At 40.6% G+C, this 59,002-nt stretch overlaps 1 protein-coding gene across 1 annotated transcript; it reads left to right on the top strand.

Moving 5' to 3' along the window:
• The first annotated feature begins 16,118 nt into the window (after window positions 1–16,118).
• On the top strand, window positions 16,119–32,098 carry GATM (glycine amidinotransferase). Its single transcript, XM_019968904.2, has 9 exons — window positions 16,119–16,279; window positions 17,697–17,915; window positions 23,451–23,646; window positions 24,894–25,084; window positions 26,192–26,329; window positions 26,468–26,632; window positions 27,841–27,904; window positions 28,357–28,473; window positions 31,053–32,098. Exons 1-9 carry the CDS (start codon window positions 16,211–16,213, stop codon window positions 31,163–31,165), a joined length of 1,272 nt encoding a protein of 423 aa, XP_019824463.1. The 5' UTR covers window positions 16,119–16,210; the 3' UTR covers window positions 31,166–32,098.
• Window positions 32,099–59,002: the final 26,904 nt, after the last annotated feature.

The raw sequence follows: 59,002 nt of genomic DNA on the forward strand, positions 1-59,002 counted from the left end.
AAAATGATTGTCCAAGGAGGCCTTACAAATAGTTGAGGAAAGAAGAGAAGTAAAAAGGAAAGATATACGCATTTGAATACAGAGTTCCAAAGAATATCAAGGAGAGATAAGAAAGCCTTCCTCAGTGATCAGTGCAAAGAAATAGAGGAAAATAATAGAATGGGAAAGACTGGAGATCTCTTCAAGAAAATTAGAGATACCAAGGGAACATTTCATGCAAAGATGGGCACAATAAAGGACAGAAATTGTATGGACCTAACAGAAGATATTAAGAAGAGGTGGCAAGAATACACAGAAGAGCTATACAAAAAAGATCTTCATGACCCAGAAAACCACGATGGTGTGATCACTCATCTAGAGCCAGATATCCTGGAATGTGACGTCAAGTGGGCCTTAGGAAGAATCACTACAAACAAAGCTAGTGGAGGCAATGGAATTCCAGTTGAGCTACTTCAAATCCTAATAGATGATTGCGAAAGTGCTACACTCAATACGCCAGCAAATTTGGAAAACTCAGCAGTGGCCACAGGATTGGAAAAGGTCAGTTTTCATTCCAATCCTAAAGAAAAGCAATGCCAAAGAATGTTCAAACTACCGCACAATTGCAATCATCTCACACGCTAGCAAAGTAATGCTCAAAATTCTCCAAGCCAGGCTTCAATAGTATGTGAACTGTGAACTTCCAGATGTTCAAGCTGGATTTAGAAATGGCAGAGGAACCAGAGATCAAATTGCCAACATGCGTTGGCTCATTGAAAAAGCAAAAGAATTCCAGATAAACATCCACTTCTGCTTCATTGACTACGCCAAAGCCTTTGACTGTGTGGATCACAACAAACTGTGAAAAATTCTTCAAGAGATAGAAATACCAGACCACCTTACCTGCCTCCTGAGAAATCTGTATGCAGGTCAGGAAGCAACAGTTAGAACTGGACATGGAACAACAGACTGGTTCCAAATAGGGAAAGGAGTACATCAAGGCTATATAAGGTCACCCTGCTTATTAAACTTCTATGCAGAGTATATCATGTGAAATGCTGGGCTGGAACCAAGATTTCTGGGAGAAATATCAATATCCCCAGATATGCAGATGACACCACCCTTATGGCAGAAAGTGAGGAGGAACTAAAGAGCCTCTTGATGAAAGTGAAAGAGGAGAGTGAAAAAATTGGCTTAAAACTCAACATTCAGAAAACTAAAATCAAGGGGTCTAGTTCCATCACTTCATGGCAAATAGATGGGGAAACAATGGAAATAGTGAGAGACTTTATTTTCTTGGGCTCCAAAATCACTGCAGATGGTGACTGCAGCCATGAAATTAAAAGATGCTTGCTCCTTGGAATAAAAGCTATGACCAACCTAGACAGCATATTAAAAAGCAGAGACATTACTTCGCCAACAAAGGTCTGTCTAGTCAAAGCTATGGTTTTTCCAATAGTCATGTATGGATGTGAGTTGGACTATAAAGAAAGCTGAGCACTGAAGAATTGATGCTTTTGAAATGTGGTGTTGGAGAAGACTCTTGAGAGTCCCTTAGACTGCAAGGAGATCCAACCAGTCCATCCAAAAGGAAATCAGTCCTGAATACTTATTGGAAGGACTAATGTTGAAGCTGAAACTCCAGTACTCTGGCCATCTGATGCTAAGAACTGACTCATTTGAAAAGATCCTGATGCTGGGAAAGATTGAAGGCGGGAGGAGAAGGGGACGACAGAGGATGAGATGGTGGGATGGCATCACCGACTCGATGGACATGAGTTTTGAGTAAGCTCCAGGAGTTGGTGATGGACAGGGAAGCCTGGCATGCTGCAGTCCATGGGTTCGCAATGAGTCAGAGATGACTGAGTGACTGATCTGCACTGAACTGAAACTTTCAATAGTGGCTGTATGTTTTGTTTAAATTATTTATTTATTTAAGGCTGCATTCAGCTTTGTTGGTACATTTGGGGTTTCTCTTGTTGGAACAAGTAGGGCTACTTTCTAGTTGCAGTGCAAGGGTTTCTCATTGTGGTTGCTTCTCTTATTGTGGAGCACGGGCTCTAGGGCTTCAGTAGTTGTGACACATGGGTTTAGTTGCCCCATGTCATGTGGAATCTTCCCTGAACAGGGATCAACCTGTGTCCCCTTCACTGGCAGGTGGATTCTTAACCAAGGGACCACCAGGAAAGCCCGTGGCTGTATGTTTTATCCTAGGATGAAATTGATTTGTTCTAAATCCTAAATTTATTCATTCATTTAAGAAATGTTCATTAAAATTTTTATTTATTCACTTAGAAGCTCAATGCTTAATGCATTTTTATTTCTTTAACTATTCTCCAGTTGTTATTCACGCAATTCATTTCTTATTTCTTAGCATTTTTAAAGACTTAGGCCTGAGATGAAAATAGGGAGTCAGATTTAAGAAGAGGGTTGAAAAAGTACTCGGAGAGGAATTTAGGCTGAATGAATGAGCTGATGGAGAGGGCCCAGTGAAAGCTTCCCTCCCACCACTGAGGCATCCCAGGGTATTTTATGCAAACCCAGGAATTATTCATAGGCAAAGAAATCTTTGTGGCATGGTATTATGTAAGATAATGGTGGTGATTCAGTAACTTCTCCACCATTTCTGGAATTGACCAAATGCCTTCCTCATTCTTGGGTTCTGATAATACACGGCCTACCCCTGGCCAACACCTGCAGAGCTAGTGGCTGTTGGGTTAGGAAAGGGAAGGGCCAACTTATGGGGAAATGTGAGGCACAGCTCTTTCAGCAGGGTGAATGGAGCCATTTTGCCTGCATGCTCAATCACTCAGTCATGTCCTCGCTTTCCAACCCCATGGATGAAGCCTGCCAGGCTCCTCTGTCTGTAGGATTTTTCAGGCAAGAATACTGAAATGGGTTGCCATTTCCTACTCCAGGGGATCTTCCCAACCAAAGGATCAAACCTGTGTCTTCTGCAACTCATGCTTTGGCAGGCAGTTTCTTTACCATAGTGCTACCTGGGTAGCCCAGAGCCATTTTAGCCCCAGCTAAAAGTCTTAAGGTTTGCCTCAAGTAGGGATGAATATGTAGTCTATTTTCAGAACCATCCCCATGGGATGAACCCTTCTGGTGCATCTATCCCCTTTCCGGTGTTCTCTTCTTTGACTACAGTGCAGGAGCAACAGATATGCCTACTCTAAAATGCCTTCTCTTGCCGCTGGAACATTCTCAGTAAAGCGTCTAAGCCATGCCTGAGCTTGGTGAGAGTGCTCATACTGTGTTCTTGTTTTTCTCTGTCTTCAGGATTCAGCTGTAGGTGATGTGTAGAAGCTCAGTTTGTCAAAGACTCTATTACACAAATGTCTTTGGTAGTTCAAATGATAAAAAATCTGCCTGCAATGCAGGAGACACAGGTTAGATCCCTGGGTCAAGAAGATCCCCTGGAGGAGGGTGTGGCAACCCACTCCAGTATTCTTGCCTGGAGAACTGCATGGACAGAGGAGCCTGGCGGGCTACAGTCCATGGGGTCACAAAGAGTCGGAGAGGACTGAGCAACTAACACTTAACTGCCACACAATCTTTCTAGATAGAGTGTTACCCTAAGAAGGACAATTATCTGATAAATAACTCCCAGATGAAACACTCGGAGATATCCTGAAAGATAAATAGAAGCATGTGACATCATAGAAGCTTACAGATTTAATACTGAAAGTAGCTGGAGTTCATATATACCTTGTGTTGCAATAGATATTTCCCTGAGAATCTGGAGAAAATCAAGAATTATAGAAGGTAAGAGCACAGGCTTTGAAGTCTGTGTCTGGGTTTGAACTTGGCTCTCAGTTTCTTGGCAGCTGTTTGACTCTGGGCAATTTATTTAATCTAAAGGCTTGATTTCTTCATCTACATGAGATATGAGATTATTTTAAGAATACCTCCTCATAGATGAGTGAATGAGATAACATATATGAAGCTCTTATCTGGCACATATAAGCACTCAGTAAATAGTAACTGTTATTAAGTAGAGTGGAAGTGATTTTAAAATTAATTTGGTCAACATATATTAATTGAGCACTCTCAGAGGCAGGGCCTTATACTTTATCTCTCACATGAACTGGGTTTTTTGATATGGGGTCATTTATATTAAAATGATAACTTTACGTTTTTCAAAACAGTAGATTTGTTACTGCTACTGCTACTGCTAAGTCACTTCAGTCGTGTCCAACTCTGTGTGACCCCATAGACGGCAGTCCACCAGGCTCCCCCGTCCCTGGGATTCTCCAGGCAAGAACACTGGAGTGGTTTGCCATTTCCTTCTCCAATGCATGAAAGTGAAAAGTGAAAGTAAAGTCGCTCAGTCTTGTCCGACCCTCAGTGACCCCATGGATTGCGGCCTACTAGGCTCCTCCATCCATGGGATTTTCCAGGCAGGTCCAGATTTGTTACATTATCCACTAACTCTTAAGCAAGTCTCAAAGGCTCCTCCAAAAAAATAGAAAAACTGTGAGCCCATTGTTTAATTCTTTAAGCGAACAGTATTTACTACTTATTTATCTACTCTAAAGAGAAATTTCCACATGGAAGCAACCTAACTGTCCATCAACAGAGGAATGGATAAAGAAGATGTGGTACATATAAATAATGGAATATTACTCAGCCAGAAAAAGGAATGAAATAATGCCATTTGCAGAGATGTGGATAGACCTACAGACTGTCATACAGAGTGAAGTAAGTCAGAAAGAGAAAAACCAACATCATATAGTATTGTTTATAAGTGAAATCTAGAAAAACAGTACAGATGAACTTATTTGCAAAGCAGAAACAGAGACACAGATGTAGAGAACAAACTTACGGACACCACTTGGGAAAGTGGTGGTTGGGTGAACTGAGAGATTGAGGTTGACATACACACACTACTATATATAAAACAGATAACTAATAAGAACCTAGTGTATACAGCACGGGGAACTCTACTCAATGCTTTGTGGTGATCTAAATGGGAAGGAAATCTAAAAAAGAGGGGATATATGTATAAAAACCATAGCCTTGACTAGACGGACCTCTTTGTTGGCAAAGTAATGTCTCTGCTTTTTAATATGCTGGTCTAGGTTGGTCATAACTTTCCTTCCAAGCAGTAAGAGTCTTTTAATTTCATGGCTGAAGTCACTATCCCCAGTGATTTTGGCGCCCCCAAAAATAAAGTCAGCCACGATTTCCACTGTTTTCCCATCTATTTGCCATGAAGTGATGGGACCGGATGCCATGATTTTAGTTTTCTGAATGTTGAGCTTTAAGCCAACTTTTCACTCTCCTCTTTCACCTTCATCAAGAAGCTCTTTAGTTCTTCTTCACTTTCTGCCATAAGGGTGGTATCATCTGCATATCTGAGGTTATTGATATTTCTCCCAGCAATCTTGATTCCAGCTTGTGCTTCATGCAGGCTATGGTTTTTCCACTGGTCATGTATGGATGTGAGAGTTGGTCTATAAAGAAAGCTGAGTGCTGAAGAATTGAGGCTTTTGAACTGTGGTGTTGGAGAAGACTCTTGAGAGTCCCTTGAACTGCAAGGAGATCCAACCAGTCCATCCTAAAGGAGATCAGTCCTGGGTGTTCATTGGAAGGACTGATGTTGAGGCTGAAACTCCAATACACTGGCTACTTAATGTGAAGAACTGACTCATTTAAAAAGACCCTGGTGCTGGGAAAGATTGAGGGCAGGTGGAGAAGGGGATGACAGAATTTGAGATGGTTGGATGGCATCAGTGACTCAATGGACATGAGTTTGGGTAGACTCCAGGAGCTGGTGATGGACAGGGAGGCCTGGAGTGCTGTAGTCCATGGGGTCACAAAGACATGGACACGACTGAGCAACTAAACTGAACTGAACTGATGTGTACATATAACTGATTTACTTTGCTATACATCAGAAACTAACACAACATTGTAAATCAACTATACTCCAATAAAAATGAAAAAAGGAGGAATTTCCTCTCAATCACTTAGTTTTGAGGTTAATTTTTGCTACTTTTTAAAGATAAAAGTGTGTTTTTAACCCCAGAGTCCTATGCCACATATTTAAAGATGTATTCCCTTTGTATTAATGTTTTTAAGCAACTATTAATTTGGCCTCACTTGAAAGAATGCTATTAGTTCCTGTAAAGAGGCATCAGTTCCTTTCTAAATAAAGGTATTTTAATTTTTATCTGTCCTAAGACTGAAGTAATCCAAAGAAGATGTACAAATGGCTAATACACACATAGAAAGATCATCAACATTATTAGCCATTGGGGTAACGTAAAATTAAAACCACAGTGAGATAACATGTCATACCTACTAGGATGGATATGACTAAAAAGTATGGATTTACAAGCGTTGATGAGGATGTGAAGAAACTGGAATCCTCATATGTTGCTGGTGTGCTGTGCTTAGTCTCTCAGTCATGTCTGGCTCTTTGTGACTCCATGGACTGTAGCCCACCAGGCTCCCCTATCCATGGGGATTCTCCAGGCAATAATACTGGAGTGAGTTGCCATGCCCTCCTCCAGGGGATATTCCCAACCCAGGGATGGAACCCAGGTCTACTGCATTGTAGGTAGATTCTTTACTCTCTGAGCCACCAGGGAAGCCCATACATTGCTCATGAGAATATAAAACTCATGCAGCCACTTTGGAAAACTGTTTCCCAGTTCCTCGGAGTGTTAAACGTGGAGTTAACATGATTCCACTCATAGATATACATCCAAAATCAATGAAAACATGCACTGACACAAAAACTTGTACATAAATGTTCGTAACAGCATTATTCATAAAAGCCAAAAATGAAAATAATATAAACGTCCATCAACTGATGAACAGGTAAGTAAAATGTGGTACATCAATGTATATAATGGAATATTCTTTGGCCTTAAAAAGGAATGAAATACTGATACATGCTACAATATGGATTAATCTTAAAAACACTATGCTACCCATGCACCTATGGGCATCTTATCTTTTACAAAGGAGGCAAGAATATACAATAAAGAAAAGACAGATTTTTCAGTAAGTGGTGCTGGGAAAAAATTGACAGCTATACGCAAAAGAATGAAACTAGAACACTTCCTAACATCATACCCAAAAATAAAACTCAGAATGGATTAAAGACAAATGTAAGGCCAGAAACTATAAAGCTTTTAGAGGAAAACATAGGCAGTACACTCTTTGACATAAATGACAGCAAGATCCTCTTTGATCCAACTCGTAGAGTAAAAATAAACAAAGGGGAACTAATTAAACTTAAAAGCTTTTGCACAGCAAAGGAAACAATAAACAAGATTAAAAGACAACCCTCAGAATGGGAGAAAATAATTGCAAAGGAAAGAACTGACAGAGGATTAATCTCCAAAGTTTATAAGCAGCTCATATAGCTCAATATCAGAAAAACAAACAACCCAGTCAAAAAGTGGGCAGAAGACCTAAAGAGACACCTCTCCAAAGAATATATTTGGATGTCTAATAAACACATGCAAAGATGCTTAACATTGCTCATTATTAGAGAAATGCAAATCAAAACTACAATGAGATATCACCTCACGTCAGTCAGCATGGCCATCATCAAAAAATTTACAAACAGTAAATGCTGGAGAAGATGTGGAGAAAAGGGAACCTTTGTGCACTGCTGGTGGGAATGCAAATTGATACAGCCACTATGGAGGACAGAATGGAGATTCCTTTGAAAACTAGGAATTAAACCACCATATGACCCAGCAACCCCATTACTTGGGCATATACCCTGAGACAATCATAATTAAAAAAGACAACATGTACCCTAATATTCATAGCAGCATTATTTATAATAACTAGGACATGGAAGCAACCTAAATGTCTATTGGGCTCCAATTAAAAAAATAAAGAAAAAACTGTTAATCAAAACAAGCCAGACACAGAAGACCACATATTGTATGGTTCCATTTATACAAAATGCCCAAAATAGATTAATGAATAGATAAAAAGTAGACTAGTGGTTGCCAGGGGCTGGGAGGAGGTAGAAGGGCAGTGTTTGCTAATGGGTACAGGATTTCTTTTGGGCATGATGAAAATGTACCGGAATTAGTGATGATAGGTGGACAACTCTGCATACACTAAAAACTGCTGACTGGTACTCTTTAATAGAGTTAACTTTATGCTTTGTGAATTATATCTCAATAAGGCTGCTATTTAAAAATAAAAGACTGGGCTGGAACAGATGTAGTTGTTTTTCTGTTAACAAAAATTGCCTGCCATATACTCATGTACCAAGACATTATTACATATTATCATTATGACCTCTGCCTTTTAGTTTAAGTTTACTTAGGACTTGAAAGAGGAGAATAGTGTTTTACTATTTTTAAATTCCAGAGGGTATCAAAAGACTGAAGTGAAAGAAACTAGAAGATTCCTTGAAGCAGGTTCTACATGTTTCTTCCTCAATTTTCTTAAAGCCAGGTCAGTCTGAATGCTGATTTAAGCTGAGATTATTTTAAATCCTGAAGAAAGCTGGGTTTAACTTAATTGGAGCTACTGTTTTGCACTTGTCATCTAATGAAACAATCCACCACATTGAGAAATGCTGGGCAGTATTGACCCATGCTGTTGACAACTAATAAACATCCTAAAAAGACCTGTAAGAGGACAGGAAAGAGGCTGCTTTCATAAAATTTTGCAACTCATTGGATATGGAGGCCTAGAGAATTTCAAGCTGAAATGACCAGACTATGAAGAAGTCATTGACAAGAGTTAGGAAGAAGGGCTGGGGTGCGTTCCACGGCAGACACACTGAGTGTGAGGTACTGACAAAATACTGTATATAAGCTTAGCAATTTTAGAGCCAGCAGGGAACATATTGATTATCTAGTGACCAGTTCCTTTATTTTCTTTTTTTTTTCTTTCAGTTCCTTTATTTTCAATGAGAAATCTCAGGCTGAGTGAGGAGGAGTGTCTTGCCCAAAGTATAACTGAAAATTGATATTAGAGCTCCTAGGCTAATATTCTGAGCTCCAAATATTCGAAAATGTAGATCAGACACCTCAGAGACAAAGTGGTGCTACATGGAAAGAACGACTTGAAATCATCTGAATAGTGGGGATAGCTGACGTTATGTGACAGGATTTCTAGAGACATAAAGGATGTGGAAATCAATGACCGCAAGACAATATCAAAGAGTGAGGTCCAGTTATTCAAGCCTGGGCTTCCAGAGCAGCACCTCCTTCCTCGAACAATCAATGAAGGGCCTACGTTTCATCAGGTAGTGTGCTTGGGATACCCAGGAGGCTCAGTGGTAAAGAATCCGCCTGCCAATGCAGGAGACGCAGGTTCAATCCCTGGGTCAGGAAATTCCCTGGAGAAGGAGATGACAACCCACTCCAGTACTGTTGCTTGGGAAATCCCATGGACAAAGCAGCCTGGTGGGCTACAGTCTACGGGGTCACAGAGAGTCAGACACAACTTAGCAACTAAACAACAACAAGTGCTTGGGATACAGTGGCAGATCAAACAGGCTCCCTGCCCTTCGGGAGCTAACAGCCCAACAGCCCAAACAGATGAGCCGGCAGTTCCAGTGCTGTGTGACAGACACTGTGAGGTCAGAGAACATGGTGTTGTCAGAGCAAGTCAGACCCACAGCACCTCAGATCCAGAAAATGAATTTCACCAGTTTACCCAGAATTAACTAGGCAAGCAGGCAGGCAGGCAGGAAACAGAGAACATTAAGAAGAACATACTTTGAGAGCAAGTACTGAGCTACACCTACCAAACTCACCAGAGTTTGAAGGATAAGCTGAAATAATGAGTTAATGCTTGATAATGAAGTTTTTATCTTTCCAGCCCTGTCTTTCACTTTGTCCTCATCTTGCAGGATAACCCCTTCCCCATGCCAAAGTTCCCAAGAATGAGAAGGTTACTTGGTAAACTCAAAGTCTGAAAGAAGTAAAATTTTTAAATTCCAGAGGTAAAATTTTTAAATTAAGATAAAATTCCATTTTATCTTAAATGATAAAAGAAATATTCTTAAAGAATAACTTCAAAACCCATGAAGTTATTCCTGTCTTCAGTGGATATCAACCTTTCCAGGGACCAGAATATTCTGACTCTATCCTCAGTTAGAGCTGGATGAATAGACTCTGACAGATTGTACACTCTGGCTTCCTTTGTAAAAAATTCCATTTTGACAATCATACCTCTATAAATGCAGCCCTAGCCCTTTAAATGAAGATCCCCTGGAGAAGGAAATGGCAACCCACTCCAGTATTCTTGCCTGGAGAATCCCATGAACAGAGGAGCCTGGTGGGCTACAGTCCACGGGTCGCAAAGAGTCGGACACGACTGAGCAACTTCACTTTCATATGTTCAAAATGTAGAAGTACAATAGGGTAGAGAGTGAAAAAATCTCCCTCTTGCCTTGTCCTCCAGTCACCAAGGCCCCTGCCCCAGGGTAAATTTATGTTATCCATGTCTTGTGTGCCCTTCCAGGGATATTTTATTAATTCAGTCCAAATGGGACTTCTTAAAAATTGCATCTTTCTTTAAATTACATTCCAGTCATGATAATATATTTTAGTCACCTGTTTGAAATTAAGTAATCTCACTTTTTTTCTGATCTAATTTGAGAGATATCCTGTCTCTTATAAACTAAAGATACAAATGTCTCAGCATGGGTAACTTCCACCGATCACCAACCTCACATGTGTGTGTGTGTGCGTGTGTGTGTTAGGGGTTCACAGAATATCTGTATCTCTAAGTTTTAGGAATACATTATGCTTGCTTCCTATGCATAGAATCTGATAGTGAAATAATGAATTCTTACAATAAGCTCTTGTGTTACTTATTTTCTTGACCCAATGACTATGCAAGCTTTTTAATTTAATCTCAGGACACATTTCAAAAACTCCTTACTTTGTTGGTTGGAACCAGGTAGAGGTGGGCATATCCCCAAAGCAACAGTAATGAGAGAGAAACTGAAAGAATCATTTGCCATACTTCTGATGTATTTTGTATTCTCTCCCCTCTTACCTGCCCCCACCCAGCCACATTACCATAAATTATGCCTTTAGATTAATTTACAGGAGTATATTACTATTAGACATGAATATGTATAACCATATTATGCATATTCATAATATTATTCTTATTCATAATTTAAAGAAAGATAAGAAACTTCCATAAGCCTCTTATCTTTCTCCATCAGAGGGCACACAGACTGAAAACCACATTCACAGAAAACTAACCAATCTGATCACATGGACCACAGCTTTGTCTAACTCAATGAAACAATGAGCCATGCCGTGTAGGGCCACCCAAGACGGAGGGGTCATAGTGCAGAGTTCTGACAAAATGTGGTCCACTGGAGAAGGGAATGGCAAATCACTTCAGTATTCTTGCCTTGAGAACCCCATGAACAATATGAAAAGACAAAAAGATAGGACACTGAAAGATGAACTCCCCCGATCAGTAGGTGCCCAATATGCTACTTGATATCAGTGGAGAAATAACTCCAGCAAGAATGACGACATGGAGCCAAAGCAAAACCAACAACTAGTTGTGGATGTTACTATTTCCAAATTCAGATTTAAATTGAAGTGGGGAAAACCACTAGACCATACTCTGGAAGTGAGAAATAGATTTAAGAGACAAGATCTGATAGACAGAGTGCCTGATGAACTATGGACAGACATTCGTGACATTGTACAGGAGACAGGGATTAAGATCATCCCCAGGAAAAAGAAATGCAAAAAAGCAAAATGGTTGTCTGAGGAGGTCTTAACAAATAGCTGTAAAAAGAAGAGAAGTGAAAAGCAAAGGCGAAAAGGAAAGATATATGCATTTGAATGCAGAGTTCCAAAGAATAGCAAGGAGAGATAAGAAAGCCTTCCTCAGCAATCAATGCAAAGAAATAGAGGAAAACAACAGAATAGGAAAGACTAGAGATCTCTTTAAGAAGGTTAGAGATACCAAGGGAATATTTCATGCAAAGATGGGCTCAATAAAGGACAGAAATGGTACGGATCTAACAGAAGCAGAAGATATTAAGAAGAGGTAGCAAGAATACACAAAAGAACTATACAAAAAATATCTTCATGACCCAGACAATCAAGATGATGTGATCACTCACCTAGAGCCCAACATCCTGGTATGTGAAGTGGGCCTTAGGGAGCATCACTAAAAACAAAGCCTGTGGAGGTGATGGAATTCCAGTTGAACTCTATTTCAAGTACTAAAAGATGATGCTGTGAAAGTGCTGCACTCAATATGCCAGCAAATTTGGAAAACTCAGCAGTGGCCACAGGACTGGAAAAGGTCAGTTTTCATTCCAATCCCAAAGAAAGGCAATGTTAAAGAATGCTCAAACTACCACACAACTGCACTCATTCTCACATGCTAGCAAAGTAATGCTCAAAATTCTTCAAGCGAGACTTCAATAGTACGTGAACCAAGAACTTCCAGATGTTCAAGCTGGATTTAGAAAAGGCAGAGGGACCAGAGATCAAATTGCTAACATCCGCTGGATCATCGAAAAAGCAAGAGAGTTTCAGAAAAACATCTATTTATGCTTTATTGACTATGCCAAAGCCTTTGACTGTGTGGATCACAATAAACTGTGGAAAATTCTTCAAGAGATGGGAATACCAGACCACCTGACCTGCCTCTTGAGAAATTTGTATGCAGGTCAGGAAGTAACAGTTAGAACTGGACATGGAACAACAGACTGGTTGCAAATAGGAAAAGGAGTACGTCAAGGCTGTGTATTGTCACCCTGCTTATTTAACTTATATGCAGAGTACATCATGAGAAATGCTGGGCTGGAAGAAGCACAAGCTGGAATCAAGATTGCCAGGAGAAATATCAATAACCTCCGATATCCACCCTTATGGCAGAAAGTGAAGAACTAAAGAGCCTCCTGATGAAAGTGAAAGTGGAGAGTGAAAAAGCTGGCTTAAAACTCAACATTCAGAAAAGTAAGATCATGGCATCTGGTCCCATCACTTCATGGCAAATACATGGGGAAACAGTGGGAACAGTGACAGACTTCATTTTGGGGGGCTCCAAAATCACTGCAGATGGTGATTGCAGCCATGAAATTAAAAGACGTTTGCTCCTTGGAAGACAAGTTATGACCAACCTAGACAGCATATTAAAAAGCAGAGACGTTACTTTGTCAACAAAGGTCCGTCTAGTCAAAGCTATGGTTTTTCCAGTAGTCACATATGGATGTGAGAGTTGGACTATAAAGAAAGCTGAATGCCAAAGAATTGATGCCTTTGAACTGTGGTGTTGGAGAAGACTCTTGATAGTCTCTTGGACTGTAAGGATATCCAACTAGTCTACCCTAAAGGAAATCATTCCTGAAAATTCATTGGAAGGACCGATGCTGAAACTGAAACTCCAATACTTTGGCCATCAGCTCTGATGAGAAGAACCGACTTATTTTTGAAAAGACCCTGATGCTGGGAAAGACTGAAGGTGGAAGGAGAAGGGGACGACAGAGGATGAGATTGTTATACGGCATCACCAACTCAATGGACATGAGTTTGAGTAAACTCTGGGAGTTGCTGATGAATAGGGAAGCCTGGCCTGCTTCAGTCCATGGGGTTGCAAAGAGTCGGACACTACTGAGCGACTGAACTGATGCATAACCGTTAGCTACGAGACCACCAAGATTCTTGACATGTACTGGTTCAGTTAAAAGTTATTCGTATCACATCAACCTATTACCAATGAGAGATAAAAAGGCATTTTCATTTCTATGGAAAAAGCAGCAACCAAAGACCAAGGCAATAGGTATTATACCACCATCAATACTGTGGAGAATTGGCTCAGTAGTACACAAACAAACCAGTTTGGAAGACTTGTGCTTCTAACTGATGAGGTCAATTTGAAAATTGCTACAGAAACTTTTTCAAAGCAAAATAATAATAATAAATTAATAAACAGGAAAGAAAGGGTGAGAAAGTGCTTTGTTTTTATAGCAGTACAACTAGTTTGGGGGACGCGATCCATACACCTTGTACAACTTTCTCTGGTTTCCAGGAGATAAGGGGATGTTCTATGACTATAATAAGAGGTTTTTTTTTTTAATGCAAATCTTAAAACACCCTGGCCTTATTATATCCAGACATTCTCAGTTCTTACCTCTACAAAATTAAAATGGTGTCTTTAATGAGGGACATGTGGATGTCCTCAGATCTCAGACAAAAATGGAACTGAGTAATGTCCCCAGCGGCTCAGATGGTAAAGAATCTGCCTGCAATGCAGGAGACCATCCTGGGTCAGGAAGATCCCACAGAGAAGGGCATGGCAACCCACTCCAGTATTATTGCCTGGAGAATTCCATGGACAGAGGAGCCTGACAGGCTACAGTCTATGGCGTTGCAAAAGAGTCAGACATGACTGAGCAACTCACACACATACACACAGTGTCACTATCACTTGTATAGACTTCCTGTCCCCTTACATCCCTTTGTTGAGGAGCAACAACACATCTCTGGCCACACTAAGTACACTGAGAGAATTAGACCTTAAACGTGGCAGCATTTGATCGTAGCGAGAAGGCATTTTGTAAACTTTGAGAAATGTTGAGATTTCCAAAACCCTTTACTAGAAAGGTGAAAGAATTTGATCCCAGGTCACAAAGCAAGTGAGTAGCAAACCTAAGACAGGAATCTAGGTTTACTGGCTCCTTTCACCCGATTCGGAGAAGGCAATGGCACCCCACTCCAGTACTCTTGCTTGGAAAACCCCATGGACGGAGGAGCCTGTTAGGCTGCAATCCATGGAGTCGCTAAGAGTCGGACACGACTGAGCGACTTCACTTTCACTTTTCACTTTCATGCATTGAAGGAAATGGCAGCCCATTCCAGTGTTCTTGCCTGGAGAATCCCAGGGACGGGAGAGCCTGGTGGGCTGCCGTCAATAGGGTCACACAGAGTTGGAAACGACTGAAGTGACTTAGCATTCACCCGATTATCACATTCCGAGGCCTCCTTAGTGTTAGAGTTGCTGAAATACTACCTCGCATTCATATAGCTCTTAGTGCTACATTAAATTCTATGTTACAGTCTCTCCTTTTGGCCCAGTTGTGTGCTGGAGACAATAAATGCAATTGTTCACCCCTTGAGGATAAGAAGATTGCAACTCAAGAAGACACAAAGTAGTCTATGACAGAGTCAAGACCAGAACCCAGTTTTCCCAACTCCCTCTCCCTGGCTGTTTCCACAATGCTATCCTGCTTGTCTTAGAGCCTTCTGTCAGTGAAGTGGAAAACAAGTGTGAGACACCAGAATTTAAAAGAGAGCTCATTAAAAAAAAAAAAAAAACAATTACATTATTTTGTAGGTACTGACATGAAATACTCAAATCTCTGTGTCTCTCCTGTCCTTCTAGCAATTTAAACGTTAAAGCGAGTTCTCCAGTTCTACACAAATCCACAGCAATTAAAACCTCGCGCTCTTAGGGTTGCTGCTTTCGTAACAAAGGTACCCTTATCAAATTGAAACAAAAATTTAAATACATAAAATCGAAGGGAAAAGGAAAAAACTCTGCGGTCCTCCCTTGTTTCTGGCCCACATTTATCTCTGTTCTCCTGAGTTTCACAAGCCAGGGGCACACGGCCAATGACTATTGGAAAGGCACGTATTCCGAAGAACACCCAACCGGCTAGTGGGTGGACAGCGCAGCACCCCAGGAGAAGATAACTGGAGTTCCAGACCTAGTCCCCTCTAATCTGCATCCCGGTGTTGTTGTAAGAAGCTCCCAAATCTTGAGGTGGTTTCGTTCACTGCAAAATGGGGGGACTTGGTCAGCCTGTGCACCGAGATGAACTTAAATTTGAGGCTGTACTCATTCTTTGCATATTTAAATCCATAAATGTGAATTTAAAATTATATATATATATATCATTACATAACCTCCTCAGAAGTAGCGTCTCCCTCTCCGTCGTTCGGGGGGCCCCGACAGGCCACTGCACAAGTCAGTGGGCGGATCAACAGGCTAACAAAAGGTCAGTTCGAAGGTCTCGCGGACTCGCCCCCGCGCCCCCGCGGTCCGCGCTGTTCCTAACTCTGGCGGCCCCGCCACCTGCTCCCGGCAGCCAATGGGGCGCACGGGGGGCGGCCGGGGCGGGGCGAGGCTACAAAAGGCCGTGCGCCAGGACACCCCGCCGCAGGCGCGCTCTCAGAAGGCTCAGGCGGAGGCAGCCGAGTTCCGGACACGGTCGGCGTGAGGACCAGGCGGGCGCGGGGCGATGCTGCGGGTGCGGTGTCTGCGCGGCGGGAGCCGCGGTGCCGAAGCGCTGCACTACATCGGGTCTCGGGTGCGTGCGCCGCCGCCTCGTCCGGCGGCCGCGTGCTCTCCCCCTCTCCTTCCCTCGATGTCCCCCGCCAGCTTTGCCCGACCGTGTCCTTTCTGGGTCCTCTCGGAAGCTCCGCTTCAAGAGCCTCCGCCGCCTGCCGGGAGCTCGGCGGTGTCCCTGGGGAAGGGGGCGTGCGTTGGGGCCACACCCGGTGGACACAGCTGCTGTCTGAGCAGGGGGCGCCGCCCTCCCCAACCGGATGGGGGTGGGGTGAAAAGCAACACCTCTGAGTGAAAGGGTGGGCTCGGGGGTGGGGGCGCCGGGGGTAGGCAGAGAGCTCGGCAGGGGTGCAGAGCGGACTGACGGGAGAAGGGGCGGAGTGGGGCTCGGGGACAGAGGGGGAGCGAGCAGGCCCGTTCCAAGTCCTGCGACGCGAGAGGAGTCGGAGCGAGTTCGATCTTCACCCAGATTTCTGGCTGGTCCTGCCTTCTGCTTACCTGATATGCAGGCACGCGCCTGCAGACCCTCCCTAGCTCCTGGGGCTGGAATAGTCGGGCTGTTTGGCTTCCCCCTGCAACTGGCTTCAGAACAGCTGTCACTCCCTCTTGTTTTGGTCTCCAACCTGGCTCCCCTTCTGTCTCCTTCCAAAGACTTTTAACAAAGATTTGGGAGCGGAGGGAGGGCGAGGTTTGTCCTGCGTATAAGGGACTCTCCCTCCTCTAGAATTTATAGGCTCTACATTTTCAAAAGGCTTTTCTGAAGTTCTTAGATTTCCTTTCCAGTCGTTTAAATTTGTACCTGGGTTAGTTAATCCTTATCTTGGCTAGGGTACTATGGACCATCTGCAAAATGCAGCCCGTGGCACTTGGTCACTCTCTCATAATTGCAGTGCCAAAGAATGTGAAGTGTATGTCAGTGAGGAGAAATTTATGGCTTGAAACTGATTATTCTAAAAGATAAAGTCCTTTACAAATGTTTCTATATTTTCATTTGAGGAGGTGGGGAAACTTTAATATTAGTAACCTTTGATCTGGAGGCTCCCTCCCCCAGCTGGACTTGGCAGGGAGGTTGCTTTCCGTGGCTTTCTGGGAAGAAGGGTGACCCATCACCCACAGAATAAGTGCTTAAAGCTTGATTGCAGAAAACTATTCTGAGATATAAATTAGGGTGTATGGTCTTTAGGGACAAAATATTCTGAGGAGTTTTAAAGAGTTATTCCAACTAAAAAAAAATAGGTTTAAAGGTACATGTATAAATAAACAAAGTACAATCTCCTGTAACCCCACTACCCACCAATAGGCTAACATCTCAGTTTACATTCTCTGCAAAGATTTTAAATGCCTGACTGTGTTAGCCTGGGTTTTCATCCCACTTCTGCTTCTCCCTCCCACAAGTACTGTACAGGACCACACAATAATCTCTTCTTTGTTCTTGGAAGCTTGGAAGAACTGTAACGGGATGGGTGCAGCGAACTTTCCAGAGCACCCAGGCAGCTACGGCTTCCTCCCGGAATTCCTGTGCAGCTGATGACAAGGCCACTGATCCTCTGCCCAAGGACTGCCCTGTCTCCTCTTTCAACGAATGGGACCCCTTAGAGGAAGTGATCGTGGGCAGAGCAGAAAATGCCTGTGTTCCACCGTTCACTGTGGAGGTGAAGGTAAAGCAAGGGTTTCCCATGTCTGTGTGGGTTCACTGTCTGCCGTCTGGCTTCTGCCCCCACTCCTCTGGAAATGCATTCTCTCTAGCTTACTCAGGACCACCCAAATCCAGTGACTGATGTTACCTTACTTGGCATCTCTGCAGTATTTGACATCATTTACTCCAGGGATTACTCCCTCCCTTCAGGTTCCGTGAGACCTTTTCTGAGGGTGGGGGAGTGGATATTAGTTTTTTCACTGTTTCTCACATCACTTTCTTTTACTGTCTATAATGTTGGGGTTGAACCGAATTTCACTTATAGCTGTTCTCACAGTTTGATTCCACACGTTCACTCTGGTCCAGATCTCTCTCCTAAATTCTGTCCATATAAACACGCTAAATTTCTTATTGGATGTTGCCACCAGACCTCAAATGTGGCATATGTGAGTTCAGCTACCAGCCACTCTGCGAAACTGGGGCCTTCTTCATTCCTTTCTTTCAGCTTTTAGCATTCCTATTTATTCAAGCTAAACATCAAAGAATCATCTTTTAGTTCTCCTTCAGTCACATCCTGCACATCCATTCTCCAAGATCTAACAAGTCTTTTGTCAAAATGAACCTTAGCTCCATCTCTCTGCTACTACCTTAGGTCAGGATCTCATCTGCTGCCTGAACTGTTGCACTTAACTCCTAACTGTATTGTGTGTGTGTTAGTCAATCAGTCGTGTCCAACTCTTTGTGACCCCATGGATTGTAGCCCACCAAGCTCCTTTGTCCATGTCATTTTCCAGCAAGGATACTGGGGTGGGTTGCCATTTCCTTCTCCAGGGAATCTTCCCAATCCAGGGACTGAACCCGGGTCTCCCACATTGCAGGCAGATTCTTTACCATCTGAGCCACCAGGGAAGTTAACTCCTAACTGGTCTCCCTTACTTGCTGTACTATCTAAACCACCTCCAGCTTCTGTCAGAGTGATTTTTTAAAACCAGAATTCAGTGTTGTTACTCATCTGCTTCTGTCAGTCCCCTATTTTAATAGCCAGCCTCTCGCCTCTTAGTAATTTCCCCCAGTTTTCAGCAGACTTGCTAAGATAACCATATAAACAACCAAACTAGACTATTCACTGTTCCCCAAACAAGCCTCAGGCCTTTGCTTCCACACAGAACTCTCCCACATACCTTCCTGCACTCCTTTTGTCTGCAGTTTAAACCTCCTCCTCTTCCTTCCTAGTTCCCATGGCACCTCCCACGAAGCCTTCCAAGATTTCCCTGGCAACAAGTAATATCTTCTCTTTTAAAAACTCATAGTGCTCTTTATTGGTAATATTTTTATGACCAGAGCCTCTGTGGGCTGGGGTTCTCGTTATATACGGCATAACAGTTCCATCCACGCTGCAGGCACGGTCTAGGCTTCCATTAAGAATAGGTTAGGAATATATCTTCGGTACACTTAAATTCCTCCTGAATGTTAACAGATTGTTTGTAAGGTGGGTTGAGGAATTAAACAGAAATCATCATCATCAGATATGTTGCCTATCTTGTATCAGGGCTTCAGAGTTACTAGAACAAAAAAACTTCCTTTCCATCTGGAGAGAGGATATTTATGATGTTTATGTTTAGCAACTGAAATTGTTACTCTGTATCTCATGGTAACTAACTGACAAGGCAGTTGAATTCAAGTGTCAGGAGAGGAAAGGGAAAAATGGTGACCAAGTGCTGGACAATTAGGAAGTCTTCCTAAAGGAAGAAAATAATTCTTGAGTTAGACCTTGAAGAGAAGGCTTCTGATTGTTCTGAAACTACCTTTGGTTCTGATATGTGAAATTTGATGAACAGATGAATTTATGTACCATCCACATGTTTTAAAAAGGGGCATGATCTTTTAAAAGTCTTTTCTTAGAAGGACTTCTCATCACCTAACCATTTTAATTGTGTTGGTCACGCAATTGTGTCCGACTCTTTGCGACCCCATGGACTGTAGCCCGCCAGGCTCCTCTGTCCATGGAATTCTCCAGGCAAGAATACTGAAGTGGACTGGATGAAATTAAATGTCAAATTCAGGTGTAGTTTATCCTTCTATTTGTCTTTAGAATGATTGACTTTTATATCATGTGATCTTATGGGATTGGACTTCTAAGACATTATTTTGAGTTCTTTGTTATTTGATTTATGACCTTATATTTTGGAATTTCATGGGCTTTTGGAAGGTGTGCTAGGCTAAAGTCAGGAGACCAGGACTGAATTAGTTATCTGATAAAAGCTTATTAGCTAATCTCAATGAATCAGCTGTTTGACCTTGTGATCTTGATTCCACAAATTTCTGGGCCTCACTAAAATGAAGATATTAAATGGTTTGCTATCCATCCAGTGAGATTAAATACGAAGGTAAAGGGTTAGATGTGAATTATTTTTAAAGGAAAAAACTACAGCTCATTATAGTTGTATGGATGCAGTTTGCCAAGTCCATTGAGGATGTAATAATTGTAAATAGTAGTAGCATTAGCAGTACTGATTTCATTCATTTCTCTGGTTATTTCTGCTTTATGCCACATATGAAACTAGGTATTGAGAGAGAAGAAATTAAATCTAAGACTAGAAGGCAACATCTTACCTTCTAGTTGGAGGAAAATGACAGCTATATAAAGCAGTTTGGGACCAGTAAAATATAAAATAATGTAGTAAACTATAGGTAGTTATAGCATAAGATATGCTGGAAGGTATAAGTGCTAGAGAAATGTTATGGGAATGAGGAACATAGTCATCAGGAAGCACAAGTTTTGAAAGCTGTATGGCTTTTTATTCTGCAAAACATAGTGAATACTTTCGATCAAATATGTGTTTTTTGCTTTTGCTTTTTTTTTAAATAATGCCCTTGATGAAAGGACTAAATTTTAAAAATATAAAGTCAATCAAGGTTAATGTCATGTAAGTTTGCAGCTGGATAAATAATAAGTTAATATTGAGATTTCCTAACCTTCCAAAGACAGTGTTTAAAATTTATTTGGCAAATACCTCTGAAGGATTTTAGGCTCTGAATGACTATCCAGTTTCTAGGAATACAGCCACATCTCTGCAACAGATTATTAAAAAATCACATGCTAAGCATTTATTATAGTGTTTTTTTTTAATCTTGCAGACACTTAGTAAATGATTGCTAACTCATTTATCAGGGTTCTAAAGGAAGTGTAAATAATTTCCAACTATCTCTTGGAAAATGTAGTCTGTCCTGATCATTTAGACTTTGTCCAACCTTTAGCCAGAGTTTGAGCTACACAAGAGAATTCACACTTGTTCAAATAACTTTTTTTCTCCCAGGAAAGTTTACTTTACTTTATCAAGCAAGCTCCACTCTGCACAAATAGTCACATGGGCTACTCTGGAATGTGTCCAGTGAGACAACACGGCCGCGCCTCTGCTGTTACCCAGTGTGAAACTTTCAAAGGCTTCTTGTCCCCTGGTGGACTGTAAGAGATGTGCCTGGCATGAGAAGGAGGAAGCAGTGAATGGATGAGTAGTACCAGGATGTGTCTGAGAGGAAAATAAAGAGCCATTATTATCCTTTCCTCTGCTTGCCACTGCAGGACTTCCTAGGAGTAGAAAACAGTAGAGTGCTCTTAATTTGTTTTTGTTTTTTTTTTTTAAAGAGTGGATTGATCTTAAAAAGTACTCACATTTTTAATTTTGATAACATTGTTTATGGGCCAGAATTTGAGCTTATTGTTTGCTCAAAATGAAAGCAACTAAGTGATCCTTTAGACAGGGCTTGACAAGCTTTTTCTGTACAGGGCTAGATAATTGTTTCAGGCTTTGTACACATAGGTCTCTGTCACATCACTCTCAACTCTGCCACGGTGGTGCAAACCCACCACAGACAATGTGGAAATGAATGTGTGTGTGTCTGTGCTCCATAAAACTTTATCGACAAAAAACAGGCAGCAGTCCGGGTTTGGCCCATGGACTTGAGTTTGCCAGCCCCTGTTTTTCAGCTTCACTGGCTTCTCCCTGTTTGCTGAAGACCTGTTTTTCAGATTTTTAGTCCATCTCCAGTAGGCTCAGCTCCAGCCTAATTGATGTGAACCTAGATGTTGAACTGACAAGAGGCAGGTCTGCTTCCGTATGTTTGATATTTATCAGGCTGAGATGAAAGTGGAAGTAGAGACATAAAATCTGGAAAAGATTTGGTCTTTGACATTAAAGAGCTAGACATCTAGACAGTCTTATCTCATTACCCAATTTCTCCTTCTTTATGGCACTTAACCACTGTCTGAAATTGTCTGATTGGTGATGGAAACCTTATAGGACATGATTAGGACTCATAGTTGTCTGGTTAATCAGTAATATAAAGAAACATTTTAAAAACACCAGCTTACATTTTTTTTTAAAACTTAAGACATACAAATGTACATTGATTTGCCAATCTTTTGATGAAGGTCCAAGGCTTTTTCTTAGCATTTGGATCTTCTGAGTGGAATTCTGCTTTTTCTGTCTTGATAAATTATATCCATATGTATCCCCTACATTCCCCAACATATTTCTTTAATTTGACTGAGAAGTTGGCACAGGCAAAACAATCTGAACACAAAAGCCTTCAGAGTTTTATACTTTTGAAAACCAACATTTTACAGTTGTTACCTACCCTAATTCAATAGTAATTTTTGGCAATTGATTGAGCATTTTTAAAACATTCAACTTTTTTCCATTCAGTTGTCTTTTAATATGCATATATAGCCCTTAGACACTTCCTAAATGTTAAGCTTTTTTTTTTTTTCAGCTACTTAAAAATTTGTGAATTTGCGTATAAGATCACTTCTTTTTATGGTGAAAGACCTGAAGCAATAGGAGAGCTTGGATGGATTGGGGAGAGAAGCACTGTGGTGGGGAGAGACATGTTGGCAGGGAAGGACAGGAAACACTAAAAGCAGACTTGTATCGCTGCACAGTTTTGCCAAGTAGTGATTCTGTTGAATGAGAAAATAATCACGAATGGATTTTTAAGAGAAAACAAAGCATATTTGAGAGCATGTCCCTAACCTTTAAGGGAGCAGTGTCCTATTTTTCTACAGTGTCCTATTTTTCTGAAGTGCTGTTTTTTAGACAAAATTCTGGGATGCATGGACAGCCCACGGTTTTATCTTCTATAAGTGTGCTTTTATTCTCTTTATCTCTTCTGTTTGTTCTCTTACTTGACTTCATTGCAACTGTCCATTGGGAGCACCGTGTCCTGTTTTGTTTATGTAGCACGTGAACACTGGCCCAGGAGCACTCCAAGCCCCTGTGAGGGCAGACATGCTGTGCGTGGTAAGGCATGAGATCTCAGGCAGAAGGAAGAAAAGCTCTCAAAACATCAAGAGAATTGAGAGATCTTCGTTCAAATATATTGATTATCTCCCCAGAGAGTCAGTCAAGTGTGCTTGTTTCTGGGGATGAACACTAGACCAGATGTAGTCTCAGTCTTAGTTCTTTTAAGTTATACAAATTACTGTTCACAACCTATGAACCTATTTTGAGTTGTGTTTTTTTCCTGTTAAGTTTCATTTACTTTCTTCTGGTTCTAGGCCAACACATATGACAAGCACTGGCCTTTTTACCAAAAGTATGGGGGCAGTTATTTTCCCAAAGATCATTTGCAAAAGGCTATTGCTGAAATTGAAGAAATGTGCAATATTTTAAAAATGGAAGGAGTGACAGTGAGGAGGCCTGACCCCATTGACTGGTCACTGAAGTATAAAACTCCTGATTTTGAGTCTACGGGTAAGTCATGTTGATTATTTAAACTGCTAATGTTTAAAGTTTTTCATTTTTCTCAACATGTAAGGGGAAAGCTCTGATTATTTCTCAGAGATTCCTTTGTTTTAATAATCTTTCGAAACTTTAAGGATTATTTAGGGACAGTTTAATTCTTTTTGGTAAGATTGAGATGTACACAATTTCAACTCCATTGTAAATCTAGAGTCTCCTTAAAAGAAGCAGAAGTTTTTTCTAAACCTCCTGAGCATTTCCTTTCATAAGAACAGTGGATTCCATTTTAATTTTCTTCAAGAACAGAAATTAAAAGGGGAACAGAACATGGTGGGAATACTTTCACTACAAATTAGTGGATCCCCACACACCTCTAGTTTACTGCTTACCACTGCATATACATCAGCAGCAGGAGACCAATCCTAGAAGTGCCTTGAATGCAAGAAAAAAATCGTGAGCAAAGAACATGAAAAACATGTGAATGAGTTTAAAATTAAAATGTAAAAATTTGTTTAAAGTGGGGGGGACAGAAACATTCCCATCTTATTTTTAACTGACATTCTTGCAAGATTGTTCTTGTCTGTAAGTTCAGTGTTCTAATTTATAGTTGTAAAAGTGATCCTTGGCCCAGTTTTCATCTTGTAGTACTGATATTCCCTGAAAAACACTGTTGCTGCTGCTACTGCTAAGTCGCTTCAGTCATGTCCGACTCTGTGCGACCCCATAGACAGCAGCCCACCAGGCTCCCCGGTCCCTGGGATTCTCCAGGCAAGAACACTGGAGTGGGTTGCCATTGCCTTCTCCAATGCATGAAAGTGAAGTCTTTTCAGTCGTGTCAGATTCTTAGCAACCTCGTGGACTGCAGCCTACCAGGTTCCTCTGTCCATGGGATTTTCCAGGCAAGAGTACTGGAGTGGGGTGCCATTGCCTTCTCCGAAAAACACTGTTAGGAGTTAACAAAAGGTGAAAACTGGTGGTTTGATATCTCTTCAAACAAGAGGTGCTTTTTTTTTCCCCTTTTTTTCTTCCTTTCTTCTTTTTTTGGCTTCATCATCCCCATACAGAATTCATATTAACATTATCTAGCATGTATCATTTAATATTTTTCATGTGCATGTAATTATATATATTATACACATATAAGTTTTCTGTAATTTTTATTTATTTATTTTTTACCAAAGAAAAGGATCATACTATATAGACTCTTGTCTTGGAAATCAGCATCACTGAGGTTGCTCTGGAATTTTCTGGCTTAACAGGTTTATATGGCGCGATGCCTCGAGACATCCTGATAGTTGTGGGAAATGAGATTATCGAGGCTCCCATGGCCTGGCGCGCTCGCTTCTTTGAGTACCGTGCATACAGAACAATTATCAAAGACTACTTCCGCCGTGGGGCCAAGTGGACAACGGCTCCTAAGCCCACAATGGCTGATGAGCTTTATGACCAAGTAAGTTCTCAATTGTAGGAAAGCTTATTAGTAACTTCTCTAAATAATCCACAGAGACTGAGAGATTCTCTGTTACCTTTTATTTATTATGTATTTCAGAAACTGAGATCACCTACTTTTCAATAAATGATTGTCTTATGATGAAAAGAAGAGTAAATGATATTGTTATCATAGCTAGCACTTACTGTTGTTAACCATGTGCCAGATCTTGAGCTCAGCACTTTACTTACCTCTTCAGTCCTGTTTATCTTTCACAACCCTATGAGGGAATATATTCATTCCATTACAGGGAAGAATACTTGCCTAAAGACACGTACCTATTCATTGGTGGAGACAGAAGAGTCACTAGGCTGAACTTCGTCCTCATCTAGAAAAAGAATTTGGTCTGTAGGCCATATTTACAGTAAAAGGAAGCATATATGTCCCTTATTAGATCACTTACTATTTGATCACTTACGCAAAGAACCAAAAAGTCAAAATTTCTTTAAACATTCTATGAGTTTAAAGACAGAAGTAAATGGGACTTGCCTGGTGGTCCAGTGGTTAAGACTCCATGCTTCCAATTCAGGGGGTGCAGTTTCATTCCCTAGTCAGAGAACTAAGATCCCACATGCTGCATGGAGTAGCCAAAAAAGTAAAAAAAAAAAAGTAAGTAATGAATGTGTTACCCAATATACACACCCAATCAGATTTAGTTGGGGATGCATGGCAATTCATTTTATGATAAGAGTTAGGCTCAGGGCCAAATTCCTTTTCTAAAAGAACAGAATGGTTTCATCCTGTTGATTTTCAATACTGTGGATAGCTTCATAAGTCAACTTATGGGTTATGGAATATTTTCATCTGTATTCCTCTGTATCACTTGCTTCCAAGTATTGAATATCAGAAACTTGTCTCGACTAGTTTTTAAATTTCTTTCTTGTTGGTTTTGTTTATTTTGGTTTGCTTAGCATAGGCCTACATCTTCCCAGGCATGTTTTAGTCTAGAACAGGGTAGTAATATTGGGGGAAATGGTGACATTGAACTAATTCCTTAATGATAAAGGCCCTATGAATCATTTCCTCATGAACCAATGCATTGTGTGTGTCCGTTCTTGTTCCAATTAGGATTACCCCATCCATTCTGTAGAAGACAGACACAAATTGGCTGCTCAGGGAAAGTTTGTGACAACTGAGTTTGAGCCATGCTTTGATGCTGCTGATTTCATTCGAGCTGGAAGAGATATCTTCGTACAAAGAAGCCAGGTTGACAAAGGCTGCCTTGGAAATTTCTCGCTTTACTATTATATTTTAAATTTCCAAATTAAAATATTTTCACCCTGTTTTTACTTATCTAAACACAGAACCAAGTTTTTACAGGCTTATGTCTCTCTCTATTTTCAGGTTACAAACTACATGGGCATTGAATGGATGCGTAAGCATCTGGCTCCAGACTACAGAGTGCACATTGTTTCCTTTAAAGACCCCAATCCAATGCACATTGATGCCACCTTCAATATCATTGGGCCTGGTCTTGTGCTTTCCAACCCTGACCGACCATGTCACCAGGTAGGGGAGTTCTTAGGACTCTGGAAAACGAATAGAGTCTGGCAACTGAAGGAATTGCCACTTTTATTTTAAGCACTTCCATGATTCCTAATGGTTCTAAATGACAGTCAGCAATGCTCAATAGTATTATGATCAAACACTGGATTGCTTATGTTACATTTACTACAGAATGTCCAACACAGAAATATACATTTGTAATTGTGATAATTAGACTTTAACTTTGGCTGCTTGCTGCTGTCAGAGCCTCAATTTTGGCATTTGTGTGTGTTTTATTGAACAGAGTAGTATTAACTCATAACTTGCAGGTGAGGTTCCTCAGCAGCTGAATTGCAAACAAGATGATCTCTGCATGTCTGGGGTCACACCACTGGGTAGTGGGTGTCTTCTTCCCTCTCCAGTGGGGACCCTTTCAGCCCCCCACCTCCACCCTGCAGGGAGAAATGGAGCCGCTGCTCCTGCAGCCTCCTACCTCTGCCCACTACCCTCTGCTTCCAGTTGGGCGGTGAGTGATTTTGTGCTATTTCTGGGTTGCAGTACACCATTGTGAAATTAACTATTTTACCATATCACTGTTCATTTCCATTCCATATGTTTAGACCCAATGACAACAATTACCTATTCATTTCATTTTATGTAAATTATATACAGTAAATATTTTAAGACATTATTTATTGACATACTAAGTGGGTACGTGATCCTAGGGATGGTTGGGTTGTAATAGGTCACTAAGAACAGTTGCGGTTCTTTGGGAGTATACTCCTAACATCTGTTTTTATACCATGAGCACAGATGCAAGGTGACAGACTGTGAAGTGGATGGACTCTGGGTTTGACATAGTCATATTCTGTGTTCTTATAAATAGGAAATATTTTCATTTTAATGAGAATTTCTCAAAGAAAGTGTCTTTGGTTTTTTCAAATCTCTGAAACCTGTGAAAAGCACAAGAATATTTTTTAAAGCTTTTAACTTTTCTCTTACTTTTTTAACTTTAATCTGGCAATCTGAGGATTTTGTGTACATTTTAACTAAGATTCAGAAAAAATCATCCAAGTGTTTTGAAATTTTAATTTTTTAATTTTGACATTTGAGAAGACAGAGTCTCAAAAAGAACTGTTAATCATAAGGACTACTGGAGGTCAAGAATAAGAATAGTATCTATTAAAGATTTAAATCTCTTTGGGTTTGGGGGGTTTTTTTTGGTCTTGCAGATTGATCTTTTCAAGAAAGCAGGATGGACCATAGTTACTCCTCCAACACCAATCATCCCAGATGGTATGTTTACTTTTGTGTACTCATAGCCTACAATGATTACTTCAGTGGCCAAGCATCTTCCACCTATAGACAGCAGCCCACATATTAGCAATTTAGAATGTTTTCCCAGTAAGGAATAAATTGGTGATTGGGGCTACAGGTACTAGAACAAAGCTAGACTTGTGTTCACAGCCTCTCCTTCCATAGAAAATGAAATTGAAAATACAGGAAAAATCAGTATAAAGCAACATCACAGAAAGCAAGAAACAACTTTTTAAAGACAACATTTGAAATTCAAATGTGTGTTGATTCTTAACTTTTACAGACAGCCTTAGAATTAAAATAAAACTTCACAGGGAAACTGAAATACTGGAAGAATTGAGCTGTCACTTGAATATTCTTCACTTTCGAACCTTCTTTGCTTTAACCAAGAATGGCAGCAGACATGATTTAACAGTTGTTGCTATTTTTAGATCACCCACTCTGGATGTCCTCCAAATGGCTTTCCATGAATGTCTTAATGCTAGATGAAAAGCGTGTTATGGTGGATGCCAACGAGGTCCCAATTCAGAAGATGTTTGAAAAGCTGGGTATGTACAATAAATGAAACACATTGCCATGTTTGAAAATATTAAATGATAAGAAGTGACATGATAGGTCTGATGTGTGATTTAGTTAATTAAATTTCTATTCTTTTTAGAAGTACCACGTTATTATTTCATAAATGGACAGTATATTTGTTTCCAACAGTCACAATCTCAAAAGGTTGGAAATGCATCCCGGGCTCCTTAGATACCCCTTGGCAATAATATATCAATCTTCTATGACTTATCTAACCTCCTAGTGCCCAAGGGTGGAGAATTACCCCTTTGCAGATGAGCACATAGATGGTTTGTCTCTTTCCCAAGTAAGAAATTGTTGGACTTTGCTGCTGGCTCAATGGTAAAGAATCCACCTGCCAGTGCAGGAGACATGGGTTCAATCCCTGATCCAGAAAGATCCCACTTGCCACGGAGCAACTAAGCCTGTGCAATACAACCACTGAGCCTTGCTCTAGAGCCCGGGAGCTGCAACTACCAAGGCCAGCACACTCTAGGGCCCATGCTCTGCAACAGGAGGAAACCCCCCAGTGAGCAGCCTGAGCATCACAACTAGAGAGTAACCCCCATTCACCATATCCACGGCAGGCAAAAAAATTATTTTAAAAAACAAATTGTCGGGATCCTTTAAAAGTAATTTAATTGTCATTACATATTTTAAAGGACATATAAGGATACAAATACAGAAGTAACTTAGATAAGCAATGTGAACAAACAAATGAAATAAAGAGTGTCAGTAAATCATTTCAGCTTTGAACTAAAAAAGCAGGACTAGTTATTACTTGGGTGGGCGTTTGGTTTTCCTGGTATTCAAAATTTAGACCAGTTATTCTATACTGAGAAAGTGTTGAAAGAATTTTCATATGGTTGTTATCAGGGTGCAGAAGTGTGTGTGTTTATCACTCTGTATCATTCTATTTGACATATTACATATTTAACATTAACACATATTTGTTAAATAAAGCCAGGCAGTACACTTGTTGAAATCAAGTCATGTTTTATGTGTTATATTTCAGGTATGCTACTCAGAAGAGATTGTTTGCCTCTTTGAAACATCTCTCTTTAAAGAAGTATCAGTCAAAAAGGATTAGCCTATTAGTTTTAGATTGAACCCAACCTAATTATTTCACCCCTAATGCTATGCCACTTTTCTCCTCTGGCTTTTAATTGCTTGGGTTACGTTTCCTTATCCATTAAGATTTTATAGTTTCGCAACTTAAAATATTATAAAGTACCAAATATTTGATTTATAACTTTAAAAAATTTTATTATTTGTTTGACATGCTGGGTCTTTGTTGCTACACAGGCTTTTTTCTAGTTGCAGTGAGCAGGGGCTGTTCTCCAGTTGCAGTGCGCTGGCTTCTCATTGTGGTGGCTTGTCGTTGCAGAGCACAGGCTGTAGGGCGCACGGGCTTCAGTAGTTGCGGCTCCTGGGCTCTAGAGCACCGGTTCAATAGTTGTGGCCCACAGGCTTAGTTGCTTCACGGCAAGTCGGATCTTCCCAGACCAGGGATCAAACCCATATCTCCTTCAGTGGCAGGCAGATTCATTACCACTGAGCCATCAGGGAAGCCATATAGTTTTATTTTTAATAAAATCTTTTTTAACATAGGGAACTTGTTAAAGCAAATTGAATTCTCTCCAATTTAGGCCTCATACGGCTAGCCATCTGACTGATAGGTATGTCTTTCTATCAGGAAACATATGCTTGTGGTTAAAAGCCCACTGCTTAACCCATGTCAAAACCCTATTTTTATTTTTCAAAGTCCTGCTCAGTCTAACTTTCTCAGAAAAGGCTTTCTGGATGACTCATGCTGCCTTTCTGACTATACCAATGGACCCTTTTTAGCAACTCTGTAGCTTAGCTTCCCTCTCAAAATAATGGGTTCCTGGAGAGAGAGGAGAATAGATTTTCTTTTTAAAATCCAGTTATGCCAAACACAAGAGATTCTTCCTAAATGCCATTGGTTGCTTGCACCATGTATATCATCACCATGTTAGTACAGATAGTGCCAGATTAAACTAATTGGCTGAAGCGCTTTGGCACCTGTATGGCCATACCACACAAATGAGCTCTGTTCCACTATTTCCTTGAGGTGGCCTGGTTGAGCTAATTGTGTCAGATAAATTCTGCTTATATGTGAGTAGGTAAAGTCAACTTTTGAAAGTGACTAAATTTTCCTTTTTTCTTAAATTGACATGGTAAAAATAGAAACAGTCTGACCCAGTAATTAAAGCATAATTCTAAAAGGACTTAACATTTTACTACTTGGATTGTTTTTGACCATTTGTCAGATATGTCTGCTTATGAAACCTGTTGACTTGTGAATAGTCAGTAGAACAAAATAGACTTCAGAGTCTCTGTTGACTTTCTGGTGAAGGTTTTATATTAGCAGTGGAATAGATTAGATGACATATAATTGGTGAAAATAAAAATCAAAGACTATCCTAGGTTGGGGTGGATTTAAGGGTTAGAACAGCAGGATTCCTATCCATTTTTAGGCTCACCTCTATCGGAGAATCTTCACACGAGTCCATCTAACCGTCCACGTCTCTCTCTTTCCATGCAGGTATCAGTACCATTAAGGTTAGCATTCGTAACGCCAATTCCCTGGGAGGAGGCTTCCACTGCTGGACCTGTGATGTCCGTCGCCGGGGCACCCTGCAGTCCTACTTTGACTGACCAGGCCTGCTGGGGCTTGGGGCTTTGCCTCAGATAAACCTAGGAAGTTTAGGGACAAGGTTCATTCTCCTGCTTTAAAAAGTGCATCAACTGTAGTGCTTTAAACAATCATATTTTTAACAGGGGTCTTAAGCCTGGGTTCTTTTTATTACTTTTCTCTGATATAAGGAAAATAATTTGTGTTAGGTCTTACTCTCTACTCCTAAATTTTTTACTGTTTGGCTTCAAGCATAAAAATTTGGTGAATGTCTACCAAAACAAAAATTAGTCATTTGAGTAACGTGGCCACTAATACATTTAACCGTCTACCTCCGTTTTTAATTTTCTTTTCCATAAGGCAGCTTGAAATGTTGGTCCTAATCTTCACTTTTGTTTTTCCTTTTTGCTAAACTTGTGAATGTATGACTTCTTTTTTCTAAATGAAAGACTCAGAATGTATACAGATCTTAAGTAGAACCAGATAATTGTCTCTTTTTCTAATAAGGAATTCTGTTCATTTTTAATTTTTCATTTTAAAAAATAACCTAGACTATGCAAACATTTAAGTGAATTTTCCATGAATATTTTTAATCTTCTCATCTCAACATTGGTGATATTTGCTACTAAAAACCTTTTCATACAACTTACCTCATTTCAAGTGATTTATTCTTATCTCTTTTTTTCTTCTCTGTTCAAAATTTTACAGAAATATTTAGTGCAATAGGATATAACGATAAGTTACAGTTCCTAAATTTTCATGTTCAGTATCTAATGGATACTTTGGTAATCTAAGATTTGTTTACAGATGTGCACATTATTTAAAGCACAGACTATAAAAGCATTAAAAAAAACAAAACTAATGGAGGTAAAACATATATGTCATGTGAAATAATTTTAATGTTGGATACTGTACATGTATTTTTATTCTAATAAACTTTTGTGTTACAGAATGGATTTTATCAGTCTAATTATTTTAAGCATAACTAAGTTATGGGAATTAGCTCTTGGAACAGAATTCTAATGCATTGGATTAATCAATACATTCATCCCCAGTAGATAAAAATTTAAACCTAACACTTGTATTTAGAAATGTTTAGCAGTCAGATTTCATTTATTGATTAATCCAATCATTCAACAATATCTGAATGTCTTCTGAATATAAGGGACTAGGCCCTGGAAGAGGATAAACTCTCCATTCTCAAGATGCTCAATATTTTGACCTATGAAAATTCTGTGGAGGTGGGGGCATGGGGAAGTATACTTTGAAAGCGCTTCCATCATGCCCTCGATTCCTGGTGTCTTTTTCCACACACCACAGAAATACCTGCCCATTCTACACTTGGACTGAATCCTGCTTTAGAAACCATACAATCTTATGGATTGGTGCACATTTAGGGTATGTAGTCCCAGGTGTAAATACTACTCAGCAATTCTATTAGACACCCCTCCACATTCTCCTCAGTGGCTATTACAAACTTTCACTTTACTCTCTTATCTGATCACATTGTTTCATCTTTCACAGAGGAAACAGAGGCCGTTGGCTTTTCTGCTGCAAGCCTCTATAGGTTTACCTGCGTTTGCATTCCCTGGTGAAATTCTTTTTTCTCCTTACCTGTACTAACTAAGCTTCTAAAGAGAAAAGTCGTGTCTTCCTCTCATCACTCAGCTTTACCTCTCAGCCCTCTACATAGAGACACTTCTCTCACTGCTGCAGAAAAAGAGGTGAACCTTCTGACCAGGTCTAATCCACACAACTGTCCTTAGATTAGAACCTTTCTGTCTTTTAGGAACTTGCTACATCAGTTATCATCATCTTATAACTCCAGGCTCTCTGCATGTGCTTGCGTGTGTGTGTTTTCTTGGCCAATAGTCATGTTCAAAATAATGTTCAAAACAAAAACTATTTCTCTGGCAACTATCAATGTTGTTTGGAGCTCAGCTTTCAGAAAGAATGATCTATTACTCTTTCCACTTTTTCACCTTTTATGTCCTCAATCTCTTGCTATCTGATTTCCACCTAATTACTTCAATGTACTTCTGAGAGCCCTGACCTCAGTGTCATTTCCAGGCAACACTATTCAGGCCTTACTGACCATTCCGTTCAGTGTCTCTCCTCTTCCAGGTTACCGAGACACCAATTTCTCCCATCTCTTCTTGTTGACATTTGAGCACCTCACTGGATTGTCTTCTTCCTCTGTTAAGGGTGGATGTTCACAGGGTCCTTGCCTGGGGCCTGTTCCTTTCTCCTGGGTCCTGCTAGGTTATCTCACCTGTGCACAGGCATTCCCCTCCATGTATCCATCAATAACTCCCAGGGTCTACAAGGGAGGGGAGATCCTAGGCCTGGACCTTCTAATCTAGGCCTGGTCCTGAGACCCAGGTACTGTTCCAATTGTCTGCAGACATTATCTGGAGGCGCAAAGGTATCACAGTCTCAACACAATATAACAACTGACTCAGTTGGCCAAGCCATCCTGGACTCTTCTCTTCCTCATCTCGTCTCTTCCAATGGCCTTTTGCATGGTTATTAAAGAAGACAATTATTTCAACAAAGATCAATGGAATGATTTAATAAAGTCAATTTAAAGTCCTTGAGCACTGCTTCTGCGTGTGCTCTCTTGCCGGAGTTGTGGAGGGGAACAGAAGCAGCCTGGTTTCCACCACACAGTTGCTCTCGGGCCTCTTTCCACCATCCACCACTCCCGCAACCCCGTGGCTTCTCTGGGCTCCATAGCAGGCAGCAGCCCCACAACGCGCTGCCGTAGATTCCTGGTTTTCAGATCATGTGTCGGCAACTGTGGGTTACCATTCTTCCTGGGGAACACCAAGCCTTGTGTGACTCACTGTCTCAGGGAAACAGCTAACTAAATTTAAATAAAAATACCTAATGTCGCTAGGGCAGGTCTAGTTCCTAGCAAAAAGCAAGGTATTCCTTTCAGGAATAGCCTTTTAAAAATAAAGTTCATGGATCTGACCACTATAGTGTGTTAACTGATAACTACATAGGTATGTATGCATGCTTAGTTGCGTCCAACTCTTTGTGACCCCGTGGCCTGTAGCCTGCCAGGCTCCTCTGTCCATGGAATTCTCCAGGCAAGAATACTGGAGTGGGTTGCCATGCCCTCCTCCAGAGGATCTTCCCAAACCTGGGATCGAACCCAAGTCTCCTACATGGTAGGCTGATTCTTTACTGCTGATCTGCTGGGGAAGTCCTCTGATGATATTGTTTTCTCAAAAATTGAGGATCAAGCTAAAGAGACCTTACTAAGGTCATAAAGGGCTTCCCCAGTGGCTCAGTGGTAAAGAATCCACCTGCCGTTCAAGAGCCACAGGAAGAAGACCCCCTGGAGGAGGGCATGGCAACCCACTCCAGTATTCCTGCCTGGAAAACCCCATGGACAGAGAAGCCTTGTGAACTACAGTCTGTGAGGTCACAAAAAGTTGGACATGACAGCAACTGAGCACGCATAATATCATCAATATAATGTATTAAAATATTGTTCAGTTGTATTAGATCAGGGGTCCACCTGACCAGACTATGGCAATACATGTGAGAGTTCAAGTATCCTTGAGGTGGTACAGTAAGTGCATATTATGGACAATAAAACATGAATGCAAGTTGTTGCCCCCCATGCCTGGCAACTGATAATGGGAACAACACATATTCTGTGGGATTCTGTGGTGAACTGACTCACATTGGTCTCTGCTTCCTGTACCATGCTGTCTGGATTAGCCATCACTCCTCCATCAGCTGTCCTGACTCCCCAAAAATTTAGGGCAGCTGTCATCCACTGTTCTCTCTTTTTCCCTTCTCTTAGTCCTTTTGGGTTTTTACCTTGTTATTACATTACTATCATTTTAGGGCAGTTTCAGGGGAAAGTAAAGATAAGTATTTGTTTAATCCACTTTAGTACCTAGTCATGTGCAGCCTTTAGACAGCTAATTCTAAATAGCATGATGAAGAAATTGAGGGAATTTCATCAAATCACACTATCTGGTTGCACACCAGGAATTAAAGTGGAAGTGAACCAGTCCTTGCACTGTCTACAGCTCAGCTTCAAATCATCTGAGTAGCCCAGAAAATCTCTAGCTTGGAATTGGGTTAAAGTGATTACTTGATTGCAGGCACTCCCAGGTACTTGGAAAAAAGCGATCAAAATTCTTCTTTGAGGCAACATAGTATTTATCTAGGCTTCAAATTGTTTCTAAAAATAAAATTTTATATACAAAATACCACATACAACCAAAGATAGACAGATGCATGACTAGACCCTGTCAGCAAAATATTCAACAGAAACATATCCACGGAGACTCCAGGTACCAGATTATCAAACAAGAGACGGTAAAGTATCCTGCCACTAGAAAGCTGCATACCCATTAGCAGTCATTCTCCATTTCTCTTCTAAGCCCTAGGCCACTACTAATACTAGATTAGTTTGTTTATTCTACCAATTTAATAAATGGAATCATACAAAATTTGGTCTTTTGTGATGGAATTCTTTCACTTAGCATTAGCAAAATGTTTTCAAGTTTCATCAACTTTGTGGCTCGTGTCAGCACTTCATTCTTCTTTATGGCTCAACAAAATTCTGTTAGGTGGTTATTTCCCATTTTATTGGTCCATTCATCAGTTGGTGAACATGTATGTTATTTCCACTTTGGGGAAATTATGAAAAATGCTGCTATGAACATTTGTGTACAAATCTTCCTGTGGACCCAGAGTGGAATTGCTGGGTCATATGGTAACTCCATGTATGACGTACAAGACACACACACACACAAATTACGTTAAAAAAAACTGGTAAGGATAAAAATAAACTCACCAAATAATACACCAAATATATACACCAAAATACACCAAATCAGTGTATGATTTGTATGATTCGTTTATATAAGGGTTGGTATCACTGTGTTACGGTTTTAAAAGAGTATGAAAAAGATCTAAAGGGAAAGTGGCTCCCACATGGAGACAGACTAAATTGATTAAGCACAGACTAGAAGGAAAGCTGAGAGAGTTACAAAATCAAAATTACTGAAGTTACGAAATCTTGACCAACTGGTAAACTTCCAATTTATTTAACAACTTCCAAAAAACCTCAATAGGAGTACAGTCTTGATTTTAAATAAGATAGTTTAGGAATCTAATAGAAAAGTAATGTAGGAAGCATGAACTCTGTTGGTTTTTTATCAAAAAATAGTGAACATATATGAATGTTAATATCAGTTATTGAGAACCTACCATAAGCTAGGCATCAGTCTGGGTACAGAATATACTTTATCTCATCTGACCTTTCTAATGAACTTTAAGATAGGTATTAGTTTCCTTATTAAAAAAGAAAGAGGAAATAAAGGTTAAGTGGTCATGTTCAAACCTCTCCTATTTTAACAACAATAACAGCAAAATTTTCTCTTAAATTACATCATTCCCCAGCTACCTCTAATTTCCTTGTCCTCTTTCAGAGGGAAATTTCATCAAAGGATTGCTTAAATTTTTCATAGTCACTTTCTTACTATCCACTTATATCTGAAGTTTGCCCCCACATTGTCAGAAACTGCTTTCTCTGGGTTCAACACAGAACTGAGAGTTCCAGTGCCATTTGCTAGGTTTTCTCTTAAAAAACTCTTCCCTTTGCTCATCCTCTAGAGCAGGATTCAGCAAATTATGGCATGCAGGCCAAATCTGGGCTGCCACCTGTTATTAACATCCTGGGAGCTAAAAATGGCTTTGACATTCTTCAGTAGTTGAAAATTATCCAAAGAAGAAGAATATTTCACAACATGTGAAGGACTGCATGAAATTATCACTTCAGTCTCCATGAATAACATGTTATGGAATCCAGACATGCATGTTCCCCTCTGCATTGTCTGTGGTTGCTCGTGTGCCCACAGTGGCAGAGTTGAGTAAGTTGGGACAGAGACTTTCCATGGCGCTATCATCACTGCTTCACACCGCCACTCAAGAGCTATGACTCACACTGACACAGTTAGAACTTGACAGTGTTTCAAGTGCCTTATGTATCACGCTATCTGTGACATTTTTTTTCTCACTACCAGTGCATACCCATCATGTCAAAAGAAGCAGAGTAGATTTCAAATGCCTCCAAGGCACAGTGGAATGTGCATTATTTTGATCAAATGAGATGGCAAAGCCTTGTGCTTATTATACAATGACATTATGGCTGTGCTGACATTACCAGTCTAAATATTAGTCACAATATTCCCAACACATCGGTGAGGAACAATCAGAAAAATTGGAAAATTTTAAAGGGAATATCTCATCACAGAAAAATTTCTTCACCAAAAAAAAAAAAGTGGAAAAAAGGCTGCAATGAAAGCAAGTTTCCTACTGGCTCATTTGTTAGCCAAGCAAGGAAAGCCACTTACTCCTGGCAAGTTCACTTTTGGTGCAAAACGTTGCTACAGGAGTTGAAGACATTGGGAGCAACATCAATAATCAATTAAACATAAAGGCAAACGATTTCGAGTGGTTTTCCTTGGCTCTTGATGGGTAGCCATACTGTTATGGCTACAGAGGTTACCGATACTGTTCAGTTGTTCTTTATTGGAGGGGTCAATACAGAGTTTTAAATGACTGAAGAATTGTATGACTATCCTGACTTGCCCTCGCATGAAGTGGCTCAATGATTTAGCAATGATAAAGTTTCTAACACAATTTTTTGAACTCAGATTGAGATGAAAATTTTTGTGAAAGAGAATTGCCCTCACTTACTATCATTGGCACCGAAGAATTGATGCTTTTGAACTGTGGTGTTGGAGAAAACTCTTGAGAGTCCCTTGGACTGCAAGGAGATGCAACCAGTCCATCCTAAAGGAGATCAGTCCTGGGTGTTCTTTGGAAGGACTGATGTTGAAGCTGAAACTCCAATACTTTGGCCACCTCACGTGAAGAGTTGATTCATTAGAAAAGACCCTAATGCTGGGAAGGATTGGGGGCAGGAGGAGAAGGGGATGACAGAAGATGAGATGGCTAGATGGCATCACCGACTCGATGGACATGGGTTTGGGTGGACTCTGGGAGTTGGTGATGTACAGGGAGGCCTGGTATGCTGTGATTCATGGGGTCACAAACAGTCGGACACTACTGAGCCACTGAACTGAACTATTATTGAATACAAAGTAGCTTTGGAAATGAGTTTTTGCTGCAGACTTGATTGTGTTTCTTAATAAAGTCAACCTAAAGTTACAAGGCAAAACAGTGCTAGGTGCAAAACTCATAGCATGGTAAAGTGGTTTTGATGATTACCAATTCTGTTTCAATCATAAGTCATATCAATTTGCTTTATAAACAGATAAATTTTCTGAGCTCAAATTACATTTCCAGCAGTTTTTCAAACCTAAAGGCAAGTACAAAGGAAAATTTCCGTATTTCAAATTCATCTAACTGTGTAATTTAGGACTTTCTACCTAATCTTCAATTGAAAGTGATTTATCTGCTACATAATGACTATATTATGAGAATACATCATGAGAAACACTGGGCTGGAAGAAGCACAAGCTGGAATCAAGATTGTCAGGAGAAATATCAATAACCTCAGATATGCAGACGACACCACCCTTATAGCAGAAAGTGAAGAGGAACTAAAAAGCCTCTTGATGAAAGTGAAAGTGGAGAGTGAAAAAGTTGGCTTAAAGCTCAACATTCAGAAAACGAAGATCATGGCATCTCGTCCCATCTCTTCATGGCAAATAGATGGGGAAACAGTGGAAACAGTGTCAGACTTTGTTTTTCTGGGCTCCAAAATCACTGCAGATGGTGCCTGCAGCCATGAAATTAAAAGACGCTTACTCCTTGGAAGGAAAGTAATGACCAACCTAGATAGCATATTCAAAAGCAGAGACATTACTTTGCCAACAAAGGTCTGTCTAGTCAAGGCTATGGTTTTCCAGTGGTCATGTATGGATGTGAGAGTTGGACTGTGAAGAAGGCTGAGCACCAAAGAATTGATGCTTTTGAACTGTGGTGTTGGAGAAGACTCTTGAGAGTCCCTTGACCTGCAAGGAGATCCAACCAGTCCATTCTAAAGGAGATCAGTCCTGGGTGTTCTTTGGAAGGAATGATGCTAAAGCTGAAACTCCAGTACTTTGGCCACCTCACGCGAAGAGTTGACTCATTGGAAGAGACTCTGATGCTGGGAGGGATTGGGGGCAGGAGGAGAAGGGACGACAGAAGATGAAATGGCTGGATGGCCTCACCAACTCGATGGACGTGAGTTTGAGTGAACACTGGAAGATGGTGATGGACAGGGAGGCCTGGCGTGCTGCAATTCATGGGGTCACAAAGAGTCGGACATGACTGAATTACTGAATTGAACTGAATTGAACTAATGACATTCTTAACATCAGCTATCAAGAGAAGAGTCTAATAGTACTTTCTTCTAGGAACCCTCCTACACTGTTGATGGAAATGTAAATTGGTACAGTCACTATGGAGAACAGTCTGGAGACTGCTTAAAAACAGAGCTACCATATGACCCGGCAATCCCATTCCTGGGCATATATCCAGAGAAAAACATGACTTGAAAGGATACATGCACCCCATATATACATGCATACATGTTCACCACAGCACTGTTTACAATAGCCAAGATGTGGAACCAACTTAAATGACCATTGACAGAGAAATGGATAAAGATATGAGATGTATATCTATATACGTACACATATATGTATATAGATATATGTATATATGTGTGCATATATATGTGATGGAATATTACTCAACTATTAAAAAGAATGAAATAATACCATTTACAACAACATGGATGGACCTAGAAAGTGTCATACTGAGTGAAGTAAGTCAGAGAGGAAGAAATATCCTATGACATCCCTTATACGTGAAATCTAAAAAGATTCATATCCACATGAACTTATTACAAAACAGAAAGAGACCCACAGACTTAGAAAATGAACTTATGGTTGTCAGGGAGAAGGGATAGTTAGGGAGTTTGGAAGGTCATGTGCACACTGCTATATTCAAAATGGATAACCAACAAGGACCTATTGTATAGCACATGGAACTCTGTTCAATGTTATGTGCCAGCCTGGATGGCAGGAGGGTTTGGAGGAAAATGGATACATGTTTATGTATGGCTTCAGTGTTCAGTGTTCACCTGAAACTACCACATAGTTAATCGGCTATACCCCCAACACAAAATAAAAAGTTTAAAATTTGGGGAAAAAAAAAACTTTCTTCTTGGTCATTTATTCATTACTGGAAAAAGTCATAACATTTTCTTCATTTTCTTTCGTCTTTTTTTTTTCTGATTCCCTTTTCTTATTTATTTATTTTTAGCTGCACTGGGTCCTCTTTTCTGCATGCTAGCTTTCTCTAGTTTCAGCAAGCCAGGGATGCTCTTTGTTGCTGTGTGTGGGCTTATCCTGGTGGCTTCTCCTGTTGCAGAGCACAGGTTCTAGGCGAGCAGACTTCAGTAGTTGTGGCGCATGAGCTCAGTGGTTGTAACTCAACTCCCAGGCTCCAGAGTTCATGCTCAGCAGTTGCGGCACCTGGGTTTAGTTGCCCCTAGGGGTTCAAACCTGTGTCCCTTGCATTGGTAGGAGATTTCTCATCCACAGCCACCAGGGAAGTGAAGAGAAGTGAAGTGGCTCAGTCATGTCCGACTCTTTGCAACCCCATGGACTGTAGCCTACCAGGCTCCTCTGTCCATGGAATTTTCCAGGCCAGAATACTGGAGTGGGTTGCCATTTCCTTCTCTAGGGGATCTTCCCAACCCAGGGACCAAACCCCGGTCTCCTGCATTGCTGGCAGACGCTTTACCATCTGAGCCACCAGGAAAGCCCTCTGATTCTTTTTATACTGAAATTGATCCCTTTCTCATATTCTCCCAGGAAAAAAAAAAAATTAAAACATATAAAATGCTTTAATGTGTATGAGACTCACCTTGGAAGGCTTGCTAAAATGCAGATTCTCCAGTGCAGCAACCAGAGATTTTGATTTAGGAGGTGGTCTCAGACCATTTTAAAAGAAGTACCAACATAGAACATGCCACATTTTAATTTGTATTATAGTTTTTATGTACAGACAAACTTTTATCTCCTTGGTAAATTTCTCAAGGTCAGGGACCATTTTTAAAAATTAATTTCTGATTCCTCCTAGCTGCCTCACACTCAGGTACTTTATAGGTATATAATAGTTACTGAATGAATGAACACTGATTAATGTCATGACATTTTTATACAGATAATAGCATTGCCAGGAATAAAGTTTCATGAGACATTGGCATGCCTTTTTTTTTTCATAATAACTGCTGATAATTACACTTTGACCAGCACCTACAAAATGAATAAAACTATCAATAATTATTCAAGAGCAGGGGTAGAGACCCTCTAAGGGGAGGAAAAAAAAAACTGAAAGGGTTCCTTTCTTCACAAACTTCCCCTTCCCTCTGCTCCAGTGCATAAAATTGTGGGGAAAGATAGGAAAAGGGTGATGAGTTCAGTGGCTGGTTCAAAGAATGAGGAATAAAAGAGAGCAAGAGGTGGGAAGGAAAACAAAATAATTACCTATTGCACTCTCCTCCAAACCAAGAAATTACTCCCCTAATACCTGCTAACGTGGAGAGGGAGCAGCTTAAAGTCTTACACACATCAGGCCCCTAGAGCATTTTTCACATTTCCTCCTCTAGCCAGTAAATACACACACACCACAAAGGCTTCAGATTCATTCTACTGTTGAGCAGGGACATACTCGTTCTTGGAGGATTTTAATTGCAGTTCTCAAAGCTCTAGGATAACTATGGTACATTTTATGGTACATTTTCAGACAGTGTCAGTTTTATTTCAGGATGTGGGAAAAAAAATGTTTAAAACGTTTGCCTCTTATAAGGGTTTTGTGACACATGTGCAAGTAAAATTAGCAAAATTCTGCTTTCCCATGTCAGTCAAACTTGTGTTTTTCTTGAATGCATAATGTAGAGCAGAAAATTTTTATGTGTAAAGAGTGACTGAAAACTCTGGCATTCTTTGTTGTAATCAAGGAACCCATTGATATTTGCTCTGGAGCCTTTTTTAAAAAGTGAATATGCAGGTTGGTACACAGGCAGAACCAAGTTTCGTGGATATCTGTGACCCACATGGCTTATACTTTGACCCGAGTAGACAAACAAACATGTGACTTCTCAGTGAGTCCAGAAAGGCTGAAATATCTATTATACAATTGATACTTATTTACCTTCTAAGTTTCTCACCTCAGAAGTTTCTCACCTCATAAATCACTGTTACTATTTGAGTTATACACAAAACTATTGGCCCCTGTAAACCAACCCAATTTCCTGACATAATTGCCCTTAATCAAACGTTTTGGTTTGATTAATCAAACCAAAATAATCAAACTTAATCAAACTGAAATATTTATGATAAAATCATATGATAGTTAGGATTTGGTTCAAAATAATACAGGATGGGGGAAGTACACTGGGTTAAAGTTTCAAACTCAAGGCTGACTTGCTTTTTGTTAGGCAAAAAAGACATGTGATGACCAAAGGCAAAACCCTGGATGGCTTGACTAATTTGTTCATTTTGATGATCAAGTCTCACTCAGTTGTCTTACTAAATATCTTCTAGTTTGTTTGTTTTCAGTCTAAATAATTTCAGATAACAATTGCAAAGGTGTTAAGGTAACTTTTCCATATATCAGTAAAACTGCTATAATAAAAATAAAGACTGAGAATTAAATGGAAGTCATAAGGACTACTTCTTTGAGATTCTTGGTTCACTTAAACACAGAGGAAGTTTTGGCTCTAGTGAAACAGAAAACATTATTAGGACTTCCCTGGTGGTCTAATTGTTAAGAATCCACCTGCCAATGCTGGAGAAGGCGATGGCACCCCACTCCACTACTCTTGCCTAGAAAATCCCATGGACGGAGGAGCCTGGTAGGCTGCAGTCCATGAGGTCATGAAGAGTCAGGCACGACTGAGCAACTTCACTTTCACTTTTCACTTTCATGCATTGGAGAAGGAAATGGCAACCCACTCAAGTATTCTTGCCTAGAGAATCCCAGGGACAGAGGAGCCTGGTGGGCTGCAGTTTCTGGGGTCACACAGAGTCGGACACGACTGAAGCGACTTAGCAGCAGCAGCAGCCAATGCAGAGAATATGGGTGTGATCCCTGGTCCGGGAAGATTCTACATGCTGCAGGGTAGCTAAGCCCTTGCCCACAACTACTGAAACCATGCTCTAGGGCCTGTGCTCTTCAACAAGAGAAGCCAGAAAAGTGAAAAGCCCATGCACTGCAACTAGAGAGGCGCCCCAGCTCACTGCAACTGGAGAAAACCAGAGAGCAGCAACAAAGATTCAGCACAGCTAGTGGGGTGGGTAGGGGTGGAGAGGGGGAAGTGTTCCTTTAAAAAAAGAAAACATCATTAGTCATCTTCTTCAACATAAAAGGGCTCTGACAAGAATTCTGTGGAAACAGTAAAAAAGAAAAAAAAAAAAGGCTGACTGGATCACAGAGCAGATCATATGACACTGGTTACTTGGCCTGTGAGTGGGATGTCGCAACTGCTAGAATTGTTTATCACAGGAATCTGAAAACTGAACCGTAATTCTCTCTCCAGCAGCACTCTAACAACATTTCCTCAGCATTTCCCCTTTTATAGCCCATAAAACAGTGAAAAAAATGTTTGTCTTTTTGCTGGGGTGTGGGTGTGGGTTCTAGAGACACTGAGACTCCAAAATAGAGGAAAGAATTGCCAAGATGGTGAATCTGGTACTGGTGTCAGCTGCCTTCGGTGCAGCCCAGTTTTCTGACGTGGACAGAATCCATGAAAAGCAGCCTCTTTACTCAACCAATGGGACAAGTGGAATATTTCTTTCCTTTCAAATTATCATTTAAAACATTTGAATATACTTTTAAAAGTATGATGTTATTATAGTGTAAAGTGAAATATTCATTTGGATGTTAATATTTTAAAAAGAGATTCAAAGAAATATAATGATTTTATTGGCTACTTTGACCATAACCATGTATTCTCCAGAGTACGATTTGCTCTCCTCCGCTAGGAACAGTAACAGGTGGAATACTGAAAAGTCCTAATTGAACTGGTTTTCTTTTTTTTTTTTTTTTAAGTAAAGCTTGCAGCTGCTGCTGCTAAGTCACTTCAGTCGTGTCCAACTCTGTGTGACCCCATCGACGGCAGCCCACCAGGCTTCCCTGTCCCTGGGATTCTCCAGGCAAGAACACTGGAGTGAGTTGCCATTTCCTTCTCCAATGCATGAAAGTGAAAAGTGAAAGTGAAGTCTCTCAGTCGTGTCTGTCTCTAGCGACCCCATGGACTGCAGCCTACCAGGCTCCTCTGTCCATGGGATTTTCTAGGCAAAAGTACTGGAGTGGGGTGCCATTGCCTTCTCCGAAGTAAAGCTTAGGAAGATATCAATTATTTAAAACTTCTCTAAAGCATATGTATAGGGGAAAGTTTTTCTCAGTTATTTAAAAATCAGGTTAACAAAATATTTTTATATAAACAGTAGTTTCAATATTTTCTAACACTCTAGTGTGTTCAAAGTAGGTTAAGAAAGCATTGCCTAGTAAAGAATCTCAGTGAAATGTGGGAAGAAATGAACTGATTTGATATAAGAAAACTTGGGCTCAGATCAGATCTGATCAGTCGCTCAGTCGTGTCCGACTCTTTGCGACCCCATGAATCGCAGCACGCCAGGCCTCCCTGTCCATCACCAACTCCCAGAGTTCACCCAGACTCACGTCCATCGAGTCGGTGATGCCATCCAGCCATCCCATCCTCTGTCGTCCCCTTCTCCTCCTGCCCCCAATCCCTCCCAGCATCAGACTCTTTTCCAATGAGTCAACTCTTCGCATGAGGTGGCCAAAGTACTGGAGTTTCAGCTTTAGCATCATTCCTTCCAAAGAAATCCCAGGGCTGATCTCCTTCAGAATGGACTGGTTAGATCTCCTTGCAGTCCAAGGGACTCTCAAGAGTCTTCTCCAACACCACAGTTCAAAAGCATCAATTTTTCGGTGCTCAGCCTTCTTCACAGTCCAACTCTCACATCCATACATGACCACAGGAAAAACCATAGCCTAATAAATCAATTACTAAATTGAAATTTATTATTTGCATGTACATTGAAGACAATGCCTGAAACCTTTTTTAAAACTAAGTACTTCAGGTTGGTACAAAGTAATTGCAGTTTTGGACTGTGATTTTAAATCATTGTAACTAGGCTCAAACACACCTCTATTAATCAAAATAGGAACATAGCATAAAAATTCATGCTTCAGGATTTGATGAACTTCTGGAAAGCATTTTCTGGCACCTGCCGGTTGTGGAAGCATTTTCCCTGCAAAAAGTTGTGAAGATGCTTGAAGAAGTGGTAGTTGATTGGCAGGAGGCCAGGTGAATATGGGGGATGAGGCAAAACCCTGTAGCCCAAATCATTCAACTTTTGAAGCTTTGGTTGTGGGATGTGTGGTCAGGCAATGACTTGGAGAAGAATTGGGTCCATTCTGTTGACCAATACCAGCTGCAGGCATTGCAGCTTTTGGTGCATCTAATCAATTTTTTGAACATACTTTTCCGATGTAACGGTTTCACTGGGATTCAGAAAGCTATAGAGGATTAGACGGGCAACAGACCACCAAACAGCGACCATGACATTTTCTTGGTGCAAGTTTGGCTTTGAGAAGTGCTTTGGAGATTCTTCTCGGCCCAACCATTAAGCTGGTCATCGCTGGTTGTCATATAAAATCTACATTTCATTGCACTTTTGAAGACGACACTTCAAAATGACAATTTTTTTGATTTGAGGTCACCTCACGAGGCACCCAGGTCTTCCCTTGTGACTCAGCGGATAAAGAATCCGCCTGCAGTGCGGGAGACTTGGGTTCAATCCCTGGATTGGGAAGATCCTCTGCAGAAGGGAAAGGCTACTCACTCCAGTGTTCTGGCCTGGAGAATTCCATGGACTGTGTAGTCCATGGGGTCACTAAGAGTCAGACATGACTGAGCAACTTTCACATGAGGCACCCACTTATGGAGCTTTTTCACCTTTACAATTTGCTTCAAATGCCGAATGACTGTAGAATGGTCAACACTGAGTTCTTCAGCAACTTCTCATCTAGTTATAAGAGGATCCGCTTCAGTGATTCTCTCAGTTGGTCACTGTCAACTTCTAATGGCCACCACTATGTTCCTCATCTTCAAGGGCCTGGTCTCCTTTGCAAAACTTCTTGACCCACCACTGCTCTGTATGTTTGTTAGCAGTTCCTGGGCCAAATGCATTGTTCATATTGCAAGTTGTCTCTGCTGTTTTATGACCCATTTTGAACTAAAAAAAAAATCACTCAATTGATGCCCTGCAAATAGGTTCATCAGTACCCTCTTTCTAGATTTCATATATATGTGTTAATATATGATACTTGTTTTTCTCTTTCTGACTTACTTTACTCTATCATAGGCTCTAGGTTCATCCACCTCATTAGAACTCACTCAAATGTGCTCCTTTTTATGGCTGAGTAATATTCCATCATATATATGTACAACAGTCATAGAGAACAGACTTGTGGATAAGGGTGAGGGAGGAGGAAGGAGAGGGTGAGATGAATGAAGGGAGAAGCATGGAAACATATACATTACCATACGTACAACAGACAGCCAATGGGAATTTGTTGTATGACCCAGAGAGCTCAAACCGGTGCTCTGTGACAACCTAGAAGGGTAGGATGGGACGGGAGGTGGGAGGAAGGGTCAAGAAGGAGGGAACATATGTATGCCTATGGCTGAGTCATGCTGATGTATGGCAGAAACCAACACAATATTGTAAAGCAATTACCCTTCAATTAAAAATAAAAATTTAAAAAATTGCTCAAATTTGCTTTTTGTCTAACATCATTTCTATAGTCTAAAATAAATATAAAATAAACAGCAAGTAGTAAGTCATTAGCAAAAAAAAACATACTATAAGAAATGTGCATTAAAATGATATATAACGTAACCACATTTAAGAATGCATTCCAATATCAAACAGCAAAGTTCAACAATGCAAAACCTCAATTACTTTTGCACCAGACTAATAAAATTTCCCATGAATTTGAGGAAACTCAAGACATAGTGGAGAACAGAAGAGCCTGGCATCCTACAGTCCATGGGGGTTTCAAAGAGTTGGACGTGACTTAGTGACTGAACAACAACAAAATTTCCAGTATAATTCTGTAGACAGCTTTTTCTTTGGAAACACTTATTTTCAAGGTAAAGGAAAACTTTGATTTTTGTACCTTCAACTGATCACAAATGAACAGTCAAATCTGTTTTAGGGAGGTTTTCTTATGACCTTCATTGCACAGAAAGGATGCTTGGGTGGTATTTGTGTGGATGCCTAGAAAACAAACGCATCCTCCCGTCAAAGCCGAGACAACGAGGTCAGCATTTTCACCCACATGCCCTGTCCTTGGGCTCCAGGATACAGAGACTATGGCTTTCAAATGAGTGCCACAAGCCTTTCCACTTGTCTCTACAGAAACTATTTCCTTAACCAGAATTGCCGGCACTTGTGCAAAAAGTAAGAACAAACAATGGCACAAAGTTAGAAAGTGTTGAGTATTCTGAGAATTGCTTTAGCAATTTAACATTTTTTTTTCCTATTAGACATTTCCATTGGGCTTTCCTGGTGGCTCAGTGATAAAGAATCCACCTGCCAATGCAGAAGACATGGTTTGATCCCTGGGTCAGGAAAATCCCCTGAAGAAGGAAATAGCAACCCACTCCAGTATTCTTGCCTGAGAAATCCCACAGACAGAGGAGCCTGGCAGGCTACTTCCATGGGGTTGAAAAAGAGTCAGACACAACTCAGTGCTAAACAACAACCAAAAGACATTTCCATTAGTATACAAATATGGTATTATTTCTTTTACTTAAAAAAAAATTCCACTCCTCACCTCACTTCCCCTTCTAGCTTACTACTCTTTCTGTTCCCTCTGCAGAAAAACTCCTCAAAATAATCTACCCCTCTTGTCTGAAATTTCTCTTCCCTTCTCTTCTGAGCCCACTCACTCAGACCTCTCCCCCCACCTCTCCTCATAAATTGCCCTTGTTATGGCTACTAACATCTCCCACGTAGTAAAATCCAAGGCACATCTTCTTTATCCTTACTTGCCCTACCAGCAGTGTCCTCAACAAATGATCACTTTATTTTTCTTCCTTTGGTTTTCAGGACTCCCTCCTCTCCTCAATGGCTGCTACTCAGTCTCCTTTCTGGTTCCTCCCATCTTTCTGACCTGAAACACAGGACAGCTCCAGGGCTCAGTCTAGGCTCTTAGTCTTAAGACTACAGTTTCTCCTGGGGCATCTCAGTCTCATATATGTGGATGACGTCCAAATGCACATTCCAGCCCTGATCTGTCCACACACACATATTCTGCTGCCTGTTCAGCATTTCTATTTGCATGTCTGGTAGATGTCTCACCTTTCACATGTCCCAAAGTGAACTTCTCCCTGAGTCTGCCTCTGCTTATTTAGTTAAAGTAATTCCATCCTTCTGGTGGCTCAGGCTCAAGACTCGTCCTTCACTCCTCTCTCTTGAATTAAGTGCTGAATGAAAAAGTTGAAGTCTGTGTAATATGACACTTAAAGACAAAGGGCCAGAATTCTCACCACTGCCTAACATCTGCAAAAGAGCTGCTGCCACCTCTTTCTCTCTAGAAATGGCAAGTTTTCAATCATCAACTATATTCACCCTTTGGACAGAGCAGAGAGCTTCTATTCAGACTTGCAACTTCTACTAACTGATAACAATTGCTCAAACTGGTCCCCGGAAAGAAGGAAAAATACAAAGCTAGACATCACATTCCCTTTACACACACCACTTAAATATGCCAAATATTTTCACACACGTTTCCTTTATTCTCAAGTGGTCAACTCTCCCACTAAGTGCTAAGGGGGAGCTCTGTGGCCCTGGAGACACCAACTTCTGCAGAAGTCCTGTGGAGAGCACATAGGTGGCACAGTTGCTGCTGGGCACTTGTACTGGAGAAACAGAGCTGGCCTCACCTCCTCTGGGGACCTACAATAGGGTTCTTGAGAAAAGGGGGAAAATGCTCCCACAGGTAGAATGTAGATTTTAAAGCCCACTGGGAGTTGTTAAATAGTAAAGAGTATCTTCTGCTTTTGAGGATCAGTCTATTTCTTTGAAAATAAACTGTGTTTCCTACTTTTTTTTCCCTTTTGAATCACTCTCAAGAGCCTGAGTGAGGTGCTTTGCATTTGATAGGTACTCACAAAAATGTTGCTGATTGTTTGGAACTTTATTCTCCCCTTTGAGTGGGTTCCTTTATTCTTTAAGGACTAAATCATATTCCTAGGTGTTTCTCTCTCCCTGCCCAAAGAAACACCTACATGCCACACAAGCCCTAGCATGTGTATGTGCACGAAGAAGGCATTCTTGCAGTCCTGGAAAGCTGCCCTTCTGGTGGGACATCACCGAGGCTTTAGACAAAGGGGAGATGAGGAAAAAGGAACTTAAGGTAGTCACATGTTCTATATGCTACCAGTTTATTAGGAGAAATTCCCATAGGATTCTTAGTTTATCACTACTAACAGCTCCACCCTCTCCTTTACAAATTGCATTTGTATTCTGTCATTTTTACTATCAGTTTTGTAGTCTTTGATGTCTTAAATTCATTTAAATACCTTTTCTTTAAATACCTTTAAATTTATTAAATACCTTTTCTGTTTTTAAAAAGAGATTGTTGTTGTTTAGTCACTCAGTGATGTCTGACTCTTTGCAACCCCATGAACTATAGTCTGCCATGGGATTCTCCAGGCAAGAATACTGGAATGGGTTTCTATTTCCTCCTCCAGGGGATCTTCTGACCCGGGAATCAAAACCGCATCTCCTGCATTGGCAGGTGATTTACCACTGAGCCACCAGGGGAGCCTGGATAAATCATGTACCAGGCCATGAAACAAGTCTCAGTAAGATGTAAAAGGACTGAAATCATACAAACCATGTTCTCTGATCATAATGGACTGAACTTAAAATCAACAACAGAAGGAAATTTCTGAAATTCACAAATAAATGGAAATTAATCAACACTCTCCAAAATATCCAAAAGATCAAAGAAGAAATCACAAGAAAAGATAAAAAATATTTTGAGATACATGAAAATGAAAACACGACATATCAAATTTATGGGATGGAGCTAACACAATATAGGGACATTTAAAAGCTGCAGGCTTCAGCAATACATGAACTGTGAACTTCCAGATGTTCAAGCTGGTTTTAGAAAAGGCAGAGGAACCAGAGATCAAATTGCCAACATCCGCTGGATCATGGAAAAAGCAAGAGAGTTCCAGAAAAACATCTATTTCTGCTTTACTGACTATGCCAAAACCTTTGACTGTGTGGATCACAATAAACTGTGGAAAATTCTGAAAGAGATGGGAATACCAGACCACCTGACCTGCCTCTTGAGAAACCTGTATGCAGGTCAGGAAGCAACAGTTAGAACTGGACATGGAACAACAGACTGGTTCCAAATAGGAAAAGGAGTACGTCAAGGTTGTATATTGTCACCCTGCTTATTTAACTTATATGCAGAGTACATCATGAGAAACGCTGGGCTGGATGAAGCACAAGCTGGAATCAAGATTGCTGGGAGAAATATCAAGAACCTCAGATATGCAGATGACACCACCCTTATGGCAGAAAGTGAAGAGGAAATAAAGAGCCTCTTGATAAAAGTGAAAGAGGAGAGTGAAAAAGTTGGCCTAAAGCTCAATATTCAGAAAATGAAGATCATGGCATCTAGTCCCATCATTACATGGTAAATAGATGGGGAAACAGTGGAAATAGTGTCAGACTTTGTTTTTGTGGGCTCCAAAATCACTGCAGATGGTGACTGCAGCCATGAAATTAAGACGCTTACTCCTTGGAAGGAAAGTTATGACCAACCTAGATAGCATATTCAAAAGCAGAGACATTACTTTGCCAACAAAGGTTCGTCTAGTCAAGGCTATGGTTTTTCCTGTGGTCATGTGTGGATGTGAGAGTTGGACTGTGAAGAAAGCTGAGCGCCGAAGAATTGATGCTTTTGAACTGTGGTGTTGGAAAAGACTCTTGAGAGTCCCTTGGCCTGCAAGGAGATCCAACCAGTCCATTCTGAAGGAGACCAGTCCTGGGATTTCTTTGGAAGGAATGATGCTAAAGCTGAAACTCCAGTACTTTGGCCACCTCGTGCGAAGAGTTGACTCATTGGAAGAGACTCTGATGCTGGGAGGGATTGGGGGCAAGAGGAAAAGGGGACGACAGAGGATGAGATGGCTAGATGGGCTCACCGACTCAATGGACTTGAGTTTGAGTGAACTCCAGGAGATGGTGATGGACAGGGAGGCCTGGCGTGCTGTGATTCACAGGGTCGCAAAGAGCCGGACACGACTGAGCAACTGAGCTGAACTGAAGTGAACTGAAAGTTGTAAATGGTTACCTTAAAAAAGAAAGATCTCGGGAAGGAGGCTCAAGAGGGAGAGGATATATATATAATTATGACTGATTAGTGTTGATGTACAGCAGAGACCACCACAACATTATAAAGCAACTATCTTCCAATTAAAAAAAAAAATCTTAAATCAACAACCTAATCCTCTGCCTAAGAAACCAGAAAAAGAGCAAAATAAAACCCATGGCAAGCAGGAGAGATACAAAAGATTAGATTGGAAATAAGTGAGGTAGAAAACAAACAAAAAAAATTAGAGAAAATGAAACCAAAAGTTGACTTTGACAAGGTCAAGAAAACTGACAAAAACCAAGGAGAAACAATGAATAAAATAGTCAGGAAAGTCCTTCTTAACTCAGAGTGGTAAACATGACACAGAAGAGCTAAACCACTTAATAGATCAGATTAATAAATATGTCACATCCCAGGAGACTCTTTCATATCCCTTGATGAGCCCCAGTCACAATCCTAGAGCATTTCACCTGCAACGACTTTACTAGGCAGGTTCTCCTGTCATTCTTATTTTATGGATGAGGACACTGAGGAGAGAACAAGTAGCTTGTCCAGTCCCACTGCTGTTCTAAGTGGAAAAGTCAGAATTCCAAACAGGCTCCAGACTCGAAGCACTCATGAAACCAAATATGCCACCAGAAATACTTAATAACTTTCCAGAAATGTTTTACTTGAAATATGAAAATAAATGAAACTGTCATCTCAGGGAGTAAAGGGGAAAAAAAAGAGACGGACATTATCTAATAGATATCCTCAAAGACTTGAAATACTTTTAAGAGCTTCAGCTGAAAAAATTGGGACAAAGGAATATGAAGAAATCACTTTGTATTTATGTTTTAACTGTACTTTCTACTAAATGTAATTTTGAACTTTTTTCTCTGGAAAAGATACATGAATAATAAGGTTTTTTTAAAAAAGAAAAAAAAAGAAGCTGCACAATAGAAATCTGTTAGAGCTATTACTAAGGAAACCCATGAACCCATGAAGAAATGCTTGAAAATAAATGCAAGTAATTGAAGCAGATTAGAAGTTTAATTCTGGTTTCAAAGAAAAAAATGCTAAAAGCAAAAACAGAGGAATGACTTTCTTTTTTCCCAAGTTATTGAGGTGTAATTGATGTATGCTGCTGCTGCTGCTAAGTCACTTCAGTCGTGTCCGACTCTGTGCATATAACATTGTATTAATTTAAGGTGTACAACATAATGACTTGATATATGTAAACATTTCAAAATGATTACAATAGTCTAGTTAACATTCTTCATCTCGTATAACCATATATTGCTTTCTAGTGATTACAATTTCAATATCTACTCTCTCAGCAACTTTCAAATATATAATACTGTATTATTAACTATAGTCATCACGCTGTACATTACATCCTAGAACATCTTTGCTGCTGCTGCTGCTAGTCGCTTCAGTCAGGTCCGACTCTGTGCGACCCTATAGACGGCAGCCCACCAGGCTCCCCCGTCCTTGGGATTCTCCAGGCAAGAACACTGGAGTGGGTTGCCATTTCCTTCTCCAATGCATGAAAGTGAAAAGTGAAAGTGAAGTCGCTCAGTCGTGTCCTACCCTCAGCGACCCCATGGACTGGAGCCTACCAGGCTCCTCCATCCATGGGATTTTCCAGACAAGAGCACTGGAGTGGGGTGCCATTGCCTTCTCCAAGAACATCTTTATTTTTTAAAAAAATGTTTATTATTTATTTGACTGTACCAGGTCTTAGCTGTGGCACACGGAACCTTCAAATTTTGTTGTGGCATGCATCTTTGGTTGTGGCATGCAAACTCTTAGTGAGATCTAGTTCCCCTACCAGGGATAGAACCCAGGCCCCCTGCATTGGGAGTGCATGGTCTTAGCCACTGAACCACCAGGGAAGAAGCCAGAACTTACTTCTTATAACTGAAAATTTGTACCTTTGACCCCTTCATCCTTCCCCATCACCAGCTTCCTCTTGGCAACCACCAACCACCAGCATTTTCTCTGTTTCTATGAGTCCATTTTTTTTAGATTCCAAATATGTAATATCATTTGCTATTCATCTTTCTCTGACTTATTTCACTAGAAATAACTTTAGAAAGGTTGTATTTAGTCAGGGTTCTGCAGAGAAACAAAACCAATAGGAGAAAGAGAGGGGGAGACTTATTTTAAGGAATTGGCTCATGGAATTTTAGAGGGTGGAGGATCTGAAGTCTTTAGGGCAGGCAGACAGAGTTTCTATGCTGCAATCTTGAGAATTCCTCTTCCTTTGGGAAACCTCAGTATTTGATTTTAAGGCCTTCAACTGATGAGATGAGCTCTACTTAGATTATAGAAGGTAAACGGCTTTATTCAAAGTCTACTGATTTAATTGTTAATCATATCTAAAAAAATAACTTCACAGCAACAGCTAGACTGGTGTTGGGCCAAACAACTGGGCCAGGGTGACACACAGTTAACCATCACAAAGGTAGTCAAGGAGGTGCGTTCTCCCTCTAGTTCTTCTTCGGCTGAGGAAGGGAAGAGCTCTGAGTACTCAGGGATATTGTGCACTGGGCACCCTGGGCAGAGCCACCTAAGCTTGTTCAAGACTAGCAGACACCAGTCTAAAGCTGCTAAAGCCTCCATGGAAGAAGAAAGAAGTCTCAGTAGCTGACAGAGCTGCTGAAAGTCCCAGAAATGTGGTGAAGACCCTTGGAGGACCAAATCCAAGAAGAGTTCAGGGTAAATTTGAAAATTTTGTTCTTCTTAAGGCTGGGATAAAATGAAGTAAGAAAGATAATACTAGAATAAGCAATGATTGATAACACTGAAATAAGTATAGGATAAAATTAATTACACACCTACATATTTTTTTGAAAATGTTTCCAATTGTGTATAATTCTTTATACTTAAGGATAATTCTAGGAATTGTTTGTGCCTAGCTCCTTTATGAGAGTATTATTTCTTTTTAAAAAAATCAAAAGTATGTCAATCTTTGACCCTCAAAACTACTATCTTTGGGAATGGCACCTAGTGATAGCTTAATTAATACCTAGGTAGAAATAAAACAACTTCTGGAATGCTAGCTTTGCAAATCTAAGCCAAAACCTATCCCATGAGAGCAAAAGTCCAAACTGGTGCTTTAAAATACTCTTAAACATCTATCTCTTGACTCTTCTCTTATTTCTTTTCTTTGAATTTCAACAAAGAACAAAAGAAAGTTTGTTTCTTTCCTATTCCAAAGTTTCTTAACTATTTATTCTTAAGAAACACAGTTTTGTTTTGCCTTCCATTACTGATACTCTGTTCATCTACTTGTCAAGGGCATAGGTAACTGACACCATTTCTATTCTCCTGGTTCCTGATCATTTAAATAAATTCAGTATTCATGTTCTGCATTGTATAGCAACAAGTGTTCCATTAGGGCCTTCACTATGACCCTAACAAAATATTCCCATTTCTAAGATTGTATTCTTCCAAACGGTTAACAGGAGGAAAAGGAAGTGGGGAGTTCCTATTGCACTCACTAGAGTTTTCTCACATGATCCCAGCTGGGGCCAAGATTGGTAAATCAAGAAAGAACAGCCCTTTCATAAGAAAGAGAAAGTAGATGTGAGAAGTTCTGTTCCTCCTGCCAAAGATCTTTCCATCATTTCAATTATATGGGGAAAAAAATTAAGAAAAATGCAGATTAAGTAGTGGGAGACAAGAAGAATGATTCTATCATTTATTGACAGGCTGGGGAGGCTGGTCTTCTTTACACTATGGTCTTGAAAATCATTCTGTGATGTTGCTGGGACCAGTGAAGTCACTGATTCTCTGGGAGTAGGGTGGATTAACCAAGAAAGGAATCTATTATCAGTCCTAGAGGGCTGGCTATTAAATCTGTGGCTCTTCCATTTTTTTCTTTCTCTTTGACCGCTAGTTACTTACAGAAATTTTAGTGTTCATTAGCACCTTCAGCCTGGGGCTGAAATACAGAAAAGAGTTAAAATTCAGATGATAGTTTTCCATAGCTTCATTTTCATTTCTAGGCACCAACTCTGGGTTGGTTTCCATACTACACTGAAGGGGATTCTATTGTTCTCCTCCACATGTTATTGTTAACACAATAAAGCAGGCATGGATGTGACTTGTGCTTCTGTGAGCTGGCTATGTACAGAAATGTATTGTTACTCATTTCCTGCCCATTCTTCTCTTCCAGAGAGATATTTATTCTTATACTGGGACAACTACTGATAAGTTGTAAATTTATTCAGATAAGTTATAAATTTAATCCCCAGAATATCAGTTGCTATGGGATAGGATTATGCTCCATTGGTAGCAGTTGCCCAGAGGTTCTGAGCCCCACTATTGTAAATGTTAGAAATTATCTTTATGGCACATTTTCTGAAAACTTAAGATTTATGGGTCTGAGAACAACTCAGCTAAAGAAAACTGCTATACACTATACAGGCAAATTTGGGGGGGAAAAGTAACAGAATTCAGGGCCAAGTGTCTGTCCATGGTGTCTGACAAGAAAGAAGATTATTCTAGAAGTAACGAGGAGTATACTCTACCCAAAGATGAATATGGTAAAATGTCAAGAAAGAATATTTTTATTATGATGGGATATCAGTGTGAAATGGAATGTAGAAGCTACTCTACGTTCTTCCTCTACCACCGTCCACTTCCTCTACCACTTTTTATCCTGGATTAAGACTCTTGCACTGTCAGGCAGATCAGTTTCAATACAGCAAAGGCTCCAGGTGCAGCCGTCACTGAGGCAGCCAGCAAAAGATGAGGAGTCAATGTGCAACGTCAGTGTAACAGAGGCTGCTTTCTTATCCTAAAATTCTTGGCTAATGAGAATGATCTGCTACCCACCACTATGTCTCAAATACCGATTCTTTCAAGGAACTCAGTTTAGAGAAATAGTTATCACTTGTCTTTCCTTCACTCTCTAGCAGACCAGCTGTAGACTGATAATTTCCTATCACAGTTGTAGAGCAGAGAGGCTTGGCTTTCATTATAATAAGGGAATATAGGGAGTTTGGGAAGAACATGTACACATTGCTATGTTTAAGACGCATAATCAATAAGGTCTTACTGTGTAGTACAGGGAACCCTCCTCAATGTTATATGGCAGCCTGGATGGGAGGGGAATTGGGAAGAGAATGGATACATACATATGTATGGCTGAGTCCCTTCATTGTTCACTTGAAACTATCACAACATTGTTAATCAGTTGTACTCCAATACAAAATTTTTTAAAATTTAAATAATATAATAGAGGAATAAAAATACTAATTCAGGAAAAAACCTAATTCAGCTATGACGGCTGGATCAAACGTCTATATGATGAGATAGTTAAGTTCATAAATGACCTCAGCGTGGTAATCTTCAAATAGAAAACTGAGTCAACTTTGTGTGTTCCTAGCAATAAAGCCAGAGAAGGCAATTGCACCCCACTCCAGTACTCTTGCCTGGAAACCCCATGGATGGAGGAGCCTGGTAGGCTGCAGGCCATGGGGTCGCCAGGAGTCGGACACAACTGAGCGACTTCACTTTCACTTTTCACTTTCATGCATTAGAGGAGGAAATGGCAACCCACTCCAGTGTTCTTGCCTGGAGAATCCCAGGGACGGGGGAGCCTGGTGGGCTGCCATCTATGGGGTCACACAGAGTTGGACACGACTGAAGTGACTTAGCAGTAGCAGCAGCAGCGATAAAGCAGTTTTCCCTGTGCTGATTGAAGTAGCCATCCCTGCACTGGGGAACCTTAGGAAGGACCTGGAAAGTATATTCCATACAAAGTAAACTCCAGGGATACTGATTGAGGCCAAAACAAAACTAGTGTTCAGGCCAGAAAACTCACCCACATTATAGCAGTACACAGTTCTGGGGATTAAGTGAAAGGAACATACATTTTTATTGTTTATTTTGCCATCTTGCTGGAGTATGGCCAGGTTAATGTAGGTTACATTGGGCACAGCAGCTGCAGAAACTGAGTTCAGTAAGAAACATTCTTCTGAGTATGGTAAGTAGCATATACCTTTTTCATTAAGTAATCTCAGTGCAACTCATCTCAGAGTTCCCAGGGCTCTGCTGGATACAGAGGTTTTTCAATAGCTTTCTTGCAGGGACTTTCCTCAATGACAGAAACTTGTCCCCAGTGTTCAGTTAACCTGAGGTTTTCCTGATGGTTGACTACTTAATTCTCCAAATTCAGGTTCTCATAGTAAAATAACCTGCTCTTTCTACTTCCGGGGTTGTTCCATGAGCAGAGTAGCTTGTTCAGTCTCTAAGTTGTGTCTGACTCTTTGTAACTCCATGAACTGAAGCATGCTAGGCTTCCCTGTCCTTTGCTATCTCCCAGAGTTTGCTCAAACTCATGTCCATTGAGTTAGTGATGCCACCCAACTATCTCATCCTCAGTCACCCCCTTCTCCTCCTGCCTGCAATCTTTCCCAGGATCAGGGTTTTTTTTTCCAATGAGCTGTCTCTTAGCATAAGTGGCCAAAGTATTGGAGCTTCAGCATCAGTCCTTCCAATGAATATTCAGAGTTCATTTCCTTTAGGATTCACTGATTTGATCTCCCTGCTGTCCCAAGGACTTTCAAGAGTCTTCTCCAGCACCGCAATTCAAAGGCATTAATTCTTCAGCACTCAGCCTTCTTTATGGTCCAACTCTCACATCTGTACATAACTACTGGAAAAACCATAGCTTTGACTCTACAGACCTTTGTCGGCAAAGTGACGTCTCTCCTTTTTAATATGCTATCTAGGCCTGTCATAGCTTTTCTTCCAAGGAGCAAATGTCTTTTAATTTCATGCCTGAACTCACCATCCGCAGTGATTTTGGAGCCCAAGAAAGTAAAATCTGTCACCGTTTCCACTTTTTCTCTATTTGCCATGAAGTGCTGAGACCATATGCCATGATCTTAGTTTTTTGAATATTGAAGAGTAGCTGGTGTTCTTTAATCTGGGGCTGCCCATATGCAGCCCTGATTATCATTCTTGTTGGCATACAGAGGAACTTTTAACTTGTCTGTGCATTCAGGTTGTTGCTCTCTGAAATCTGTGCCTTGATGACTGGTGACTTTGCTACCACTGCAAGGAGTGTGATGTATGTCTACATGACTTTTGTTAAGCTTCTGACAAAAGCCAGAGCAGCCCAGACACTGATCCACTGAGGAATGTAAACTCCAAATAGAGCAATTTAAAAAATTCTGCTCAGTTGTGTCCAACTCTTTGCAACCCCACAGAACGTAGCCTACTAGGCTCGTCTGTCCATGGAATTCTCCAGGCAAGAATACTGGAGTGGGTAGCCATTCTCTTCTCCAGGGGATCTTCCCAACCCAAGGATTGAACCTGAGTCTCCTGCATTGCAGGTAGATTCTTTACTGTCTGAACCACCA

This window comes from Bos indicus, chromosome 10, assembly GCF_029378745.1.
Source record: "Bos indicus isolate NIAB-ARS_2022 breed Sahiwal x Tharparkar chromosome 10, NIAB-ARS_B.indTharparkar_mat_pri_1.0, whole genome shotgun sequence".
In the NCBI taxonomy this organism is placed as follows: Eukaryota; Metazoa; Chordata; class Mammalia; order Artiodactyla; family Bovidae; genus Bos; species Bos indicus.

Bases quoted from the DNA above. Each gene is read 5' to 3' on its own strand.
- GATM (XM_019968904.2), top strand. From the start codon at position 16,211: ATGCTGCGGGTGCGGTGTCTGCGCGGCGGGAGCCGCGGTGCCGAAGCG. The intron at 23,647-24,893 runs GTAAGTCATGTT...CTGGCTTAACAG, and splicing joins TCCTGATTTTGAGTCTACGG to GTTTATATGGCGCGATGCCT. The intron at 26,633-27,840 runs GTAGGGGAGTTC...TTGGTCTTGCAG, and splicing joins CTGACCGACCATGTCACCAG to ATTGATCTTTTCAAGAAAGC.